The 72,089-nt window shown below is 36.4% G+C and overlaps 3 protein-coding genes across 4 annotated transcripts; 1 reads left to right on the top strand and 2 right to left on the bottom strand.

Annotated features, from left to right (window-relative positions):
* Positions 1-10,310: 10,310 nt before the first annotated feature.
* MS3_00005906 (uncharacterized protein) lies at positions 10,311-24,497 on the bottom strand. The gene is made up of 6 exons (XM_051213999.1): positions 17,543-24,497; positions 17,194-17,505; positions 17,064-17,155; positions 16,901-17,019; positions 16,653-16,866; positions 10,311-16,559 (listed from the first exon to the last, which is right to left on the bottom strand). Exons 2-6 carry the CDS (start codon positions 17,268-17,270, stop codon positions 16,444-16,446), a joined length of 618 nt encoding a protein of 205 aa, XP_051073518.1. The 5' UTR covers positions 17,271-17,505; positions 17,543-24,497; the 3' UTR covers positions 10,311-16,443.
* Positions 24,498-41,064: 16,567 nt separating this feature from the next.
* On the top strand, positions 41,065-48,548 carry RSRC2_1 (arginine serine-rich coiled-coil 2). Of its 2 annotated transcripts, XM_051213990.1 has the most exons (8): positions 41,065-41,394; positions 41,442-41,507; positions 42,190-42,315; positions 42,417-42,595; positions 45,880-46,159; positions 46,436-46,532; positions 47,814-48,040; positions 48,141-48,548. In XM_051213990.1, exons 4-8 carry the CDS (start codon positions 42,489-42,491, stop codon positions 48,468-48,470), a joined length of 1,041 nt encoding a protein of 346 aa, XP_051073516.1. In that variant the 5' UTR covers positions 41,065-41,394; positions 41,442-41,507; positions 42,190-42,315; positions 42,417-42,488; the 3' UTR covers positions 48,471-48,548. The 2 variants fall into 2 exon arrangements, with proteins under 2 accessions (XP_051073516.1, XP_051073517.1); XM_051213989.1 differs by lacking the exon at positions 48,141-48,548 and having other exon boundaries at positions 41,065-46,159; positions 46,436-46,712.
* TSPAN33 (Tetraspanin-33) lies at positions 48,403-71,835 on the bottom strand. The gene is made up of 10 exons (XM_051213968.1): positions 71,737-71,835; positions 71,110-71,272; positions 67,467-67,667; positions 67,245-67,424; positions 62,385-62,516; positions 60,290-60,454; positions 57,116-59,219; positions 54,368-54,510; positions 52,722-53,923; positions 48,403-48,432 (listed from the first exon to the last, which is right to left on the bottom strand). The coding sequence occupies exons 2-7, from the start codon at positions 71,203-71,205 to the stop codon at positions 59,133-59,135; spliced, it is 861 nt and encodes a 286-aa protein (XP_051073515.1). The 5' UTR covers positions 71,206-71,272; positions 71,737-71,835; the 3' UTR covers positions 48,403-48,432; positions 52,722-53,923; positions 54,368-54,510; positions 57,116-59,132.
* Between the last annotated feature and the right edge of the window lie 254 nt (positions 71,836-72,089).

Genomic DNA, 72,089 nt, shown 5'->3' with positions numbered 1-72,089 from the left:
CTGCTGGAATGTTGTCTGGTCCTGCTGCTTTGCCTGATGGCCATGCTGATTTCTTCAATTGTTGGTGGGACAACATCAATTGGGAGGTCCGTGGGTTCTGCTTTGATATTGGGTGGGTTCAGTTGGGCTGGTCGATTCAAGAGTTCTTTGAAGTGTTCTACCCACCTGTTTCGTTGTTCTTCAATGTTGGTTATTACCTTGCCTTCCTTGCTTTTCACTGGTCGTTCTGGTTTACGGTGATTTCCCGAGAGTTTCTTTGTTATGTTCAATTCTATCAAGAAGTTTTTAGTTTATCTTTTAAGTCGAACATTTTTCAAAGATATATATTTAAGTATTGAATAATTTGGTAGAGAAGATTTACTGAAATTACTTGAAAAATAGTCACAATATCTAACAATATATATATGGAGAGAGAGAGAGAGACCAATAAATTCAACGATTTTTAGATTGTGTAGATCTGTAGCTTAGGCGAATGATTTTGATGGAGTTTTGTTCTCTGAGCTACCGTTCTTCTTCCCCATTTCAAAATCATATGAGCGTAGTACGCTTCTTGTTGTTCAAAAATAGGATAATTTCGCCGAAAGGCAGGCTTCCACTCAAGAACAACTGTATTTTCTCCACGAGTGTCTTTGCCAGCATGTTCTGCTAACAAGTGTAAGATATAGAAGTCCAATCAACTACCCAATTGGATGGAGAATAACTGAGCAAAGTGGGAGAAAAATGATACATTTAATGATGACTAATACACACTACAGGATCCACAAATCCCAACATATCATAGATGACCAAAAGAGGAAGCTACAGAAGATACTCACATCAGAACATTTGGAAGTCTTGACAACAACCATCGAGGTATCATGCAAACGACACAGAGAACAAAGAAGAACCATTCTAAAAAAGATACTAATCAATATTTAAAAATAACCTACGGAAGAAAACACCAACAACTGCATGGTCAACTTGTCAAAGCAACCAAACTATCCAGCTCAGAGAACAAAAATCTATCAAAATTCAATAGTTTTAGTTATCGCCTTTATTTATATTTTTAGAATATTAAACTAATAAATTTAGGAAATTATATTTTGCCCTACTATTCTAAGTCCATGATGAAATCTATATTGTATGAATTTTATTTCCTAAAGATATTTGGGTTTTTTCTAACTAACTTCTGTATTTTAGTATATTTCGTATTTAATTAATAGTGTAATCCAGGTTTCAATCTCTTTTGGACTAGTCAGCTAAATGTACCCGTATCTCAGTGTTTATATTCATCCCGAGACTTAAAACCAGTGTCTTTCGTTTGAAATATCCAACATGTTGCAACAACGTTATATCGAGAAAGGATTTTCTGATGGCTACAGAGATTGGTCATTGACAATTCCGAATATCAACCATATGGAATTACAAACGTTAACTAATACTTTTCTTATGTTTAGTTTTTTAATAGGATTGACATTTTTTAACTGTTATGCTTTCCTCTTGTTGTGTTAAAATGAGTTATTCTAATTTTGGACAATGGATATCTGTTCCAGGTTCTATACTGTTTAAAATCGAATAATTAACTGTTTTCAAAAATTGAACAGACACAAGATTATTAGTAAGTAGAATGAGGTTGGAAGTTAGGATATGAATAAAAAGAATTATTTATTTCCAATTTTTAGATTTTAAGTAAAATAACTAAATGATTCATGGAAGAATCAAATTTCATCAGTGTTATGAACGATTACTTCTTTAATTATCCAATTAAAGAAAAATTATAATTTTCTCGATAATAATTAAATAAAAGTTCAGAAAAAACAACAACAACACGGAAACATACTCATTAAGGGAATTAGGGTCAAGGAAGGATGAGAGGTTGGACAAATCGTTTCTGCACGCAAAGTACAGGCTTGAGTTTGTGGATTACCATTTATTATTATTACCTTATACAAGTTTTCTTGATTATCATCCAGTTTATTATAATTTTCTCATTCATTTCCAACAAAACTGATTAGCTTCTTTTCAGTTTGATAGTACTGATAGATTAAATAAATCTTGATAAAATTACACAATCATCAATATTTATTTAAAGTGGTAAGTTAATGCTTAACTTGGTGAGTAAACTTATATTGACCAATAGTATCACTTAGTAAGAAATTCTCCATTGTTTTGTCTAGATCTTCCTTGTAAAACTAGGTAGATTTATCAACCATTGACAATTAGTAAGTATACTGGACAATTCTTTAGTTTCAGTTTTGAATTCAATGCGATTTATTGGATAAACCATATTGATGAGTTTTATCATTCACCATATTTGTGTGAAACAGCTGTTAGTGCTCCCTGGTTTAAGATAAACATATGATGTGAACCATAAAACTTAATAACCTCTATAAATTCTTTGAACCTGTTTAACAATAATAACAAAATAGATAGTAATTAATTGGTGGTGTGTCATATATTATTACAAATTTATTGGTTTCGATGAAAAAAGTGACGGATATCCAACAAGATAATTAAGAGATCAAATGGATAAAGTAATTGTCATTTAAATTCATTAATTAATAAAATCAATGAATTAAAACATGTAGTTAAGGATTTAACAGACTACGCAATATCCATCACAACAATTGAAAAAAGAGTTTCTACTGGGAAGTTTAATACTGATGATATTTATGTAAGAACGATCTCAGGAATATAACAGTTATGTAAAAGAAGAATACTTCAAGGAATTCTAGAAACTTTTGTTATGAAGAAGAAAGTGGAATGATAAATCATTTGTGACATTGGTATCAGGTTTGTTGATGGTCAATATAGAGAATGGTTTTACAAATCTCTTGTGAATGCATGTTTTTTGATTTATTAAGATGTACACCAATAGCATCGACTGTATAGAAAAGAAATATGGGAAAATCATGCATTATATTTAGTGGGATAAAATGAATAACCCGAAATGCATTGTTTATATACACTTACTTTCTTGTATCAATTAGACGACAAAGGATAGAGCTCTTAATCAACCTTGATTGTCTCTCTTAAGCCAAACAATGAAGGTGTTACGAAATTGGACGACGAGTGTACCTGAACGTAAGCACAATGTAACTAGATCCACGGGGTTAACTGAATTGGTAAGCATACATAAATGACGCATGCCTGAGGAGCAATGATCATTAAAATACCTGTCATTAAATAAAAATAATTCAGCGAAGAAAATTTTCTCTTCAATGAGATCATTTACTTAAGCTGTACATTCGTATTTATAGTTATGATAAATATGTCTACAAATGGATAGAAAAAAAGATTGCATCATAAAGGGATTCGAAACTTCGAATATTAAATGAGGTTGCGTAATAATCAGGGGGGTTAAAGAAGAATATAAGGATGAAAATAATTTACGCGTCAGAATTATGAAAGATAATTGTCCACTTCGCAGTGATCACTTACCGTTTAACAAGTACAAGAATGATTAGAATAAAACTAAGTGATCGAATTCCCAGTTCAGTGGCAAAATTATAGCAAAGTTTCAAAAATACTTTTCTAATAAGTACAGAATAGAATACTTGTTCTGATACAGAGCTTTCATTAAGCTACTATTGAATACGCATAACATTTAGTTACCTAGCTAGATGAAATACGAAAACAAACTGAATAGGAAGCTTTGTCGTTGAACTACGATACTAGAAACTCGTTTGTATCTACAAGGAATAAAAATGATATCAAGTCAGGTGTTGAGTGAATGATCCATTAGTTCATATTCATCTTTTTCACCTACATATGTGCCTTTATGCGTCACATATATTTAACGGACTCTATAACCTGGCCTTGACATAGTCTTTCCATAATGTATACTGATATCCGTTTCTTAAAAAAACGGATTCTAACAGACCGAAGTTATCTAGGAAATAATTCCATAACATTGTAGACAAAGATGCTTTTCAGTAGTATAGGTCTATTGAGAACTGTGTGATTCATGTGTTGTTCAAGGTAGCTGTCATCATAGATAAACCAATTTTTCGACGATCCTAGTTATCAACGACTAGCCAAGTTGGTCAAAATATCTACTGTAAACAATCTCCTTGATTTTTAAGGAAAAGACGTTCACCAAATCTAGACTTTATTTTAACACTATACCTATTTATTTGAGTGAACGTCATGCATTTGTATTTTATTGGGGAACTGACACATGGTTTGGTGGCAATATACTTCTGTTCAGGCTAGGGAACTTCCAAACGTCTTTTCTTTCAATGTTCTTCAGTGAAGCTCTCAACCAGTTTTGTCTAAAAACATTTCTACAACCGGGTATTGGATTACTGACTAGCATTCAAATATGAAACTTCTAAAGCTTTCAGTTTATTGTCATTTTTCTCCACTAATGACACGGTTCTGTACAGAATTTCTGGTTTGAAATTTGGCATCGTGGAGTTTAAGACATCAATCGGTCAGTTTTCATCATGAAGTAATATTACCTTCAGAACCATTGAAAACCAAGGACTGTTGAGTAGATTTTTTCCTGGTTCCAGATTCGCCTTAGCAGAAAAATAAATTAGTCGGAACTGCTGCACAAAATACAACACTATAGTGTACTGCTATCATTTACAAAACTGCCTTACAGAACGAGATAGTTGTCATGCGTAGATTTGAGACTTCTATTCATAACTGTTACACGCGACATAAATTCACATCCCAAGAGTGTAAGGTAACACTGTAACCATACAGTAGCAGTACTATTTCGGGGAATACAATATAGAATAGATACGTATATACTTCTAACTGATGTGTTTTGTTGAATTATTCTTCCTTCAAGTTCACTTCCGATCAATTTAAACGGACAGATTGAATGACTTCTTCCCAAATCTGAATATTGACCACTGTTGATTTAGTAGAATCGTGAGATGTTTGCACTATACTTTTTATTTATTTATCGATTTGTAGGAGGTGGATAAGAGCAGGTTGACATTTCAGACACTAAATATTAAACTTTAAAAACTCAGACATGTATGTTACATAATTATGGTCCACGTACGTTATGTTAGTATGATTCACAATGATTAAGTGAATAGGACCTCTCAGTAGTGATTAAACAGGTTTCCTTATTAGATCATGAAACCTATCTAAAGATACCTTCTAGGAATTCCATTCAAACTACAGTTAAGAAAGATGCCAACAAAATCTCAGACTGAGTCAAATTACAGAATAAAACGTCTAACTTTCATTATTCAATATCTGAATAAAACGCATCCTGGAGCAGTGACCTGATGACTAAGCGTCCGACCTTCACTCAATAAGTTCTTGGCCCGAAACCCGCCCATTTTATTTAGATTTGGGTAACCAAGTAGTAGTATTAGCCCTCAGCTCAGACCCAAGTAGCTTGTGAATGGGTTAGTTTAGTTTGAACCATATGTATCAAAAGTATTGAAGAAAATGTCCGTTTTGCATACTAGTGAGTAATTATGAGATCACAAAAAGTCAACGAACGATTTACCATTGATATTTTACAAGCAGTGTATTCCAATAATCGCTAATCTGTAATTCGTATGCTAACAAGATGAACAGTTAGAACATTAGTTTACCATTTGACGTTTTAAGAATCAAATTATCGAGCATAATTATATTTTAAAATTTGTAACTCGGTATGCATACTTTTTCGATAGAATTGAAACCAAGTCTAGGACAGTCTACCGGGCCTAACGAAAGGTCGAATGAAGTCAATTTTTCACAATCACGATGGTCAGAATTATTGTATGTATCAATTTCATGTGAATGTAGCTTTTGTGCACTGATATGTTACTTCAGATCATCTTGGATCATACAGCCCATTAATATTACCTTTATCCAGTTGTAAATTTTGGCAACTAAAAGCGCATGTAGTGTTTAATCAGAACATACGTATTTATTTCCTTGTCGTCAACAATGACCGCCTAATATAAAGTACAGTATGTCCCGACCGGTACACCAAAGCGTTGGCCAATAGAAGTGACGATTTAATGGAATGCATAGATGAAGCCTTATGATTTGATCCGACTTCAGACTACTTAAAAATATCCAAGGAAATAGCAGTTCAAGCCGCTGAGAAATCGTAACCCCCAAATACCCTAGTACTGCCGAGAGTCAGCTCTCCTTCTCGAAATGCTCTCACATGGCCACGTGCACACAACCACTGCCATGGAAGTCCTACTCACTACCTTCTCGTGATGGGGTTGTTGTTTACGAAGTTGAGAGGACAAAGAACGAATGTCTGACGCCTTAAAAGGGTTGGTGGGTATGGAGGATCCAGCCAAGGGAGTTGGAAAACTCTGACTTCAAACCAATGGTGCACATGAGCTCCAGGATTCTGAGGGGAAAATGGCGTATGGACCCATTGTTGGTCACTGATCGCCATGCCATTGCATCTCCTAAAGTTGTTCCACTGCCTTGTGGATTAGACTTCTAAGTCAAATTCTCGAGGATTGGTCCCTTAAAAATACCACCTGCTTTGGTTCGCGTACCCGGGCAGTATCCCAGCCCTCACACAAATAGAATGATTTATTTAGCGTCTCTTTGTACCAACGTTTATTCGTTTAAATAAATATTTTGGGTTTTTGCATGAATGAGTGTTTCGAGGTCAGGAAGACTAGACAATGACAACAGGAAGAAAACTTACTGTTGTGATATGCATATTCTGACAAACGAGATTGGTAATAAATAATACGGCACATCAAACCCTAGTGTATTTATTTTGTTCCTAAAGCCTACTAGATAAGATGATTATTTTTAGGTAGACTGCAGGTAACTACAGCAAACGTTATGTTTCAGTATGTAGTGACATCTGATGTTTTTGAAAATTTAAATACTTCAAGCATAGTGACTGAAGTTAGTTATGTAAACGTTTGGAAATCAGTTCCATGTTCGCCTCGGAAACCGAAAGTTCTGAGACCGATCCCCAGTTGAAGAGTATATATGCACGCTTAATGAGTCTTATACTATGGCGGGACACCTATCTAGTGCTTCCTGGTTTCCGGTGGTTATTTTATTAAGGCCAGTCTGTGATAAAAACCATACAATCCAACTATCTCCACAGCCTCTTATGGCAACAGTGACTTGTATTGAATTTTTGAGTGTGAAACGTTACATGAGTTAAAGGATTAGTGATGCAAGTAATTCACTTGTATTGACTTCATTTGTTATAAGTGGTGTTTGTGAAAACTACACAGAATTGGGTACCCATACTATCATTAACATCGTTTGTGTGATTATGTTAAAGGATATTCATGTAAGAATGAACCAAGTAGACATTTGATGTGTTTGACTTCCATATGTATAATCCAAACAGAATGGGGATAATTGAGCTTCATCGTTCGAAAGATTTCAGAAACAGACTCAAACAAACGTAAACATACACCGTTTTCGGGTTGCCGTAATTCACTTCAATATAAAAATAGTAGATTAACAAGTGGGAAAATGAATACCAGCAAGGTACATGAGGTAGATATGGAATAGCATAAAAACCTCTTTTCTTCAGGTTCACAATCTTAGGTTTTGTGATTACTTCCGTAGTTAAGAAGTTTGATATGAAATCATAGCTATGGAATCTTGGGGATAAGTGCAACAAAGTAGAAAAGAAATGAAAGTAACGACACACTGAAGATCGAATGGTTTGAGTATATCGGTCAATGTAAAAGTTAATGAACCCTAAAAAGCATAATTGTGATCATTTTACTATTCACAAATATATTTCCTAGTAAAATAGCACAGATTAGTGTCCCAATTACAGGCAGATATTTACTTAAGGCGTTTACCAACACACAAACTGATCGATACAAGTGTATACGTAGAAAGAATAACCTTGTTAGCTGTGAAGATTAACCTAGTTTGGAATAAGCTTCTGATTTTGAAAATATATGAGCAATGATATTTCAGATAAGAAATTGCTGGAATCATATAAATCATGGAAATAAATCAAATTAGAATAAAAAATGTACATGATATATTCGTAATATATCTAGAGTGAGTGCCGTGTAAAGCTTGCCAATAGGCATCGGGTTTCAAAATACCTTTGAGATATGGAGATAAAAACGGGAAGCATCAATTCAATTAATGAGAATAATTAACAAATCGTTCATGAAATCTGGTAATTTATTGAAAACCCATAGTGAAATCCATAAAATAAATATTCTATTGTAAAAAAACTATACAAAACCTTTAGCGTTTTATTTACAACCAGTAAAGTTAAGTGATGTAGTGATAGCGATTAATATTTTCCAATTAAAATGCATAAATCGAAATCCAAGTGATTTTTTTACAGAGCCAGGGACAAGAAACAGCAGTGGAAATAGTTGTATTTCTCACCGAGAGTGCATGAAGTTGCAGGAGTGACCATTACGACATCCTCCTTGTTGAAAGAACTTACAAGGCTGACCATTATTCCTAGCATGAGAGTTTCCACGAGGATAAGCAGGCATTCGAGATGCTGGCGGACCATTATAAGGAGGCATCGGATTAGGAATGAGATGAGGTAAGGTGGGATTCATTGACTGAAAGGATGGCCTGTTAGGCATTCGATTCGGAGGACCATACCCAGAAGGATTAGGGGGACATAACCTTGGTCCATGGGGTGGTATAAAATCAGATCTAGGGACGGGGACAGGCATATGCGAAGGACCACGGAAAGGAGGACGGAAGCCATGGCGTGGGACAGGAGGATCGACTGGGCAGTCAGGATACTGAAGAGGTGGTTTTGGTGGGCATGGGTTACGAAGCTGAAAAATACCTCGAGCAACGAGTTGATCACGTAACGGTTCGAGTAGATCTCGAATGCGCTCCGCACTTAAGTCATGAACATTAATGTCTGGATAATTCTGCTCCAAAACTTCCCACAATTCTCTTTGTAGCATTTGATCAATCGGAGAATGAGCGTTAGTTCCACGTACCGATTCAGAATTAGGACTATTTACGTTCATTTTTGTGTCGTTAGAAACAGGAACAAAAGCATTTGGTTGTAAATTGAAGTCAGAACAGGATGTTGTAGTTAAGACGGGGTTCATTTGAGGTGGCATCGTTTGAACAAGATCAGATGGAGAACTAGTGAGATTGGCTGCCAGAGACTTGACAAGGTTAGCAACCTCGGGATTTAATGACATCTAAAAGACAATTTAAAAAATAAAGAAATGTTAAAACAAACAAATGAAGCGATTACTTTAGAGTTTTTAGAAAACATGATCGTTTAGTGAGACAGTTGTATGAAGAAGTTATATTTAAATTTATACGTTTATTTGGGACCAAGATAGCTTAATTATTAGGTTAGAATTTTCCAAAAATCCAACACTTAAAGTTGAAAATTAGCATAAAGCAAATGCTAATAATAATAATAATAATAAATAATTAATAATAATAATAATAATAATAATAATAATAATAATAATAGAAGATATATATGCTGATATCATATAACTTTTTTTGTATTATCTCGGCAAAACCACTTTATGCCTTTTTGTATGCTCTAGCGAAGACTGGATTGCAGCAATTCAGGTAAACGTCTACATAAGTTACTTTTGAATTTAGTCACATCAACAAACTTGAAACGATAACTATTCGTGAATAAACTTAAGAAAATGTAAATAAACAATAATTATGAACACAGAGCTCTAATAAGGATTATTCATCCTATTTCATAGGTATCATCACGAAAGTTTGAATTGATAATTTCAAATAAACTGAGCATTGAGTAGATTGCTATAGATAAAAATAATATATTTGTAATATCGCAATGTGTAGAAAAGTAAGATTTTCCGATGTTTCGTGACTCAGTGCAAGCCACTTCTTCAGAGAATAAATAACCAAATAAAAATCAACCCAAGTTTAAATGATACAAAGTAACAAGGCAAGAATATTAGGTGTAATCAATCAAAAACAGGTCTGGAAAAGTTAATATCATGTCATTCCGGTCACAGTGATTTATATGAGACATGTATGTAATTGTGTGTGTGTGTGTATGTAAGTATGATCACGGATGAAAAATATGACATTTGTGGTGAGAAATGATAATTTAATTTTAGAATTCAAAACAGGATACGAACACTAAAATATGTTTGTCTTACAAGAGCCGCTTCAACAGTCTCAAAATATACAGTAATAAGCATAAATTTGAATGAATAGTGGGGAAAGTCGAGCTAATGACGGTCCCAAGTCAAGATGAAGGAAGGTTGTGTGTGGGGTTAGCAATCCCATCCCGTAGTAAGAACCTTCCTAAAAAACACGAGCCAGAATAAGTCGGCGGCCTACACTCCACGAGGGGTGACAGGCATAAGTTATATATATATATATATATATATATATATATATATATATATATATAATATCGACGGAGAAAATTACTGAGATTAAACTCGCCTGTGGATTTCCCATGGCATCTTTCATAACTAATAGCCTCTCAGAATTAACTTCAGAACTTTTATCAATTGATTCGTAGGCAGTAAGCTGAAGAAAATACAGATAATTTGATTTAGTTTATATACCAGGTACATGATAAGTTTAATAAAAGAAAAACCAATCTGCAAGCAAACACGTTTAGCTTCAAATTTGCCTGGAAGAGAAGTATTGATATTTTATGGGTAAAAACCGATATATAAAGCAAAAGAAAACAAAATGTCGATTTCCAAACGCATGTGAGGATAAAACAAAGTGAAATTAATCTGTGTGATACCAACAAAACTATGAAAAGGCATAACTAACATTCGTTTAATGTGAACTGTTATTGAACAAACACTCGACCAAATATATGGATGTGGCTAACAGTGGAATCCAGGACACGCGTTTCGTCCTATTTAGGATTGGTTAGCTGGATGTATCTCCATTTCAGTGTTGTCTACATTGGAGTGGGGATAGTACGCTCTTCCTCTCGAAATGCTCTCACACGGTCACGCGTATACAGCCTCTGCCAGGGAAGTCCTACTCGCTGCCTTCTCGTGGCGGGGGTGTTGTTTACAAAAATGAGAGGACGAAAAGCGAATGTCCGGCGCTTTAACCGGATTCCAAACCAATGGTGCACATAGGCTCCAGTATCCTAAACGAACAAATGGCGTATGAGCTAATCGTTAATCACCGGCTACCATCGGACTGCATCTCCTCACGATGCTCCACTGCCTTGTGGGTTAGACCTTTAGGTCAAAGGCTCGGGGTGTGGCCTCCTAAGAAAATCACCTACTTTGGTCTGGGCACCCGGGCAGTATCACAGCCCACACACAAATATGATGAACTGCAGTACTTCGTGCTTCAAATACAAGCCCGTTTACCACAATCTATCTCTTCTTCAAGAAATGACAAAATGTTTGAATCGAGGCAATCCTTATACGATCCCATCAAAAAGCGATCAAAATTCAGTTTAGAATGACAGCAAATACTTAATCCTGCATTAGAGTGACAACATGCATAATAGACGTTCAAAGTTGGTACGAAAATGTGTTTCAGCCAGGTATTAAGGAAATTCAGGTCTTTTTTCAAATTATTTGGTACAAAAATCTTTAGATTCTTGTCAGTGAAAATAGTCGTTTATCCTCTACGATTGTGGTTTACGAAAACATGATCACAGCTTAGTAATATCTGTAATATGGTTTCCGCAAACAAGGTGTTAAAGATAAGAACATTGTTTCTTTGTATTTTAAAGTAACAAACTGTGGTAACACACTATTCGATTAGTTAAGTGCAACAAAGCATTGCATGGCATACGTCATGAATAGATGTGAGGAATGGTAACGCAGATCGAAAGAACTGTCTATGGTTAGTTGAAAATTGTCCACTTAATTCATATTATATATGTCCATTTAATAGATTAGTAGATCTATATTTCGACATTTTGATTGCACTTATGAACTTGATGATGGGAAAGGTCATTAGATTTATCAATCGCACCTTTCAAAAAGCAATGACCGATTTCAATAACCATCACTATCCAGATTGAAACGAAAGCACTGGTAACACAATTTTGTTTCTGAAGTGCAATATTATCAACATTGTTTACGATGCAGATTTTAATAACATGAACCATCAGAAAGTGGACAAACAGATGGCAAACCAGATTAGTTATGCTGATGTTTCTTATTGACCAATGTATTTCTCAGACAGCTTTACACTTGACAAATACATTGTTCATCTGAGCAAGTGAAAGTCGGATTGATTGAACGATTGTGATATTTGAAGATTTTGCTAATTAAAAACTTCAATTAACTTAACCTAATCCACAAAATGAAGATATTTTGAAGTAAGATAGATGAAATTTAGTTCGTCACTGCTAATATTTGTTTCACAGAGCACAGTAATATATTTTGTCATTCTAGACGTTTGTTGCAAAGACATATGTTGACGAGTTAGGTTCCAATTTAATTTTTTGGATCACATACAACTTTACAAAAACACGAGTGAATGTCACAAGATAAAGTGACTAGTGGACAAAGAAACACATCCTTTTGTTACAAAAATCAAACATGCTTATAAATCACCATACATAACATTTTATCTTTAAAAAAAGGTTAACCAAATGATGGATCCCAACACTGAAAAAACCCATATAGTGATCTTATTTTACATGCAAAAAGCTGTCCAATAGTTCCCTTATACTCCTGAAGGGAATCTTACACTGTTGAATTTCATTTAATCCCTTAGAATCATGGGATCCATACAATACATCATAACTGTCTTAACACATAGCTGTTTAATTGCTACAGTTACATTACTTTCACGTAAAATATGCTCGGGAAAACTAATAATTAATACTACCGTCAGTCAGGTGGTCTGGGACTTGTACAGAATTCGTAAGCAGTAATTCTCCAAGTATTTGTGGTTGTACATTCAAAAGCACTGATACGTAAAATAAGTGTGTTATTTCGGGATAGTCGAATACCGTTAATTGGAGCTGATTTAGAATTGAATATGAAATCTTAAGAATTACTAAATGTCATCATGTTAACTAGTCATCCATTTGGATCTTAGTTTGAGAATCATAGGTTCGGCCGACTTAACGTCGAGAATAAAAGATTTTAGCTTTTAGTTAACAGTTAAAAAGCTTTGCTTACATTTAAAATCCTGACAGAATGTTGTGACAACCGAGAGAATTCCATTAAGAAAATTAACAAAAACACCTTCAATAGAGGAAACTTAGTGATTTCAATGGAATATTCTGGAAATGTATTTTAAACCAACCCGTTATTGAAAAATTATCCTGCAGCAGGAACAAGTTAAATGCATACATTTTCAAGGACTTTTATAATACGTTGGACAGCTGAAGTGTTTGTTCAGTAATATATTATAAAGATGTCATGTGTCAAAACCACTTATTTATTTTAACATAAACATTCATACAAGGAGACGCTATATATATATATAAATATATAAATATATATATATATATATATATATATATATATATATATATATATATATATGGGATCAATCCTCGAGCATTAGACTTAGAAGTCTAGTCCACAAGGCAGTGGAGCAACTTTAGGAGATGCAATGGCATGGCGATCAGTGACCTACAGTAGGTTTGTACACCGTTTTCCCCTCAGAATCCTGGAGCTCATGTGCACCATTGGTTTGAAGTCAGAGTTTTCCAACTCCCTTGGCTGGATCCTCTATACCCACCAACCCAGTTAAAATGCCAGATATTCACTTTTCGTCCCCCTCAATTTGTGGACAATACCCTCACCGCGAGAAGGTAGTGAGTAAGACTTTCTAAAACCACTCAATCTTCATACGAAACTGTGAATATGTGTTGTGTTTTCAGCTTATAGTAATTACTGCTTGTAACTATGTAAGGAGAATAAACTTACATCATCCAATGGTATATCAAGAGGAGCGATATGCTCCACAACTTCTGCATCAGGCTCTTCTGGACTATATGGGATACTTTCACGAGTAAAGTAGATTGCTTGCAGAACACAACGTTCTCGTTCTAATTGGATCTGACGTTCAATAGATTTACAACCTGGTTCGACCAAGAGAAGTCGTTCTAATGGACAAGGAGGGTGCCACTGTTATGGGGAATTGAAATAGGAAGGAAACTTATGAAATTGTATAAATCTCACTAAAGCAGAAAAAAACATCAAATACTGACACAGACCAACATAATGAACAAAATGATAGTAAAAGAATACGTTGAAAAACGTATAGATAATTGTGGAATGTTAAAAAGTTCACAATCATATTTGCCGATCATTGATGACTGAGTCATACATATCCTGATCCATGTTTATAACATAATCAAGAGTAATTGGAAAACGACAGGAAAAGCGGGTGAGGACTCCAGTCTGACGTATTGTTTAGGAACTCGATAGCCAATACCTTGAGACATTGACATATTGGAATGTTAGCGACTAGTCAGCTTATTGAGACTCCATGCTTGGTCGTTGACGAACAATTGTGCTTATCGTCGATATTTCACATGACCGACGAAGAGCTTCTGGGAAATAAGGAGCGTAGAATAAACACGTTGTGCAAGGAAGTAAGCCTAATGAGATTATTCCACCAAAGTATACTAACCGACTCTTTAGGATTCCTTTGACAAAAATTTATACTTGTGGGAATATTTAACTAGACATTTCCAATTCGCAATTTTACAGATTATAATCTTTTTACTAGTATTATAACAGAAATGTTTCGTCCGCTCATGAATTTTGTATGCCAGTCCTCCGGAAAATCACAACCGGATTTATAGACGTTTTATTAATGAACAGCTAAATTAGTGATCAAGGAATAGCAAGACGCAGCTTATCAGCAGTTACTCAGATCTATTAACATAATCTCTGAAGACACTTTAGTATTTTCCTGAGTATTTAATTATGTCAGCTGGTGTGACAAAGACTGTGGAGACGACTCCCTCAACTTTCATCCAGGCAAAAACATTTTATGGGCATATGCTGCCGCTGACGAAATTCATGTTTATTGCTTTCGGATTGCGTGAATAAGCTTCGCGAGGACATGTTTTGGTTGATTATCGAAGCATCACAAGTGGACGTACCTCAATATGCAAAAAGAAACCGCTGACAATTCGTGGATGTTACAGTGACCATCTAGGCAATACGGTGAAACGATAGAATGTCTTAGGAAATTTGTTGCGCGCAAATAGTTCACAAGAAGACCGTGCCAGTTGGTATTCAATTAATACTATGATAGGTAACTTGGGCCTATGATATCTGGAACTGATAATCTACTATACGTTAGGACACATGAATGCATTCAGAATGAGATATCACCTGAATATGTAACGAAACAACTAATGATGTGTTTCACACAATACAGCCACACACCTGCAGTTCTAAGGCAAGTCACTTCGGCTCCAGACACATCTAGAAGTGTTACATTCTCACAACTACAGTGACGCGTGCTCACAGAACAAAATACGAGATCTTGGTAGAAAATGTTTGGTCAGATCACTACAGAAGTTTTAACACTGAAGTCATCCACTCAACCGTATTTTTTAATTCAGCTTGGAAGTAATCGCAAGGTAACTTGAGAATTATCAGTCGATTAGAGGTTGTCATGTTGGTACTTAAGAATTCAGAAGAGCAAAACATCCACACAACATAAGACCGTCATGATTGATGTGAGAATCTTACTAAGGCATATTGTACAAACTATGGTTATTATCTACATTATGTATGCAAGTGATGTTAATATCTTGATTGTTTAATAATGCACACTTGATTTCTCTACTGTAATATAATTAGTACAAACCCACGGATTCCCGAGTGTGTGAAGTGACCCTAAGAATGTAAGAAACCACAGGGCGTTACGAGTTAGACCCGATTATAACGGAAGGTACAAGTCAATCTAAAACTGACATCCGAACTAGGGAGTCTTATTTGTGATAACATCAGAATTTACATGCAGCTTTCTACAATGACGGTCATATATAATTGTGCCCTAGATTTCAGTCAAAATATACGACTAAGTGGTAGTTGAATGCTTTATATTAACGAAAAAGATTAGCCGAACACTCAGATGACAAGAATTGAAAGAAATATCATCAGAAGTAAACATCAGTATATGACCGTCTGCAGAGTGTGGTGAATTTTGGAAAATATAAGTTGGTGCAATGACCAGATAACTAGTACTTGTACTTAAAAAAACTTTTAACACAGTAATGTGGAGACTGATATATTGCTAACGTGAAACCTTTCAAGTAGAACAAAATTATGGATATTTTGTGAATAAACCACCCACCGTAGTTGCAAGAAAAAATTAATCATTCGAATAAAAATATTTTATTTCAAAGAAAACCACATGTACAATAAGATCGAAATAAAATTCAAGATAAAACGAATATTCAATGAAAATTAAGTTATAAAATAAAAACCTAAAATAAAAAAGCTTTAAGAAGAAACATCTTCAATTACTTGATAATATATACATCACTAATATTAAATTTAATTATAAAAGCTCATAATTATTGATAGCTTCAGATACTTAAAGCCGTCGAACTTTGGAGCTATATCGAGTTTAACTTACCTTCTGAGAATAGACATCGGTGTCTTCGTGGGATCGTTTGAAAAGCTGACGTTCCATTGAATGTTCCTTGCGACGAATATCCTCAATGGACACTCGATTCACATTAACTATAAAACATGATGTATATAGCATTATTGTTTAGGAGTGAGGAAAACAGATCACAGACAAAAGTATGCACCCTAAATATAATCTCAATTTACCTCTCTCAGACTCATCTAGCTCAAAATAGTAGAAAGACTGTAGCTTGTCCTCATCAGCCCAGGAAACTCGTTTTTTAGGTTTATTATCAGCAGGGAAGGTTGAATAGATGTTAGACAATGAAGATTTTCTGGAGCCCATTCCCTTAGGGGAGTTCGAAAATGAATCATATGCACTGCTCTGATCAGATAACTCCGTATAATTTTCTTCTTTGCTCTACAACTATTAATATATTAATAAACAGACGTACAGTATGGAGATCAGTTTGTACAACTGGCTCAATTTTAGGAGATATTTTCCTCTTCTTTCGAACAACGGGACATGGAGAAGTGGTGAGTGCATTGATAAAATCCGAACTCTCATGAATCTCTGAAAGAAATTTGTACCAGTTGTATTTCTAAATGTCAAAAAACCTTTGCGAGATTCCGTCGGAGTAACAGTTATTTTTTGATGAAAGGATTCTATCGGGAGTTCAGATGTCAGACTTTTATCATGCTCGACTTTGCTATTTATAAAAAATTAAGAAACCCTACCGGGTCTTACTTTTTCTTCGCGAATATATCTGATCTAGATTTAGGCTGGGGTTGTGCAGGTGTATCTTCCATACCTGCTGTCCGCATATTATTAGGTGGTATTTTAACAGTACTCCGGCGTTTCTTTTCATCTTTTAACGGGTCATGCGACTGAGCATCTTTGTTAATTGTTTTTGTTTCAGATTCTACTTTTTTCCTTTTTACATGATTTGCTGAAAATATATTAAGTAATACAAACCTAACTTACAGACCAACTGACGGGAATCAGAACTTATAACTTCTTTCCATTTTTTTACAATCTCAGCAGCCACAGATTTTACCTCTATTATAGAAACCTAATTATGCCTAGGGCATATTACCTTCATGATCACAACGTTTCGTCAAAGAATTTATAAGTTTGGGACAAACATTTTGGGTAAGCTGCTCCAATCTCACAGGAAGTAGCAAGTACACTTTTAAGAGCTCTAACAAAAAAGCATAGTTATCCTCTTTGAGGGCCTCTTGAAGCCATTTAAGTAATATCTCCCATGCGCCATCTTTACATAACTGCAATTGTGTTTCTGGAGACGACGAAGCAATAATACACAAAGAAATGCATTTTGGAACAAGTTTACGGTTGGCCGACGACATCAACTCTACCAATGCAGAGACGGACTGCTGCATAATCCCACCAGAGTCCGTCAAATGTTCACTGTAAGCCTCAAGTAATCTTGTTGGTTCTGTGACAGCCTGAAAATGAAGAAAAATTATCTCGATGACAGATGCCTAGATGTCAACCACAAGTTATGTCGAAGAATAAACTACTAACTTACGGAATGCAGACGTTTAGGAGAATCATAGCTCAAAGATCAAGTGTCCCGTGCATCTTCAAAACAGGAATGTGAGCAGACTAGTTTTCGGGACGCCATAGCAAAACGCACACGCCAACAAAAGGACGCCTGATGTCCGGACGTGCTACGCCTCGCAGTAAAGCGGACGGGTATTTAGATCAATTTGCATAGAGTAGTCCGCTTGATATAGCGTCTAACCCGCAGCCAACGCATACATTGCTCGAACCACATCTAAGACAGTGTTACAAATACATTGCTGATACAATCTTTCAGTATTTCAAGACACTGGCCAAGTTTGTGATCTTATACAACGTAAAACCAACTCTTATTCGAGCCACTTATGAAAATACGATAGGTTGCCTGCCTAGCAATCTGACATCACTTACATGACAATGTGACTTCCCAGCTTCGTTGGTGGGCTTTATATCCACACTTACGAGCTGGCAGCCGATAACTACCGAGTTGGTTATGACCAAGCCCAGCACAGAACGGCTAACTAGTAGTTCTGCCATCAACTGACGTCAACGAGTACAACACCTTACCCTGGTAAGAGGTTAAATAGGTACTGCCAGTGTACATACAATTACAACATATACACCACCCAGTTATCAGCACACGGTCTACCATCGTTACTAGCTGCTTCATATCACGACAGCGCAGCGAAGGACTCACATCACGTATGGGCAGGAGGACGTATTTGAAGCCAACCGTGGAGGTAATGTAAGATCGGAAGATGGCGCTCAATCAGAGAACTAACGAGCGTCAATCGATAGCCAAACCATATTTTGCAACGTCACTTAGAATCTCCAACTAGTTTCGACCGTTACATCGAACACAGCCAAGAATTCTGACTTGTCTGACTTCTGTCAGACCAATAGTTTGTAGTCGTAGTATGCTTCCACTATCGCGTGAAATCAAAGCGCGGTGATAGCTTAGCAGTTTAGGTTACAGGAGTGAATGTACACTAGACTGGACGTAAAGTTCATCGGAGTACGAGTTTGGTGTCCCACTTCTGAGATGACCTTCTGCTACGAAATTTGTTCTATTTTTACCCAAGTTTATAAGTGAGAAAAATCTTTCAGAAGTTCCTCAACTATGGTGACGATCATTCGGATTGAGAAAGTGGCACAAGATCTGAAAAATATATCCCAACCAATCAGACTAACCACCAGTCTACGAATCCTAGGTCTCAAGAACAGAACATTAAGACAATCAGATTCGTATTTTCTTTTTGTTGAACGGGATAGATAACGAACTTGCATGTGTATGTATTAACCAGTAAATGTCAATGAGTTGATTTCCTAGTACCGAAGACAACGTTATTCAATAGGACCTTTGGAGATGTGCCTGACTTTGGGGCAATGTAGCACAAGTTACTCAGGTAAACCTCAAATGCATCTTAGTAGATAAACGTGTTGAGCTCAATCTTTACAGCACATTTTTGGAATTAGCTACGCTGGGAATACGCGCAATGTCAACCAGGCACTGTGTACCTCTTTTCAGATTCGTCAAATTGATTTACCAAGTTGTAAACTCCTATACACCGTAGTAAATGTAATGTGTAGCAATCTTCGTAGCCTAGTTCCGATATTCAACTGTCATTTAAATCAGTGGAAGAATACGATCCTGAACATTATTTTGGCATCGTTACTTTTTACATAAATTAGGAATGTTAGTAATTATCGTCCAGCATTCATGACAGATAGGTGTTGTTGGCGCCTATTCAGTTGAAATGAATTATCCTACCATTTAAATGAAAACTAAAGAAAAATCATTTTGAAATCGGTCAGTAGTTCTGAGTGAATTGTTAATAGACTGTTTGTGAGAAAAAAGGTTGATGTCAGTTAAATCCTTTTGGAAGCACACATTTGTTGATGAAAACCCCGAGAGCATAACTTCGCAGAAAACAAATAATCTGACATTTCATAAAAATGATGTAAGGCAAAACTATGTGTAATGCTTGTTAATTAAAATTAGAAAAGAATGAATACCCGAAAACAGGAATACAGTTTGCTTAAATATACAGTGAAAATGAAATGAAATCGGGATGGTTATTCACGTAATAAGTTCTCGAAGTTTATGTACGAAGTGAAACCCAGAGAAACCACTCGTCATGGACGGGATGAATCCAGCCATATGCGGTGGCGATTGTGAACACTGGGTGGGATTAAAAGCTGAAAAAGAGTTTTAGCGAGCTAAATTGATAATCAAGTTTGCATAAACTGGTGGAAAATTACCATATTAAATATAAAAAAATACCTGACAGACAAATACCCTCATAAAGGACTGAAAACCAGTCAGATGCATTGAACAAAATTTTTCCATTAAATGTCACAGAATATAATGAGCTATATTTTACTAGTCTTAATAAGAAATACTTCATCTGACCACCACTTAAAACTTTGTCTAATCAGGGTTTGGAAATTAGATAATGATTAACTTCATTAACATCAGTGGATGTGAAACAATTTTCCCTTTTTCTATACTGGCAAATACAAATTATTTCATGAAAAGTCAGTCCGTACTACTACTGATGCTGTCGTGATCTCAAAAACCAAAATTAAGGCATAAAAAAATGAAATGAGTGGGGAAATGTTTACATACAGTGACTTTAACGTGAAACGTCTCGGTAACTTCGGTATGTTTGCCGTACACCATTTGCAGTTGCTAGTGTTCAGTCGTAGTTTTCAAGTGGTCAGTTTGCAATGGAACAGAACTACACACCGTTTGTTTAGTATTTACTCACTTATCATGACTTTTACGACGGGGACTTCGAGCTTAATAAAGCATTATGTATAAAGAACAGAAATTAGTGATCGCGGAGAAATACTCAATACAAAAAGACGTATTTTATATCTAACCGAGTCGCTACGTTGTTTTTCCATTTTAGTTTACATACAAGTTTAAGTATTTGTTTCTAGTCACATGTTTTGCAGCTGTTCCAATAAAAGCGTGGGTTTTCAAACCTAAGATCTAATGGCGGAAAGTTGTCACTAGTCGACAACACCACGAGTTTTTCCCCTTCAATGCCTCATAACTCCCTTTTTCTGTCTCTACATTAGAAATATATACTCTCTTGAATCCTATCTTCCGTGCTTATTCTTTATATCACCACTTATACCGTTACTACCGCTAGTATTTTGAGCTCTGACGTGACAATTTCATCTTTGGTAATGGGGTATTGGAACTTGAACTGATGTACATATGTACCAGAATCTACTTCGTAGTTAACCGACTCGTTTTTATGTATTACTAAATGAGAAGGCTGAGTATACTAATCCAAAAATCCAGGTTGACGAGTAGTCTTGGTAATCCAAAACAAATAAACTCAAATCATGTACTTTATAACATATGAAAGCCCCCGATCCTGTGACGTAAAATGCTGGAATAAACTGAGGGAGTGATGTGACATCTACAATCCCTTGTGAACGTACTGCACACATATGGACAGGGAACTAGTTGTACTTCTGTCGAATTTCCTTTATTTTTTCCGCATATGGCACTGCAAAGCTTGTAGCGAGTAACACACGCAGGTGACATTTAGCCAGACTAGTAAACTAACTGGTGTGCACACATCATAAACACAAGATTGGAAAGCGAATTCGAATGAGAATATGGTTACAACCAAAAGCAAAACAATTCATAGAATGACATAAGTGGGACAGATACACCACGATCGATTTAAATGACAGCTTACAAAGCTTTCATTCCATACACGTCTAAGGCCTAGTAATATTTAGTGTAAAATGACATCCAGTGTACACTTGATCCCGTTTACGTTCATATATCGTAAGAGTTACAATTAAATGCTAATCATATTCACACCTGCTAATAAAATTTCAAATCATCAATATACTGTTTATTAGTCTGTGGGTATTTTAAAGGATGCATCAATGACACTAACGAACACGAATATTCCACACGAACTATTTTGGATTGTCACTTTAAATGAACCATAATGATGCACAAATGACATCGAACATACCTAATTCACGAAAACACTACGACTGTGATCATAATTTGGACTGAAAATCCCGAAATTTCTACCATTCGGGCCTAATAAAAATAATTTAGTCTCCGTCAACATAAATATTGGTACAAAGGGATATCCAAAACACGTGCGCCACAAAAATTTTATTTGATTTGTATGTGGGCTGTGGTACTGCCCGTATCCAGACTGAAGCAAGTGGGTCTTTTTAGGGGGCCACACTAGGAGCCTTCGACCTAAAGGTCGAATCAACAAGGCAGTGGAGCATCGTAAGGAGATGCAGTTCCATGGTAGCTAGTGACCAATAATTGGTTCATACGCCATTTGTTCCCTCAGGATATTGGAGCCTATGTGCACCATGAGTTTGGAATGTGTCCCAACTCCCCTAGGTGGATCCTCCACATCCACCAACCTGGTTAAAGCGCCGGACATTCGCATCTCAACCTCTCAATTCCGTAGACAATACCTCCATCATGTAAACTGCAATTGAGGTACTGGTTGTTTATTTCAGTCGATTTGAAAGAGGTATTAGCTCTCACTCATAAATGCCATCAATATACACTTCATAAGTTATTTTCCTCAGTGTAAACTGCTCGACAGAACTGTTTATAACATAAAAATGAGACACGTATCACTTAGATTAGTGAATGCTTGCAATTTCTGTAGTAATACCTTTCAGACGCCCTGATACTACATATACATACACCCACAACCCGTAGGCAATTTCGATATTTTAAACTTCGCAAAAAACTGCAGATAATGTATACATGCTGACATCCATTTGAACAGGAATTTCAGCCAATTTATAAGGACTGCAGGGATCCCAACCACGGAAACTTAGGTACTTTTAGGTCATACTCGACTTTTACAGTAATATTATACGTCAATACTAGTTTATTAGTCAAGAGAATAATGGAATCTACACAAAGATCAGAATATGATTATCAGGTAGTGTTCCTAGGTCCTAAGAAAGACCTATCGCAAATGGAGCCGGTTGTTAACAATGAATACAGTGAGTAATCATGAACTATCTTGTCTAGTGCGAACACATCCATATATCCCAGTACCTAAACTCAATAAGTGGAAATCGATGTAACTAATCATTCTATGAAGGATGTTTATGTGAAAACCTAGTTAGAAGACGGAGAGACTATAATTTATGGACGAATCAATCGGTTATAACATAACAGATCTCGGATTTATGCACGGAACTCACTAATTCATTTGGCTAAATAGAGTTCTGGCATTCAACCTTATGTCAGTCCGCGATGAAAACCGTAAATCTAATTTATAACCTTAACCGCAAACTGTGAATCATAATTCTAATTCCCCACACTGGTTTATAACCCTCGTTTGGTCGTAGTTATTAGGTGGACACTCAGGCGTCGTTTAAAGGTCGTTCACCTTAGAATACACTCAAACGATAGCTAAATCCTAGTGCTAATGTAGCAATACGAAAGTAACATAAAGTGTTTACCTAACAGGTGGTGTTAGAGTCGAACTAGGTCAAGGGATTATCAATAATGCTACTAATCCTAACAAGCGAGTTTTGAGGCGGTTCTGCCCGCAAGCAGTAGTGAACGTACATGGATATATATTCAGGGTCTGAAATCACACCTAAGAACGACAGTGATAAACAAACTTAAAGTCTAACACAAACGCGTTTACACTAAAGACGTAAAGTACGTCAGTTCCATCCAAGTTTAGTTAGATCATCTAGTTTATTTACATCAGTGTAACCATGAAAATATATAACCTTTAAGAATGGTCGTGGATAAAGTTTAGAATGAACAATCAAGAGGATATCGAACTGTTGACATCTGATTGGTGACTGTTGTTTATATTTAACACTTAGTTGTGAACCACTGGATATTACTAGTATGATTTATGTCAAAATACAATACGTTGCAGGAGGCAAGTGAACAGGAAGGGACAATTATACTTTATGATTAATCCCGCTTAGTACTTCTGAGGACTTCTCAAAAATTGTAAGCTGGAGCCATTTACGAAAGATTCGACACCAGCCTACAACTTCGTCAGGTATATTACTTACGAAGTCCAGAAGCGGTATGTGAACTGTTACTGTCAAACCATGTCAGCCACAGCTTTGACGTCAGTGCTTCTATTGTATAGTGTAAAATTGATGTTTGCAAGAGCTTCAGTTATAGCATCGTATTCACAGAAGATTAAAACGATCCCTAGGTATGGAATTATTCCATGTACATTTTAGAACCCATTCGATTTTGAAAATATATCGTTTAGTTAACAGACTGACATACGAAATAAGCTGAGCTACATCCCGGAAACGATTGAGTGTTATTTCACAAAATCGCTTTCAGAAGCTCGAAGTGTTCTCAACATATAAATATCCCGCTTACCCGATTCATCATTCCCTCAATCAAAGCCACAACGACAGATTGACCTATGGATCACAGAACCAGGAAGGATAAGAACGAAACTAACAGTCAACGTCAGAAGTATTGACTTAAACAGCAGAGGTAGTAGTTTGTTCAATAAACAATATCCTGAAAGCATCATAGAAAAAACTAATCAACTTCCGGAGAATTAAGTTTCAACATCTTGGAATTTCTCCAACATTTTGACTACACTTTGCTTTTTTTTAGCAATCGCTTACCATTACTTTCACAAGCCATCGATTACTTGATCATGTTCCTTCATGAACTGTTATCTTAGAAGAAATAAAAAAAGTCAATGACACATAGCTGATAATAAGCGGTAAAACTGCACCAGCATCTAGTCCTGTATACGCATACATTATCACAACTCATGCAGGACGCTTCATGGATGCATATGTTATCGGTACTCTTTTACTGAGATTTGAAAACATGTAATTTTGGTTGAAAAACCACTTCAGGTAGCAGAGAATCTCCTTGGGAAATGCTGAGATTGCATTTGAGTATTCGATATTTGATGGTAAGTTATGACAGAAACTTCAGAGATCACGATGTTAACCTCAATGCAAAGCTTCATTGTTTGGATAATCTGAGTTATTTAGTTTCATTTAAATCACCAATCGATCTAAGTGAGGCCACCATTGAAAACCTGAAAATGCTGAATGGCCAATTCATATTAGCGTGAAACTTCTCAGCAATGCGCATTCATGATCTTACACGCAGGGCTTGAACCCAGGAAACTTGGCCTCGTGCGCGAACGCTTAACCTATAGATAACTGAGTAAGTGTTCGACGGTGTTATTATCTATCCTCGCTCAGTCCACGGCATTACTCGATCAGCATTCATTGTCCTCAGTCAGTAACTGCTTTACACCCAACACGGATGGTGGTTTAACTAAGATGGGCTCATTTGTTCAATGAGATTCAACATTCTACACAACTCCATACTGAAAGTTATTTAGAATGCTGTAGGCACTGATGAAACTAGGCTACATTCTATTTGCGTCTGAGTGAAAATAACCTTTGCCTGTGTTGACAGCCCCTTAACAGCCAACCTTTGACCTCGAAACTAGTTTCATTGCACTGCGACTATATCACCAAGTTCCCTTTACAAAACACTTCTGAGATGTCCTATCTCAATCAATCCATCAGTAAACAGAACTGGAAAAAAATGATGCTATTTTCAGCAGATAAAACTGTAACAATTAATAAATAACCATTTTGTAAACTGCAAGAAGTGATGGACAGTATGCGCAACTCCTTGGTGCTCTTAAACGTTTTAATGACAAGACACAGTTTATTAAATGCCAGAAAACCCTTGCGGTTAACGACCATGAGGGAGAGTCTGGATTTTGTGTGAACACGATATTTTGCGCTACAATGAATAAACCACTTGTGCTGAAAAAGTCGACATATGCTATAAAATTGCACAAGAAATCATTATAGTGTTCCAGTGAATAATGATATAATCTTCGGGTATTAGAGTTGAACATAACAAGCTATAGTCTGCATGAGGGGATAAGAGGAAAAACTGGAACCAGGAGAGCATTTATAAGAATTATTAGATAGGTTGCGCAGGAATTCCTGTCTGGTACTCCTGACCGAAACCACTCGCTCAATACACAACAGTAGCAGGGGTTACTGCAATAAATAACGTCTTGTGAAGTCATGATGGCCAGTGAATATAATCTACCATGTTCTCCACATCTCAAGATAGCAAGTTCGCTGTAACGGAAAGAGAATGATGAAAATCCCTATGCAGTTTTTTGTTAGACAGTACTGTCATTTATTTGTTTCTTCTCCCTATCGTGTATTTTAACCGTTGTTCAGATCTCGTTTAACCACACCTTTTATTCTTCAGTCTTCCTAGTTTGAGCTTTTACTACGTGATTTTGATTAAAGACTTATCTTCTGTTACCTGATTTTCTGTTGCATGTTGCCGGACTATTGACAGTAATGTCCTATTTGACTAAGCTCAAGGTCACGGCGTGATTCGGTGTGCGATTGTTAACCTTTTGACTGTCTGCCTGGGAGGATTTCTGGAATCCCTGCAGATAGATATTTGATCCCATCTTGTCGGGAATATTTGTATTGATTCTCAGGTACCAAACCCTTTAGTATTAACTGTCTCTTTCATTGTTTAGCGCGCTACTTTGCGTTAGAGAAACTTCTGACTGTATAGCACAGGCTGTATCGTTTGAGGTATTTTGTATTTTTGATACAATTTGTTCTATTTTCTAAATCAGAACCGTTTAAATTGAACACGGAGTTTGTGTTTTGATATAATATAATATATATATATAAATATATATCTCAAAAACGCGTTGTACGCTATATAGAGGAACATAGTCTGGTCTAATCGAATAAATTTTGGATCGTCAGTCCTGCGTTCAAACCGAATACTGGCAATTCGGTCGTTACATTCGCCTTATCTAGTGGAATTACCAAAGAGCTTTCGCATTATTGAAATTACCACTTTTCTGTTATGTGAAGTTCTGCTAGGACCAAAATTTGTATACTACTTTTGAATAAAGAGACAAGGAAGTGATTTCAAGATTTTGATTGTAACGTTTATTACACTGTACCGGTGGCAGCTGGAATGAAAGTTCATCTCATTAGTGTACACAACCACTTCACCATTTCTACTGGGAAAATGAGAAATGCAATGCAGTAAATAATCGTAGCTAATGGCTATAATGTTATCACTCTAATAAAGGTCCTTCATATACTCTGAACTGCTTGTCCTCGGTTAACAAAACTCTTGTTTTTGACTTAAATTTCTTTGACTTGTCCATCCTGGTAACGCTGCTGGTGTCAAGCTCATTGTTTGATGTCCTTTTGAAACGCGATAGCGGTGAAAATTAGAGGGAATATTTGATCGAATTAATCATCTAGTTATTTTTGACAGTACAGAATACATGATGACCAACTTTTTGGGTTAGTTAGTTGTATTGTACCTGCTGTAGGAGTGTACGGCTTTATGTCAGATAAATATACCTTGTTTAGTTACATTCTTATTCTTGATTTGGCTTCCAGTAAATGCTGATTATATTGTCTTCTGGCACAAACGTGCATTCGTTTATGTCACTATATCCCACTATAACCATAAAATGAGATTGACAAGATGGACAGTGTGTAAAGCAAAATAGTGTGGCAGAAATGGAAACGAGAAAGATTCGGGACCGCAAATGTGGGTCTAAAAGAAAGGACGAAAGTACTCATATAAAGGTATGTTGGAGTTCAAAGTCTACAGGAAGGTGAATGTTAACATAGTTAAACAATTAAGACTAATGACTTGCGTTTGTTCTCATTGAAGTTAATTTTCCCGACACTTATTCGCTCATGTTGACTAACATGTTTGCGTTGTCAAATTAACTAGTTCATATTCACATCCAGACGGGAAAAGCATTACAATTGCAAAATGACTGCTTGTTCGCCATCTGTACATTATCTGCGTCACTGAAGGTATCTGGACCTTGATGATCGAATATCAATCCTGTCATTTAACGTTTCCAACTGCTGATCGTAGTTACTGCATGGACTCTAGTCAAGTAGCCTGGATGTATCATCATGGCCTGGATCATGATTCACTGATTACATGGACCGATTTCATTTTTCGATTTGACCAACACGGACACAGATTTCTACATACACAGCAGTCTTGGTTGCAGCGGTAACTCCAGTCACGGGGGATGATTTCATGCAGATGTGAGTAGAGGAGTTAATCTTCCAACCCTCTTCAAAGTGTCGATGACTCAGGTTCTTCAAAACGTTGCGAAAAGCCTTGCCATCCCCTATCCATGATTCCACATCCAAAACTCACAACACTGGAACTCTGTGATGAAACAATTAAATGCCTAAGTAGCGACACAGGGGCTAAAGGAAGGATAAAATCAGCCCCACAATCAGCCTGATGATCTTAAAACAAAACTTGTAATAATGTCATATTCTTAACATGATACCGTTGTTGACGAAGTTTTGAGATATTACTTAATAAGCGAAATTGGAGACTCATAGAATGTGAAGACGTCAAACGTTAAAACGTCAAATACCACAATCCTCTCTTAAAGCTTACTTATGGAATTACTGGTGCTACTGTGTGACGAATGGTGCCAAATGCGTGCCTGACAAAATACATCTCACCCTATGAGTGATTACATTCCAGGTGATACTAACATAATCATACCTGGAGGCTGATTACTAGGGTCCAGAACGCTCCACCCATAAATCTCCGATTTCAGAAATATGATCCAACAGCTAAGTTATCTGGCAAATAGTCATCTGCTGCCATGAAGAACAGAGAAATACTCGATCACATAGTTAATGGCACACAACAACTCGCAAACAGACTACACGGAATAGTTTTGAAAATGTTCATATAAAAGTGTCCTCGGGTGAAAGTGACCACAGTGTTAGAGTTTTCGAGGTGAAGACGATTGAAAATTATCATGAGATAGCAACCAATCTTGTCTATGATATAGCCGGTCAAACTGATCAACAAGCTTGGGCTAGAGAAAGAACAATATATTTAATATGAATAAAAGATATAAGGTCACATTCCTCAGGGACCACGCCCGCATGGCTGAGCCATGCCACCCGATCAATTCCAATCAATTCAACTCATTGTTCCCGCCTTTCCCATAGTTAGGTATTTCTCCGCGTTGAATATTGAATATCTATTTTCCGAGTAGTCTCGTGTTCAGCTTTGGGGATTTTGTGGTTATGGTCCAATGCCACTGCAAAACTACTACAACCATCATCAAAAATTACAAATATCTATAAACAATTGTCTACTCAAGATATTCCATGTCCGTTGACCGGATACCACCATCAACAGCCTACTTTGGGAGAGAACAAACCAGCTTCGAGCTGAAGAAAAAGTTAAAAAATGACAATGTCGATGGATGGGAAATACATTACGATAACCATCAAACTAAATCACGAGGCAAGCATTAACTTATAATCCTGAAGGGAAAATAAGAAGAGGAAGATCAAAGAGCACAGTAAGTCGGGAATTGGAAGCAGACATGAAAAGGATAAATAGCAACTGGAAACAACGGGAAATAGTTGTCCAGAACGGAGTTGGATGGAGAATGTTGGTGGGCGGCCTATGCTCCTCTACGAGAGGTAACAGGCATAAGTAAGAATTTGGATTCACCACACAACTCTTCTAAATATCTGACCTTGATCCTGTGACGACCGCCTTTCACATCCTGGTTTTACGCGTGGATATAAATAGTGTCCGCTGACCAAAAACGAAAATTGAGAATATTTCATCAAAATCACAGAATAAAAAAAATTATCGTCGTACATCTCAGTCTATGCAAGAATAATTGTATTTTTCAACCAATGTAGGTCTGTGTTTCCATACAGACAATACAGTGCCTGTTTTCCAATCTAATAGTCTGTATAAAACTCAGGAGGTTGACATGATGGCAATGACCTCTGATCATAGGAATTTCCCGGTTCTGTATTTGATATTGTACTACTAAGTATAAAGCAGTAGACGTTTTTATTAGCTTGGCCTGCAGGTTTTCTCGTGCTTCTGCTGTAAAAGTGCTGAAATTAGTGTCCTTGACGTGAATGGGCTTTTCGGGGTCAATAAAACTGTTAGTCTTATAGACTAACCATTTGGTTAGATTAATGTATCAAGTGTATATTTCCTATGGTAATTTAGATACCGATTTCTTGTTTATCTTACAGCTGTTTATGTCCAGTGAGTTATATGTATCGTTACTAGTCAATTGGAGTGACGAAATACGTCAGTTAGACCTTCTTTGGGTGGATATGATCTATTGATCAGGTATATGACTCAACACCCAGGAGGACGATGTTTCGCGTGAGTGCATTGACAGAGCTTTTTTTCACGAAACTCATCCTTATATACCATAATCTCTTATTTCAAGTTACTCAGGCATGAGAAGAGTTGTTTAAATAATCTTAGTTCTAACAAGTGATTTGTGTCTAACATAGGTAGCTTCTGTAGCCTGTGTAGATCATTGAAAATCTATTAATAGTATGTGACTACAGTGCTAACTGGGCATTAGATAGCACAAAGTAGGTTTTGTAGTTTAGATGTCCAATAGCGGAGGTTTGTGGCTCGGGTGGATATTTATGTAATGATTTTGGTTCTCTTATCTGTGTGGTTCCATCATGAGGCTTTTGTCACTTTTTTGAAAAATGTCATCAGGAACAACTTTAGTTGGGAGTGAAGTAATCGAATACCTCCATATATGACATACGGAATGATTCCCTCGACCTTGATCTCGACTGGTTGTTATTGACCTTTGCGCTCTTATTATTTGACGCTTTATTTTTATCGTATTGTAGCGGTAAACAAATCCCCAAAATAAATAGCTCTGTAAGTTTTCGACATTGGATGCTGACCACGTTAGTTTTAGTGGATTCACCTAGCTGAAGGCGCTCAGTCATGCATCCGCACCAGATCACGAGTGCGAACCCCGTGCTCAACAACCCCTGCAATCGCTAGTCAGATTACGTCGGGTGATCCTTGATATATTGATAGCCTATCAAATATATCTTCGAACCTCCTCGCTTCTGTCTTTCGATTTCACTTGGTGGGTACGATTCATATTAGGTGTTACTGGTTAAAGCGCTGTCAAACTCCGAATACCTGTGGCATCTTCATTGGTGAGCCCAACATGATCTGGTACACCGAATTGCAAACTATGAGTCTGTTCCTTTTTGGATTTTATGTATCATTGCCTTATTTTAATCTTTTATACATTTGTGATATTTTTTCCCGTGTTTTTGGATCCATATATATTTTTCACTTGTTCATTCTCGTACTTGGTATTTCACCATGACTGAACAGACACCCAAGGTATTTAAGTTAAAGACTATATCCCCATCTTCGTTCCAACGAATGCCCTTCTGGCCAGAAAACATCGGAGTCTGATTCTGCTACACAGAAGCCGACTTCTACGAGCACGGCGTGAAAGGCACACCTTCACAACTCAGCGCAGTAGTCAAGGCACTACCGCGCGAATTCAACAGGTACGTAACACTTATCATATTTACTAGTGATGTTTCTGAACCCTACGAGACACTTAAACGATCTACCCTTAAACGCAAAGACCTGACCTAAACAGGTGCAAGCTGTGCTGGTCTTGTTTCAAAACAACGCCATAGACGAGCTGGCTGCATCTGCCTACCGTATTTTAAAAATCACCAAATCTGATGCCGAGGTTTTTCAGTCAAAGAAAAGCCTCAAACGACCCAGACTGACATTACAGAGTCATGTTATACACTTACACGTTATCTTAAATTTTGTAACGACCGTAAACGGTCACACACCTCGCGAAAAAGCACTTCATGCAGGCGATCTGTCTCTAGACCACGAGAGATGGATAACCCCGACTGGTGCTGGTATCAGAACCAGTACGGAAGGTTCTTCAGAAGTTACAGAAAACCCCGCAATTTTCCCAACTGAAAGTCGAACGACACGAAAAATAATTCGGGTAACTTCCAAGCCGCACGCGTTAACGTCAACCGTAGCAGGCGAACATAGCCGTCTGTTATACGTCACAGATGTGATAACGAAAGTTCGCTACCTCGTCGATACTGACGCAGAAGTTAGAGTTCTCCCAGCGAATTCTAACGACCAGCTTCACGAATCGGTTTTAAATCTACATGCGGCAAACGGAAAGCCTATCGCTACGTATGGCTAAAGGTATGTTTAGCTTAACGTGGGTTTACGAAAACATATTCACTGGATCTTTGTTGTTGCAGATGTTTCTGTGCCAATCATTGGTATAAACCTCCTACAACACCACAATCTACTCATCGATACGCGCAAATGGAGGCCAGCAGATGGAAACATTAATTAATCTGTTTGCGTAACTTCTTTTTCTGGTTGCAGATTATCTCCAGTCACAATTAAGCACACGATAGACCAATTCTATCAACCACTACTCGTTAAGTATTATGGGATATACCAACCTCAACCGAAATTGCCGTGTGTAACCAGCAACGTTACACATCACATCACGACTACAGGACCACTTTTATTCTCTAAAGCACGCCGACTGGCTCCTGAAAAGCTAAGGTTGGCGAGAAACGAATTTGACCACATGATAGACTTAGGTATCGTAAGACCGTCAAACAGCCCATGGGCATCTCCGTTGCACATGGCTCCTAAATAGGACAGCAACGATTGGCGTCCAACTGGTGACTATCGGCGATTGAATGCGAAGACCATCCCTGACCGTTACTCGTTGCCTCACATTCACGATTTGACAGCTACCTTGAAATGTATAACTGTCTTTTCGAAAATCGACCTGGGTAAAGCGTATAACTGAATCCCTATGGCAACTGGTGACATTCCGAAAACAGCTATCATAACTCCATTCGGACTCTACGAATTTTCACGAATGCCTTTTAGTCTAAGAAATACTGCCCAAACTTTCCAAAGGTTCATAGACGACGTTTTTCGAGGTCTCAACTTCGTACATACGTATGTTGATGTCTGCCTAATAGCAAGTCCGGACAGTGAATCGCATCTCCAGCATCTTGATCTTGTTTTCGAACGACTACAAAGACATGGCATTACTGTAAACATTCAGAAATGCCAAATTGGAACTGATTAGACTTCCTAGGACACATTATAGATGCACAAGGCATCCGACTCCTTCGAATCAAAGTGGCGGCCCAATCGCCCAATCGTGCCAAAACATTACAGACGCAATATCTTCAATACGTTGCACAAACAAAGGCTCAGTTAAAACTCCGGAAGCTCGTTTCGACCATGTTCATCTAGATTCGGTAGGACCTTTACCAGATCCAAATGGATACTGTTATCTCTTAACCTGCGTAGACCGTTTCACTTGATGGCCAGAAGCAGTACCTATCAAGGACATCACTGCTGAAACAGTGGCACACACCTTCGTTGAATGATGGGTAGCAAACATCGGCTGCCCTTTAACCATCACAACAGATCGTGGACGCCAGTTCGAATCTGAACTTTTCAGTTGTCTGACCGCACTTTTAGGAATCACTCGCCTCCGAACGACTGCGTACCCCTCACAAGCAAACGGGTTGGTAGAACGCTTTCACCGACAAATGAAAGCTTCATTATCAGCTGCAAACATTTCACAGTGAACCGACTCTCATTGGATACACTGCGGCTCAACTCGTTTATGGAACAACACTTCGACTTCCAGGAGAATTCGTGAATCCTTCATTCTCTTCAGTGAACATGGATCTAACCTCCTACACGAGCAGGCTTACAAACGCAATGCGTTCAGTTAAACTTGTTTCCAATCGACTGCAATCAACTGATGTTTTCGTTCAACCTGACTTACGATATAGTACACACGTCTCCGTACGTCGAGACTCGAATCGACGATCTTTCGAATCAGCATACAAAGGACCTCTCAAAGTTGTTCAAGGCGAACCCTAGTACTATATAGTCGATGAGAACGGAACCAACAATAGCATCAGCATCGATCGCCTCCAAGCTGCGTATTTAGAAAAAATTCCTATTCACTTCGACTGTTGATTAACCTGCTTCCCAAATTTCAGAAGGTTCTCTGGTGTACCTATCATTCCCTCTATCCAAGATTTCAAAAAATTTGCAGTCCAATATGCATCTACAATTGATATAAGCGAAGATATGTCATGGGTTTTAATGTCCATGCAGGCGAACATAAAAGGGTCATTCGCTTTGTCCGATGTGTTTTTATTTTACAATTGCAACACTTTATTCTGTAGATGTTCGGTTTTCCTACATTTTCACTTAGTCCGTTAGTTCGCATATGATTGATTGAAGTGATATTTCTGGTGTACAACATTAACAAATCCGAGTTGCTTCATTATATTAAAATTCATAATGCAGAAATATTAGTTCACTTGGAGTAAAGTTTGAAACGTGACTGCAGAGTTTCTATTCTGAGCACTTGCATGACAAACAACTTCGTGGATGTTCAGTAATTACAGTAGCACAGTACGCGGAGGTCGAAATTCAATCATCCCGTCATTCTCACTGGTTTCAGCTGTGTTACTGTCTAACTTCAACCAATCCACAAAATTAAGCCTCCGTCCACCACTGACTTCAGTGAGTCTCACAGCTGACACGCTTGAACTTCACTTGTCATGAATTCTCATCAGAACTCCAGGAAATACCTCTTGAAGCTCTAATATTTTCCATGGTGGTCTCATGAATTCAACTAGAAAATTACTAAAATCGTGGATGCACACTGCTTAGGAACCCGATGCTTAAACAAAACGGCCTTCCAGACTTCCCACGTTTTCCATGGTGGTCTAGCTTTAATCGACTCATAAGTTAAATTATTAACAATTACTACAGTTCACGAAATACCCATTCTCATCCATTTTGAAAGTTTGTGAGCGAAAATCCCTCCATGTATACACTTGCAATTTCTATTGATTTCTTTAGTTGTGCATTCTGTTATTCTTTTCGAGATAGTTCCATTTTCAGTGGCAACATTCGTATTTTTTATAGTTTTTATTTTCCTTACTCCTTCACTGAGTTTTCGTGTTTCTCCCTGAACCGCATCTATGTTCTTTTAGTTTATACATACTCTTGGTGGCAGCCATATTGATTTTTTCCACTTTGATTGTGTTGCTTGCATTGACTAGAATTGTACATTCTTGATTGTGAATTAAGACACTCTTCCCGAATTGGAAACACTGTGTTAAAACGCAACCAAATATCATCTTTCGAACGAATCTGTAAGTGGTCCATCCAGAAAGGATAGAATAACATTTATTTGTTGCGCTTGGTAGTTTCCTTACACCCTTTATCAACCCGTTTATTTATTTTAATTTAGATTTTATTACTGATTAAACAATGATTGATTGAAAAACGGGTTGGCAACCAAGACAAGGTGGTTGGATAAGTGATGCTTCTAGATTTCATTCTAAATATAAATGTACATTATTACCGACGGTCGAAAAAATTTCGGCAACCCATTACGTCGATGATGATACGCTGTGCGACGTATTCTCTTAGCTCCTGAAAATTTTAATAGGTTTTTGGGCTGCAATTAAATTAAACCCGATTTCGTAATCGTGGCAGCCTACTTAGCGACCGATCAGAATGAAGTGGGAATTATTATATCCACCATCTTCGTAAGCAATGGCCGTCAGATTTCTTAGTTCTGTTCTTTGTCTGCCGTTTCTTTCGTGTAGCTGCATAAATTGATGTTTCAGTGTGCTGAAGTTGCGCGGTTAATTTAATACTTCAAGTGTCGTAAACTTTCATTGGATCAGCTTTCTTTTCTCGCTTTTTGTTATGATTACTGAAGTCGATGTATTTCTTCAGGCAAGCTCGCTTGTTTTGTGTTATAAAATGTTAGCCCACTTTGTTTTGAGTAATATATTGTAGATGTTGAAAGTCAGTTAATTTGTTAACTAAAATAAGTTTTGCTGCCGCCTGGGACTAAATTTCCGTATGTTCATCCCTAACTGTAATTTATGATATCATCGGGACCAGTAAAGGAAAACAATCTGCGGTTTTTATTCTCCTTAGGGTAACTGAAGTAACTAATAAATATTGGAAGTAGTTGTGAAGCTTAAGTGGACGTCCAGCATGCTTTTAGTATATGAAGAAAATCGTAATGGCTTTAGTCAAAAATGTGTAGTAGGTAAACAAACAAATTAAATGTTTTTAAGAAAATAATTTAAGCAGCTATGAGTTACTTTAAGTTCATGAATATTATTTTAGAATCAGGTCAGCTGCTACAACCTTTGCAAAGCATAGTATGTGCTTAGTACCGTATTAATGACAAATATCTTGAAATATGGTCAGAGCCAGACGTACAGTTTAAAAATACGCACCAAACATAATTATCACTTTTTTCGAAATAAACGCTATTTTTTAATACATGACAACAACAGCATCCAAGGCGCTTTCTATCCTGTTTGCAAACAGAATGGTTTGAACCAGCCTACTCATTAAAAGCAGGCTGATATAGGAGTCACTGCAGTTCATATGTCGTTCGTTATCAAAGCCTAAGCTATTACAATGGGTCAATATATGGATATATCACTACTATATTACGCATAACTTATTAACGAAGTGAATTAGTGTTATGTTGGGGCTAGTGGGAATATGATAAATGTGATAAATCAATATAACATCCTTGTGATTCCACCAGTTATGCACAAATTTTAAGATCACGACCTCATCTTCCTAGAGCTATGTACGCTCTAATGAATACATCGTTTTCTAGCTGTGACGATCAAGTATGCTATTGGAAATGTTTGAGCAGCTCTACTTACTAAACTGATATACTTCATTACATGCCTCAAGCAGTATACTTAAGTATAATATAATTCTAACGGATAAGCTTAATTATACGATAACTAAGAATGCTGAACTAAGCAGGTGTCATTTGCACAGACATGATACTCAAAGTAGTTAAATGCAGATAAGTAAGCTCATAAAATAAAAACGCCAACTATAGGCCAGTAAAACTTACCCAATAGAAGACAAACGATATTAATATTTGTAATATCCCTATGAGTAGAAAAATTAGGTTCTCTGATGTTTCGTGACTCAGTATAAGCCACTTCCTCAGAGAATGAGTAATCAAATTTATCAATGTTGAGGTAATACGACGGAACAACATGAATATTATGTGATCAATCAAAAAACATACAATCAAAACATACATACACACAAGTTTACATACATGTCACTTATGAATCACCTTGACCGAAATGATATGACGTTTTGATAGATCACTTAATGTTCGTGTTGTTCCGTTGTACTATTTAAACTTGGATTAATTTTAATTTGGTCATTTGTTCTCTGAAAACGTGGCTTACACTAAGTCACAAAACGTCAGAAAACCTAGTTTTTCCGCTCACTGGGATATTACAAACATACTATTTACTTATAACAATCTGCACAATGCTCAATTTATTCGGAATTATCAAATCAAACCTTGGTAATGATACCTACAAGCGATATTGTTTTGAGACTGAAGACAACAGTTGCTCACTCACAAAAATATAGTTCACAGTACAACAAAACTTTCTCAAATAACATTATTCATTGACTATCAACTTGAAAAAATCAACGATGTGATTAAAATTACTATGACTTAAGATACCATTCCAGCATGAAATGAACGTCTGGCGTGACTCAGTCGGACATGGCAAGTGAAAATTACGACCAGAGCAAAATTGACAGCGTAATCTAGTTCCTTAATAAAAAAATACATCATAATATAACAAATTCTATGACTACCTGAACGTATACATGACCGTTATTACACTAGGCGAAACACTAGGTCTACGTAGAATTGGTGGGTTTAAATCCATCCAGTTTCCGAAAAGCTCAGACTCAAAGTGGGCTCCTTTATTAGTCGTTATTGTGATAGGTGTACCAAAATTGGTCACTCAGTTCTGAATCGAAGCTTTGGCCAATATTTCCGTTATCAACTCAGCAAACTCGTGCATCTTTCTACTCATGTAAATGAATGATTAACATCGTCGGAACTCAGCAACAGACTTGTAAATTTATGGCACACTTTTTTATTAGTTCTGCTCTAATAATATATATAGATTTGTCATGATGTAAGTGCCTAATCTATAAGGTCTTACGTGGAAGTCACACCACTGTCTACACCAACTCTTTTTTTTGAAGATAGAACAATATATTTTATATGAATAAAATTTATAGGCTAACAAGAACGATCATGCTTGAAAGACCAAGAAATGCCATTCAATGAATTTGAATTCCCTATTCCCGACACTCCCAACGTTGGTTTTTTCTCCTCGTTGAGAATTGAATATATATTCTCCCAGTTGTTTCGTGTTTAGCTTCAAGGATTGTGTGATTAGGGCCCGACGCCACTGCAAACTTTTTGAATCTGCATGAACGCTGGCGAAAAGTGCATCTGGTGTGAGAAAATTCAGATGGGTCAAATTATATGACGGTTAACCATTGACTGTTGGGAATATCAACAGTCTCTAATCCACCTGTGTACATCTTTTCATGAAGTTAGCAATATATATCTAGTATTAATAAGATTAGTAGTAGGTTTTGTGCTAGTATGAGACAAAGTACGAAAATTATAAACTACCAATTTTCTCATGATTTTAGGCACGAAGAGTAATTATATTGTTTTAGTCGTATCACCATAGATCAAATTACCCGCATTGAGTGATGGTGGTCGTTTCGGCTCTACAATAGAGTGCTTTGTTGGGAGTAGAGTTTATAACCACTAATTTTCCTCCTGGTTGTGTCCTGAACCTCCAAAAGTTATAAACGATTGTTGTATTATATTCATATCAAATCTAGATGGTACATGCGTTACCCAATTAACCTTATTTTTGAAATGCCATATTTCACTAGTAAACTGAGATACACAGTAGACGTTTTGGATTTCTCGAGGCGAATATTAATCTGTTTAAGCTTTCGATCCATTTGTTTATGGTTTGTGGACAATGGGAACAATGAATTGTCTGCCGCTCAATATGTGTCTGAAATGTTTGATGGCTAAGTAAATAGTAGTAAGTCACCATCAGAAAGAGTGATATCCCATCTGTGCAGTGGCAAGTCTTTCCGAGAAAAGAGTAATACTGACGAAAGGAAGCCAACTGCAGCTGTTAGTCGAGTTCCACTCCTGGGACTTCAAGTTATTTGTTACTGGTCTCCGGGGTCTTGCAGGTACAGGCACCCTTCCAGTTCTGATAGTGAGTTACTTCTGGTCTACTGTGGAACGGTGAAGATTTAGTTTAATCAAATTTGGTAATTCTGCGAGTAAATCTTGCTACTTTGCAGTTGCTAACGTTGTGGTCTATTTCAAATCGAAAGGAATAATGTTACTTTATATATACCGAGTAACCGAAAATATTTTTAAGTGTCGAACCGCGTTTCTTTGTATCGAATAGGAATGCATATCTCTAAAAAGTCCATTCCAAATATTACCAATTTTAGATTCTTTGCAGTACCATGATCACTTTCTTGAATATTGCAATTTTAGTTCTGTTGGAAAATTGGCGACGTTTGCTGACTCATTTCAGTTTTTTACTAAGAGATGATACTAAGCAACGTACCAGTATCCACCAGATATTTAAATCAGAATTTTCGTCGCTTAGATAAGACATGAGATCGTTTTTGCTCCCCTCATTAATCTTCGCGACCTGTATAGTGGTTTTTGATGGAATTTCGTCCTCTGAGTTGGATGGTTTGGTCGTAGAGCTTTCATCGTTCTTCTGAACAACATCATCAGCATAAACTTCGTTTAGAAGTAAAGTGTTCGAATTTCTCCATATATGGTCCACAGCTTGTTCTGTAAATCTCGATGCTGATTGGTTCTTGTTTACCTTAAACCTGTTATTGTTTAACTCTTTGTATTGGTTGTATATCCTATTAGTTTGATTTTTGTTCCTATGTTTGTGCATAATTTTTCTGACTGGTTGATAAACTGAATCGATTTCAATGTGCTATTTTATTGTTGATTGACCTGAGTGTCTAGATATTAGAAATTCTCTGCTGTTTTGGGATTTCCTCTGTCCAAAAACCCCACACTTTTCTAGTCGAATGTGTGTCCGCAGTTATCCACGTGGATTGATATGAGTGAGAGCATGTCATGGCGCTTGACTACTAATCGATGTTCATGCAGGCGCATTAGCAGCAACATTTCTGTTGCTCAGCCACGTTTTAGTTTGACATCGTGGCAGGGCTGGTCTAATATTTGTCAGTCAATTGGATCTCCATGCATAAGAATAACCTTTTATAAAGTTTCGTAAGGTCCCGAAACATTACTAGTAAACATAATAAATGTGATATACCTGTTGAAATCGCGCACTAGTGTCTTCACTACTACGAGGAATAGTGTACGTGGGTCTGATCCGCCATGCTCGTGGAAGTCAGCTTCTGCGTAGCAGAACCTGTCTTCTATGTTATCGGGCCAAAATAGCACTAGATGAAATGAGGGAGGCGAAAGTCTTGATCTTAAGCATTCTAGGAGTCTGTCCCGTTATGGTGAAAAAATGTTTTAGACTACCAAAAAAACTATCACAATATATAAAAAATAACAACCAGAAAATCATATATAGTGTTTCAACCAGGAACAGACTCATAATCTAAGAAATGGTGTATCAGATCACGTTTGTCTCACCTCTAAAGATGCCACAAGTATTCGGAGTTCGGAAACGTCTTTACCAGCAAAACCTTTACATTCGAAGCACACCAACCCAGTCAAATCAGAAGTCGGAAATAAAGGCGTTTGAATATATATTTAGGTCATCAGTATATAGAGGAAAGCTTGCTCTAAGCTGGCTAACAGTTGAAAGGGATGTATATCACGGCGTACACGGCCATAATGTGGTGTGGATGCGTGACCAACCGCCTCCAGCTAGGTGAGTCCAGTGAAAGTAATGCAGTCAGCATCAAATGTCGAAGACTTACAGGAATATTTATTTCAGGGAATTATTAACCGCTACACGAGAAATCATTTCATGTAACATTGATTATAATGAATTAATGATGCATTAACTATAAAGTTCTGTCGGTTGAAACAATATTATTGGTTGTGAGTTCTTGTTATTTGGAAGCCAGTTGAGTTGGAGTCCTGACTTAATTTTATCGGAATAACTACTTCTAGGTCAATTCTCATGATTTAATCGAGTCGTACATATGATTTATGTCCCAATTCCAACAAATACAAACCACTACTGAAACACAATCATCTACCCTTAACTAAACCAATTATTTTGTCCCCTTGTTCCTCCGTATTTTGATCATACCTGAACGAGTAGACTCACCACGTGTCCGTACAATATCACATGATTACCCTCAAGAACGTATTTTGTTCTCTTATCATTCAAATGGTTGGATCTATCTTGAAACCAGAAAAAGTCTTGGGGTCGATAAACTAGTTCTTTATGTCTTGTGGTATAGGTGTTGGCGTATTGTTTTAATGTGTTGGTTATTAAATGGCGGAATCGAGTGCGATGCTTTGTGACTATGATTCTTCATTGGTTAGTACAATTTTTACCATTAAGCTTTATAATCGTTGTCCTAACAGCAGTCTTCGGATGATGGGAGTGTTGAAGAGACACGAAGGAGTTCAAAGAGCCCTTTGATATCCCAGGTAATACGCGTTCAAAATGCATAATAAAGTTGCTAAGTGAATAGTAACATTGAATATGAGTGGATATTTGATAACACTAGTTAATAGATAATACTTTCACGACGAAAGTGATTTAGAATAGCTCTTGTTTGGTTTTTACTAGAAGTCCGGGTTTCATTGCTCAAAGATAATAGAACCATTTGGTTATTTGGTTCTCTTAATCTTCCCTGTCTTATTCTTGCGGAGCAGTGTAATATATTCAGTAAAACAGGCTATTATCTAAGGTGTCCAAGGCATGACTCGTATTCGGCTTTGAAACGTATCGAGTGTAGCTGTCTCATAAAAGAGGCATGGTTTGTCCCGTGTTAAACACGTGACGTTTTCATTACTCTGAATTTCGAAACCAATTTACCAGACTAACAGTTATTGTTGCGGCATTTTCTGTCGTGCAAGTAGTGGCGTTTAATTTGATTTAGTTCATGACTCATGGTGACAGATCGATATCGTGAGAGTTCATTCACTAACCATAGGGAATGTAAACGTTTGTGGATCTGTCATTGTCGTTCGATTGGATTCTTTTTTCACCATTCAAATCGATTGCCAACAAGTTTCGAAATCGTGTTCGATACTTGTAGTATTTGCGCGTACATTTAGCAATACATTACAACTTCTTTGCTTTTATAACTTCACTCATTGCTCACAGTGAATAACAGTCCCTATGCCGTTCGGACCTTCGATGTTCAGTTCAGATGACTCTGGTGTCTGAATTCCGTTCTGCCAAGGCCTAATGGTGTCATAAGGACCACCGAAAGTTGTAGTTAATTAATTGGTGAGTCATTGCAATGGTGATTGTTTTTTAAACAAATTTCGAAGTGTGTTTTTAGTGTTTTGTGAATTTAGGTCTGTATAATAGCTTGTTTCTTTTCTCAGGAGGAAAATAAGAATGCTGCTACAGTAAAAGATGGGGTTCAACTCACTATCGAAACAAAAAAGAACTCTTCTATGGTTGTATCTCCATCACCTAGCTACATTATTGATGGTAAACGTCGATCGAGGAGTCGTGAACATAGTCCTTCAAGGCGACACCGCAAACGAAGTTGTGCGCTCAGGTACGTCGTTAAAATATATCGCGAATAAAGTTAGTGCGCTAAGATTCCTGACTAATTTCGAGTCTGCAGGTCACACAAGCTCTTTCTATAACCTAGCCAGAACAGCCCTAGGCACCCAAATACTCTTATACGGCCGAGCGTGAGGAAAGTCTGTTCTCCCTCGAAATGCTCTCATACGACCACGTGTATATACCGGCTACCAGGAATGCCCTATTTATTACTTTCTAGCGGTGGGGGTATTCACAGAATTACTTGCGCCTGTCACTCAGTGGAGCATAGGCGTAAAATGAAGCCTAACTCGATGTGATGGGTAAAAAGAATACACCTAGATTAGTTGGAAAATCCTAATTCCGAATCAATGGTGCACATGACCTCCAGGATTTTGAAGGGACAAATGGCGTATAAACGTATTATTGTCCACTGGCTCCATGGAGCCACATCTGACATCGCTTCACTGCCTTGTGGATAAGACCTCTAGGCCTGAGGCTCAGGGAGTGGTCTCTTAAGAAAGCCACCTGCTTCGGTTTCGGCACCCATGCAGTATGCTAGCCTACACAAATCATTGTATTTGTGTAGTGCATATATATATCTTTTTGGGCGCTTGTTTATACCAGTGTTGGTATTAAAATGAATATTATTACTGAGTAGTTCGGTATGTCATAGTATGCATTACAGTCAGTTCATTAACTTTCACTTTATAATTTCGTGTACTTTTCTGTACTGATTTACAACAAACTCCATAAGATTTTTTGCCTTTATCACTGATTTCAATCCGGTTGGTTTGGATCTTACATACAACATGATTTACAGAAATGAAAAACGAAGGAAAGTAGTTTATTTCAGTCAGATTTCCTTACATAGTTTTCCCTAATAGTGTATTCAACCAGCCAAAAGAATTGCTTTCATTAGTTTGGTAGCAGAAAAGCACTCATGGCAAGATGGGAACATTTAAGACATGCGGACCACCTTTCTTTTGAGTGTGGGACAGTCACGATCACTGATTTGGAAGACATACATTTACTGTTAAAATCATCCTATTAGATCTCATTAGTTGTCCGGTAGTCATTCTTAACACTTACATTCTTGATCCGACTTCTAAATAAGTGAAATGAAATCCAAAAACAACCAAAAAGCTAACTGTCCAACGGGACCCTACGAAATATGATTGTGGAAGTGAATTAACTGATGTAGTTTATTCTAGTAGGTCTTTTGGGATAGGAGGTCGTTGTTTTTTTTTCATCAGTACTTCTCGCTGATTAACTGTTATAACTCTCTTTCTTCTTATGGTTATGACCCAGCTATTCCTATTGCTTAGTATTCTCGGACACCGATTCACTCGGCAAGTCCCCAAATCAGAACACGGTTGAACAGGAAAGAGATTATATTACAAATAGCAAGTCAGAAGCCAGTAGGAAGCACAATAGAGAAAACGTCAGTATATTTATAGTTTTTTACATGAGAAGATTCTAGAATATTCTCCAACTATCGACTAGTGCTGATTGGATAAGAATTAGCCAATCAGCGTGCACCAAAGCAATCATGCATTGAGCATGCTTTAATCTAGTCTATGTCCCGCTAACATTAACCATAAACGTAATTTCTAACCATAGTTCCGTGCAATTGAATAAATATTGATGTAATGTTCGCAAAGCTTAGTCTACCAACTTGCTGTATTTACCGACAGTCCACAGGTGAACGACAGCCATATTGTCGCAATTCCCACTTATTTTTAATTGTAATAAACATCACGAGTACTAGTGCTTTGCATCAGTTAATTTTTTATCTGTACACAAAGTTCACACTTCAATCGTTATTCGGTCTGTCACTGCACCCCGCGATTGTCGGTATTTTTCAAATTTATTAACTTAGTCGACATAACGAGGTGCTATTAATGTCGAGGATTAGTGAGGTCTACTGACAAAACTAAAGTCGCACGTTACATAAGGTCCTAAAACATAAACACATTCAGACGCCCCACAATAGTAGTATTCCTCGACCTTAAGGCGGCATTTGACCCTGTTGATCGTGAGGTTCTATAGCAGTGTTCACCACTGAAAGGAGTACCAAAGAAGTACATTAACCTCATACAGGGTCTCTACTCGAACACAACTGGCCGGGTGAGAGCTTATGGCGAACTGTCATCAGAATGGATTACCTCAAGTGGTGTTCGTCAGGACTGTCCACTCTCTCTATTCTTGTTTGAATTTGTCGTTGACGTGCTTTTAGAGATAACACTTTCCTTATCTGAATTTCCAGCAGTTGAATCTCAGCACGGATACAGAAGGCTTAACTAGCTTTTGCCAACTTGCGTCATTTAAGGCATAGGCGAGATATCCGTCTATCAACCAAAGGATGGGTTTACTGCGCAGCAGTTCGTTCCGTCCTACTTTATGGCAATGAAACGGGGCCGGTAAGAGTACAGGATATTAGGTTACTAGTATTCGATCATAGGTGTTTTCGAAGCATTACTCGTATATCCTGGGACCACCGGGTAAGTAATGCAGTTGTTAGAAAACAGATACTGGGTAAGGATGGAAAATCAATTGATGAAGTAGTGAAACTTGAGATGGTTGGGACACGTGTTACGTATGCCCAACCACCGATTGCCCCGGCGTGCGATGTTTTATGGTGTAGGAGTAGGTTGGAAGAAAGCTAGGAGCGGCTAGAACAAAACAACACAAATCCATGAAGTCACTGGCAAGTGAACTGAGACATGTTGGTAGGTCTAGGCTACCTGGTTGGGATCCGCGAGACGATAGCAACCGATGGTTAGAGACTTTGAATGACATGGCGCAGGTGCATCCGCTCTTTGTGCTCTCATTTCTAATCTTCTGAATTCTTAATGTCCTTTTTTTCTCTTTCCGAATTTATTTCACTGGATTATACTCCTTGAATAACATCTTCAAACCCTAATCTTTCCGATTACTGCTTATACATTTACTACCTCTACCACTATGGGATTTGAATCGACAATTGTATCTGGGTTTTAATGTGGTATGGCAACTTGAACTGATGTACGTACGTACGTAGTACTACATTGTTGCTGACTGACTGAAAGTTGCACAAATATGGTAGAATTGGTGCACGGCAAACTAAAATCTATATCCATTACTTATTTCCTCATGTCTTTTGTTCAAGCGCAAAAGTTGGAATGCTACTTAATCACTTGAATGGGACGACTTATGAGACAACAGATCTTCTAATAGTTGACATATGTTACTGTCTTTTTATTTTCGTGAACCTCATACTTTCGTAAATTCTATTCTGATGTTTAATTGGTTCAGATCTGATCGCGGAAGTCCAAGTGAACGTGTGAGCTCCTCAAAACACAAACGTTCATCCCACCATTCGAGGCACAAACATTCATCCAGAAAGCATCATCACCGTGATTCCCACTGTAGTGACTATAAACATCGTTATCGCCGAAAGCATCGACGTCACAGTTCAACTTCATCTACCAGTTCATCTAGTGATACTAGCCCTGAAAGCAAACCTAGTCGGCGTGGAAGTCATAATGGTAGAAATTCAACACAACTCCTCACAACAAGTTCCAAGGATTATTTCGTGAGTCTGTCATGTATTATCTTCAAGAAATCTTCTTTGGGTACTTTAATTTAATATCCAGTAAACTTTATTTTTACCAATTGTCATCCCTAGCATAGTTATTGTTTTTGTGCTGTTAAGTGAAGCTCGAGTTTCAAGACTTGAATTGAAACTAATTGTTTGTAGTTACTAGTTGTTTCATTTTATGGACAACGCACAAAACATCAGCTTCTTTATATTCGTTCTTTTTTTTTATCTTATGTCAATTTATCATCTGCTTTCCATAATCTCTTTCAGACTTCGCAACCGAAGCCAGAAAACCAGAACACTAACCTCATTATCTCAACGACGGGAGTCACCGTGACGACAAATTCTCCGGCAGTTTCTAGTCAAAGTACGAATCTTACTGTCTTAACCTATCAGTATTTCAGATCATAAAATTAGATTTTAGAATACAATTCATTAGCCACTGAGGAAAATGTTAGTAGATATAAAAAAAAAAACACTAAAACAAGAAAATACTTCTGGGGTAACTAACTGTTCGAGGATTAAGAGATTTCAGCTCAACATAAAAGTAAGGAATCATGGTATGTTCATTAGACGTCTAAAGCAAACACAATGTACTCACTAAATAATCTTATTTCCCGATATGATTAGAACATCACAGCGGAATATCATTTTATGATGTACTTTACTTTTTAAAACTCGTCTAGTGACAGATTTACCACATTATTTTTCAACTCTGAAGCTATCGTAAAAATATGATATTCACCGTAGATATTACTCCGCCGTAGTGTTTATTTATTTATTTTAACACATAGACATTGGTACAAGAAGGCACCAAATACATATGCGCCACACAAATCTCATTCGATATGTGTGAGGGCTGTGATACTGCCCCGGGTGCCCGGACCAAAGCAGGTGGTTTTCTTAGGGGGCCACACCTCGAGCCTTTGACCTAAAGGCCTAACCCACGAGGCGGTGGAGCATCGTGAGGAGATGCAGTCCCATGGTAGCCGGTGACCAGCGATTGGTTCATACGCCATTTGTTCCCTTAGGATACTGGAGCACATGTGCACCATTGGTTTGGAATCCGGTTAAAGCGCCGGACATTCGCTTTTCGTCCTCTCATTTTCGTGAACAACACCCCCGCCACGAGAAGGCCGTGAGTAGGACTTCCCTGGCAGAGGCTATATACGCGTGGCCATGTGAGAGCATTTCGAGAGGGAGAGCAGACTCTCCCCACTCTCGGCCATACCAGGGCATTTGGGGGCCGTAGTGTGATATTACAAATAAAATTTTTATCACTGGACGGATCAAATTGGTAAATGCGGACAATTGAGTAGCATAATTCTTTCAAAACCAAGAATGGTAAAACGTAAAGTCTCTAATTGCAGATTTATGAATATAGTCAAACTGAAATCAATATATATGTAGTAGGTCAATATGAAATGACAGTTCTTTGTATATCGTGCTAAATGTTTGTCCATTTTGTTCAATATATCCATTTGACAAACACCGTAGAGTTTCAATATCACGTCACACATGTCAAAAAACAAAGGTAACTGAAGTCAAAGATTTTACGAAGTCATTAAGATTTTATAAACTTGATCACTAGTATTTCATAAGATGCTATTCTTCCAAAATTTAATTACCTGGGTGCTTTTCCGTCCAGGTACTACGATGAATGTTCCTGTGCAGCGGTTAACAGCACAAGATATATTAGACAAAATACAAAAGCATCAACAAGAGCAAGCCAAAGCTCAAGCATTAGCCGCTGCCGCCGCCGCGAAGCTCCCGAAATACTATAACCCAACCACTGTCAATGCCGTTAAACTCGCAGAGCAACAACAAAAGCGCAAATTATTGTGGTCCAAAAAAGATGGTGAAAACACTAGTTCTGTAAGTAATAGTCTATTTTGGAAAATAAGGTTCATTTTTGGTGTGTTGACTAAATCCTAAATGTTCATTGCGAACTACAAAATCTTTATTTCTAACCTAGGAAAGTAAAACTCTTTGGACAGCCACATCTCTAATTGCTGGAAAAGGTGATTCTGCAGCTGCAGCTAAATTTCGAAAATTGATGGGAATTCATGATTCTTCTGAAGAAGTCGTGGACGGAAGTGCTGCTCATGTCAATGAAACTGAAGCTTTGCGTCGAGCTGAAGCGCAAGCTGAACTTTTCCGGCGACTTGAACACGAATATGAGATGTCTCGTACCATAACACATACTCAGCGGGGCGCCGGTCTTGGTTTCAGTTCATCCAGCCATATCGATTACAATGCATATTCTGCTATGCAAAGTGAAAAAGACAAAAACCCTAATTTATAATTGTATTTATCTCACTAGAAATCACTTGTACAGCTCACCGATATTTTAAAGAATAATTTACCTAATTATTTTCAAACAGTTCAGTCATTTTTACTTATCGTAAATAACCAACGATCAAAACTAAATGTATGAGGCTGATGAGGAAAACTAAACCTTAAGTAGGTACTTTGTTAAATGATGTCATATACGCAAACTTAGTGTAGCACTGCATATATTCCAGACAACTTAAAAGTAATATGGTTAAGAAGACTAAATTGACTGAGGTAAAGTGAAGTACAGTTGATAGTTTTTTTTAATGTTAAAGAATCATTGCGGAATATAGCGCGGATATCTTATCAATTCAGACGTGAGACAGTAGCTGGACTGCTAAAGTATCCATACTTTCACCTGTTAGCTTGAGGGTTCCGACAACAGTGCATTTAAAACTAAACAGCACGGTGGTACCATTAATTCTCACAGATATGTCAATTATGCTGAACATTTATCCATAGAAGTATTTAATTCATTTCCATCCTTTTTTAGGTTTCAAATAATTTCGTAAAGGAGTGGGTCCATAAAAACACCTTACTATTAAGGCATTAGAATTTCTTAATTAAAAGGTTCTCATGAGACTATAATCATCAACCGATAAGTTTGTCTTAGCTACGGATATTCCTGTAATTGGTCTAAATGCAGTTATCACGTAAAAGTGTTATGCGGACAGTCGTATTTGCGGAGGGCTTTTAGTGGGAAAAGGTATTCACTGAATAGGAAGGACAGTTATTGCTATCACATAAGCACTGATATGGTACGAATTACCACATTCGAGCTGGTCCTCAAGTGCTGAATTTTATCTTTCAATCGAACAAGTCACTTAAAATAATTAAATTCAAAATTTGGAATTAAGATCTTTCCAGTGTTGCCTACATAGTAAAAGGTAAACCTACCATCCATGCAACTAAGCCTAAACATTATGGTGTTTTTTTATCACAGAGCACCCGACCGTAGCTGCTACTTTGACGTGTTGATCGAGCTTGTCTATCGTGATGAGTCAGCCGAGCTATACTGGCTGGAACATATGTTCCTGTAGGTTCTACCATGCCAGGCAGGTCGGTTGGAAAACAGTATGACAAAAAGCAGCAACTCAAGGTCTGAGGGCGAAGTCGTACTGCTGACTGTAGAGGGGTGTGACAGCAGTAAGGTGTTTTCTTCGGACAACCAGCATCTGCAGCGATACTGCCTTCTCACAAGGAAGGAAGGGTTAGAAAACGTCGACCCGAAGAATGTCATACCTTACCTCACGGATTTCCGCCTCCGGTGACAAGGCCTTTTGAAGAACGGAGCTAAAACGTTAAAAACTTCCCACAAAAAGACCGTGCGTGACCGGCTTCAAGCAGTTGTCCCTTGGGCTCTGTGGTCACGCTCCCAGGTCGTTAAGACCAACATTAGCCCACCTTCCTTTTCAGGTTCCTCAAGAAATACCCTTCCACGGTGTGGGTAGCCGGAAAGTGACATCGGCCCTCATACCCGTATAAACGCACGAGACCAAGTTGGTCATGATCAAATCCTTCCCACACCTGATAACTTTCTTATTCTCACGTCTCCTTTAGGTACGCAAAGTATTCCCATTAAAACCCTTCTAAAGATATTTACTGACTAGTTGCTTGGATGCGGAACATGTAAGTTCACATTTAAAAGCAATCATACTTCTTTAGATTTAACAAACGAGATTCGATGCGAGTTCATTAGGGGATGAGAAGATTTTGTCACAACTTCCCCCGCCAACGTTCCACTTTAAACTGCTTACTTGAAGTTGAACTTTTTTGGGTCACCAATACTATTTTCCTTTTCCACCTCTCACTTTTGTAATAACTGAATAGACTATCAGTTGCTCTTTGCTTTTTATCGTGATAAGTTTCCGAGATCTGCTGGCTTCACCTAACCTTTTCGTTTAGGTTGCTTATAGAAGTCGCTACCGTCTTTCCAGCAAAAACCAAATCATACTAGATCAGCACATAATGAACATCCATTTCTTGGTCAGCTAGTTGCTTAAGCTAGTTCTTCCTTTACTGAGATAAACACTTACGAGCCAAATTATGAGGGGTTATCTTATTAGTTTTTCTGTATTTAGTAAGTTGCGAATGAGTGCGCGCTCAAACTGAAGCTCGAGATCCAGATATGTACAACAGAAATAGTCGTAATTTCCCATCAACCTCCCCAAACGATGACCAAGAAGGGTAAGAGTCTTATTTCCATCGTCCAATTAATATCGAGATTTCCGAGGACGGTCATCATCCCATTTTTAAAAACATTGCCTGTTGAGAATAAATGGTTGCATTTGACAGTCAATATCAACGGAGTAAAACACAAATCGGAACATGAGCGTTGAGGCCACCCATCATAATTACACCTGAGCGTATAGCTTTCTGAAGGATGCCAGAAATCGTTCAGTAGAACTCACTGAAATTTTATCCAGACCTTACGAAATTACAGCCTAACGACATAGAAATACTAGGATCAAAACACTCATTTCATGCAGACAACTAGAATAATAAGTTGCAGACGGGAGTAATGATTATTCGTCATTTGTTTTTTACAGAATCATTTATTAAGGATGAAAGCTCTTCGGAAGTTCTAATTTCAGAACGATTATCTGATGATTTTATCTTCCATCTATAAGGGAATGCATTTCGTATACGTTCATTAAAGTCGTTTCTATCCACTGGGTTTATAATGTACCACGTACATAAAGACAGTGCTCCCAGTGATGAGGTAGTTATAATTGTTGCTACTCCAAGAGCACGAGCAGCAAAATGTATACCAGATTCGTGCGTAGTTTTGTCCTGATTAATTGCCTGTGAACAGTATAATTGAGAAAAATGACATAACATTAAACTTAGGTTGAAGAATTGGTGAACTTTTGAAAGTAGGCTTGATAGCTTGGACATTTGCAGCGATATATTGTTATTCACATAAGCAATAGTGAATTTTATAGTTTGTACGCCAAGTGATTTCAAATCAGTTTAGTGGTTCAGGATCAGTTCACCCGTTAGATTTATGTATGTACCACGTGGTTTCGGTATGAAATGGGTTGAATAAATTCGGCACTGAAGCTATCAAGATTAACCCAACTATATATCAATGCAGAAGAATCGCTTTATAGAACGGTTCCGCTGACCCAAATATACTAAAACGATATTCCAAATCAACTTGATGCTCTTGTGTTTGCTATCCAAGCCCACACAGCTTATTGTAGCTTCCGGACAAGCAACTTATTCATTCGTCTTGAGTCACATTTTGACCTTGTCAATTATTCAGTTATCAATCTTTTCCATTTCTATGTAAGTGTATGTGTGTACATTTCTTATTTTACTCATCGCATCTATGGTACTTATTTTTGTCTGAGTATAAGTATGCATTCACGATTGGTTAAATCGAGTTGGCTCAATTGCCTTCTCCGATCTGTTTCGCTTCGTTTCACCGATCGTTTTATTTGATCAACGATTGTATGAATACACGTATTCGAAATTCATTCTTGTATTTGACTTGTTTTAATCCCGTTATTTACTGGCGTGAGTTAAGTTTATAATTATATACGAGGATTGGTGACATGTATATTTCAATAACAATCATTCATATGATCCAAATGGAGTGAGATCTTGGACCACTAAAATCTACCAAGCATAACAGCTAGGATAATGCACATCTTTTGTTCTTTTCAACATGTGATACGATGACTAATACTTCAAACTTAAATATGAGTTATGTAGGCAGAAAAAAGATAGGTTTATCACGAGACTGCAGCACTCCATGAATATTTATCAAGTGAATGCAGTATATAAAATGATGATCCGTTAAAAGATAAAGCTACGTGAATGTAACGAGACTTATCATAAAAATAACTTGACAAAATAGCAAATGGTAGTCATGGTATGGTCCATTAGTTAAGAGACATGATATTGTTTATTCTTAACTTTTATCAAATAGATTAAAGTCAATTGTAATTAGAAAGATACACTAACTCGACTTTTTTAAAAATCTCGATCTTAATATCATTTCATAATTCTATTCTTTAACATCACTCATCTTTATTGAGCCAGTTCAAAAGTTCACAAAACACAGGCCAGTAGGAATGATCAGAGATTGATAGTATTCATATCTGAATAAACTATAGGAATGGACAATCGTAGTGTGTGATAAAAAAGATAAGACAGCGAAATAACTTCAAGGTAAACTATCGAAAATTTTGAGAAAAATAAGAAAAAATCTTACTTGCATGAATGGTAATGGATTGACCTTCTTGAAAGATGATATTCTATATGTGAATCCTGCCATTAAAGACAGACCTGATATACCTATAAACGCACCAAAAACTATTTTTCTACTAATATAGCAAGATTTTCCTTACCAAGATAATTTGGTGGAATTTCTCGGCTTTTCTTATCCTCGTGTTCTGTCATAGTATCTGGTGTAATGAAATGCACGAGGTCGCTAAAACAGTAATAAATAACATTTAAGAAAAAACATTTGAGAATGATAGAAAATGATCACTTTGTTAGACATTAACTATAACTAGAATATCAGTGCAAATCTATACAGGGCTTACATCAGTCAGTTATGTGCAATGTAGAACCTAGCATATTTGTGGAAGGACTCAAGTTGTCACAACATATCAGCACATAGAAGAGAAATTATCAAGAAAAATTCTAGAGTACTAAAAGTAGTAACATTGTATGTATTAGTAGAAAACATTTGGAACAGACGATATGATTCCAGAAGAATGAATGAATTCGCAGAGCAAAATGTATGGGATGATTAAGAATTCAAGATCTTAGAAAATGCAAAAGGTGAATGCATCTCAGCCATTATGAACAATCCGGAGACATGTCACATAGGTTCCGACTATTGGTTACAGTAATAGAAAGGAACCCTAACCAGTTAGCCTGCATCTACTAACATGGCTCGCTTCAACAGTCACTAACTTAAACGAATGGTTACATATTTTACTCTTGCCGTCTTTAGCTATATATATAGTCTACAAGGTAACAAGAAAATTAAGGAATCAATGTGGAACAAATTCAATTTAAAATCAATAGAATATGTTTTAATACAAATGAAATTTATTTCTGACGTTTACACAAATCACACAGATAAATTACCAATTAGAGAACAGGGGAGAAAAACAAAAGAAATGCAAACTAAGAATGATATGTTTTTAGTTTTTGTGATAAAGCGTTCCATTTTTAAAAGTGTTTAGTTCATGTCAAAATTATATTTAATAATGGAATATTATCATAAAGAACGATTTCATACGAATTTAATTATTCTAATGTGAAGATTTTTAATAAGAATAAAAACATCAAAGTTTATAATTAAGCAACTTGAATTGTTGTATTTGGTTTTTTGTGCAATGTATTACGTAGATTTTCAATTTCATTCTCTTGTAAGTGTACTTCAGCTGTAGTTTCAGCGAGCTTCAAAATAAAAAGAGAAAATTTTACATAGTGATATATATGTATTTTGGACATAGTATAATTAGTATAAGGAATTTCTAGAGATTTCTGAAATAATATGAAATGACATTCATTAAACAACTAGTGAAAACCATAATGCACTGAAGCGCTGTTTTATCCTATTATGGGACTCTTTATCAATACAAATTCAGTAGATTTTGATTCGATGGCTTAGAGATTATGAGTTTGCCACGAGAAATGAAGGTTCTGAGTTGCCTTATTGGTGGGGTTGTTGATGTACTCTGTTGATGGTTCCTGTACTGTAACGAAGCAGCTGTTCAGTGCTTTCTGGGTTTCAGTGGTAGTCTGAGAAAGGTCAGTTCCCAATATAAACTATAAAATAAGTTGAATTATATATACTTGCACATAAGGATAATAGCAATCTAAACCTAAATAATACCATACCATATCTAAGAGTATGTCAATTTTCAACTTTAACAAATTATTTTCTTCAATTAATTGATGATTTTCTTTTTTAATACGAAATGTTTCACGACCTAATTGAGTTGCATTTCCAGATTCATCATTTAACACTCCATTTTCTCCTTCTAAAATGAAAAATATTTATAGATAATGAAATAACTTGGATAAAATAACGGCATCACTCACAAAAGACTATTCCAAAAGATTAAGTGATACTAAACAAATTAAGCTATATTACTGATTTTCTTGTTAGATAATTTAATAACCGCTTTATTGGGGATGTTAAATTCCTACATAGGATTTAGTAGATAGAAATTGAGTAACAGACTATATATTGTTTTATAAATTCACTTTTTATTCAGTTAAATTTCATATCAATTTCGTGTGATTTCTGTCCATTCAAATTTGAGTTGTTTCAGTGTAATCTTTCATTCACTTGACTTTGGTTCAGTATGACGACTAATTGCAGAAATGCTTTGTGATTGTGCGCTTACATAGCAGCTATTTAATAATTTATGTAACTAATAATTATTAAATTACTCAGAATATAGCTGCATGACCCAGAGAAATACGATTTATCTTCTGAGGTCTTGTCCAATACATCTTCCTCACTCGAATCCTTTCTCTTCCATTGAGTAGGAGTTAATTGTTGAAGTGTTATGTACTAGTCGTCTGGTCTATCTCGTACGCACTCGTAGTCAGAAACTTAAGCATTCCGAAACATAACGTGTATAGATTAAATCAAGTCGATAATACAAACCTTATAACTCATAAGTCGTCTGTATTCATCATTAGTAGATGGTAGTTGAAATGACTAGTGTATGATATATATGCTAAACAATACAACAAGAATTTATTTCAACTTCACTTTATCATTCACAAAAAAGATTGTAATTATGTGAGAAATACAAGTTACTTTTGAAAAGTAATGATTTTTACGTTGGTCTGAACAGAACAACTAAAATTCTTTTTACTTTACATTTCAATAATAGTTAAGTATTAAAATGATTTCACATTAGATAACAGTGACTTTTAGTTAAAAAATAATTTTTTTCAGAAAATCATAAACATATAAATATTTTTAGAAGGGGTTTGTGGAGATTTTAGAAATTTCACAGATTAAAATCATGAGTCAATTGAAGCTAGACCAGGTCTGTTGTGAGATATCAGCTCACTGAAGACAATGGTATACGGTGGCGCAACTTCGTGGATTGGTTGAAGTTTGACATTAACACCATTGGATGCCGACTCAGTGGTCTAGTTTGTTAAGCGCTTGGCGCGAGACTGATAGGTCCTGGGTTCGAACCTCGCGGGGTGCAGGATCGTGGATGCACACTGCTGAGGAGTCCCACACTAGGACGAAACGGCCATCCAGGGCTTCCAGGTTTTCCATGGTGGTCTAGCTTCATTTCACTCATGATTTCAATCTGTGATATAAATATTTCAAAAAAATATCCAGATAAATGAAATACGATAAATGTATATAGGGTAGAATAAAAATACCGAAGGAAAACGGATAACAGTAACCTATACAATAATATGGAGATTTAAAATTGTTATATAATAATCCAGTGGAAACTAGGTTATGTGATATGATAAATTTTAGAGACAAATTTAATATTATTCAAATTAAATCCAATATTTTTAAGGATGAAAGAAAAAAAGTGAACATTAAACCTACTGAGTAAAATAGACTATTCTTGTTCATATCATTACCAGAAGTTTGATTTGATAATTTCGAATAAATTGAGCATTGGATAGATTGTTATAAATAAATCCATTAATATATTTATAATATCCCAAATGAGTGGAAAAATTAAATTTTCCGACGTTTCGTAACTCAGTGTAAGTCAAATTCTTAATAGAATAATTTTATTATAATTATAACTTATTCTCTGAAAAACTGGCTTACACTGAGTTACAAAACGTCAGATAACCTAATTTTGCTATTCACTGGGATATTACAAATATATTTTTATTTGTTTTTTCAATTATTTTATTACAATAGATTTAATTGGAAATGGTCATTTGACAAAATTATCCATCAATAACATTGAGTTCTCAATCTATGTATGAAAATTAGACGTTCTCATAAAAAAATATATATGTTACCGATTGTAATCCGATGACATACATTCAAGGGATAAGTCAACATATATCAATAATAGAGTTCTGGGAGTGTTGTCTACAGGAAATACATGTAAGAAAATTGCTTCTTTTTTATCACGTAGCATTAATATTACACGAAACATAAGCAACCAGAAATATGAAGGCGTGTATGTATTAGAGTTCTAGTGTGAAATCTACTACAGAGAGAATGAGAGTGCTTCATTGCAGAAACATTTCATAATATTCGAAATTAATGCTGTGGCTGTTTACAAATATAATCAAGTAGATTTGTGAGTAGAACAAAACATAGTTTTGGTTTCAGTATATCTTCGTTATACAATTGCACCTTACACATACGGTGTTTATTCAATGTACTAAAAAAATATATAAACAAAATTGTTAGGCAATACGCCCTCAAACTATCAAGAATGTCTTCTTTTATTAAAACAAAACTAATTATTTTAAAGAGAGCTCTCTTTAAGATAATAAAGGCACTATGTGTATGAAAACTAATTATTATTGATATATAAAGAAGTATTGCTTCATAAGTCCAGAAATATTTGCAAATATAACTTTAACATCTATCTTTTATTGTATTCATAGTAAATATGAAAAACGTACCAATGATCCACTGTCCATTACGGAATACAAGATCCCGTCCACTTAAACGTGTTCTAATTGGTCCAAAATCCATGCTGAACTCTTGACTTCGCGTAGTTGAATCTAGATGTGATAAATTTGTCATACTAGACGCTTTTCGAGCAGGAAACTTTGGTACATTGAATTTTCGTTGGAAAAGAGGCATTTTTTGATTACAAATAACTAGCCAAATAGTGGTTGATAACAGTATTCAATTACCTTGAAAAATCAAGTTTTTTTATATTACAATATAGATTGCGTAAGTAATAGGAACAAGACACTTTCAAAACAGTAGCGCAGTACCCTGTGAACACAATTCATGCTAAATTATGAACTTTTCTTTTGAAGGCTGAAAATATTGCGCAATATTACACAGTAAGAAGAGGAAGTGTGGATTGACAATCTAGTGACTACATCAAGGAGACATATTCAGGCAATACTTTGGAAAACTTGATAACTAATTCTAAGACTAAATATTTATGTTTGGCTTCGTATAAGACAGGAAAAAGACTCAGTAATAAAAAAATGACAAATTAACGAAGGTACAGACAGAAATTAATTGAGTAATTGTTTTATTGACAACCACTTTACCGAAAGAACGCGAAATGTTCAAGAGTATCTTTGAGCATGTCACAATGATAAGTGTTAAATTTTATCCACAAACTCAGATTTTATTGCTTGTATGACTGCCTAGGTGTTGGACAGTGTGAATACAATTCTTTAAATACGGTTCTTGTTTTCATTATGTGAATATTTTACAAAATACTGTTGAGATTTACATGCGAAAACTAGTTATTTCAAACACTATAAAATGTTACAGTTTACAAACTTTAATTATTTTTTAGATCATTTATACTGCATCAAAAAACAAAATTGTTTGTTGCATTCCTGAATGACAGTTACCAAGGTCATGGACAGATTGTTCATCAGGTTGTATTACCTACTATTGGGGTCAATGCTTCCGACAATTGAATTAATTAAGGTGTTTACTCATACTTTGCATAACAAAGTAGAATATTGACAACTACCTAAAATAATTTTATATGGATAGCTCATGAGAAAATTCTTTAACAGAAAAGGACTAATTTACATGGTTATTCTAACTGACATATCAAATTAAAATTTTAGTTTTCAGAAGAAATGTCCTAAAGTAGTTAAAACAACAATATTCATGTGTAATCGTCAAGATATTGGCTGGATTTGTCTGTATCTATATTGTTCTCATTGAAACATGAAGCTAGTAACCATCCTCATGAACATTAGATTTTCATCTACCAAGCTGATAGATTATGAGGAATACCATTTGTTAAACAAGTATTCATCTTATTGCAAGTATTTATATATTTAAGACTGAATTGAATAATCACGTTAACATTCTGATTAATTGATTAGTGACTAAAACAAATGAACTCTTTTGTAAGCTGAATACAATGAAAAGATATGCTGCTGATAAAGAGTAGTCTTAAATTAGAGATTTTGTATATTTTAAGTATCTTGTATGATATGTTGATGTCGTTGATCTAATTCCTTTAAAATTATGAATGGAAATTACATCGAATAATACTAATATAATGAAATAAAATAAACTCGTTATAAAAATGAAAGATAATATAATACAAACAATCATCATTGACAATGTTTTAGATTAAGAAAACATAAAATTTCAAAAGAATACGATTTATATTTTACATCATTTTTCAGTTAACAAATTGTAATTCATTAGGATGTAACAGCAAAAATAAAACAAGCGAAGAACTGAGCAAGTTCAAATCACAGTGGGATCAGTCAGGAATGAATATATATATCGATTTGATGAGGAAAGGATTTTTCGTATTATTGTCTTTATTCATTCCACATAAGATGAGTAAATTGTTGTTACAGTGATTGATGAAGAATTAGCAGTAGTCACCAAAAATAATCCAAAAATAAATTCTTTTACTTACAAATAGTGATAATAATAATAATGCGCATTATCTTTAGACGGACGGAAGAAAAATTCTCAAAAGTAATTATTTTCTTGATGCAGTAAACGCAGTTGATCATTGATTTGTGTATGCAGTGTCTTTGCAAGTAGGATAGCTATGAGCTAAGAAAGAAACAGAAAAATTTAAGGAAGTGAAATAGAAAACGTATACAACTGTTAATGATAATTATATATATATAATTAGATGGATGGTAAAAATGTCCTGAAAACAAATAGAGCTGTAAACTTTGAAATACAAAACTGTGGCCAATTATTTGTTTAAAGTATCTGCTACCGAATGTGTTATTATTATCAACATATAAAAGAGTCCCTAGCATAGTATCAGTCAGGCAGTCATCTACAACGTAGGACCAGGCATATATATGCATCGGTCCAAGTTGCCACACCTCATTAACACAGCAAGATGAATACCAAATTCATAGAAGTAGTTACTTCAATCGTAGTATACAATGAAAGTATAAAAATGTGAGTCATATGAAACATGAAAACTTCTAAACTAACGCAATAGAAGAAACCGAACAGCGATATATACATGAAAAAATATATATAACAACAGACACAAATCAGACGTATATATATACAGCATAAAACTGTTCTTGAGAAGCGTTACAAAATAGTTTACTAAAATATACAACGGACCAATAGCGTTAAAGATTCTCCCAAGTGGGAAATACATGAATATGAAAAGAGCGCTTTTGGCGCGAAAACAAAGAAATTCAAATGTTCAAAATACAATTAGAAAATTAAGATATTTACCAAGGGAGTTCTGGAGATCTAACATCCCCAACAAACGAGCAGGGTATCCCTGGACGATACTACGAGTAAGGGACGGTAAGTTAACATTTCAGAGGCATCAAGATATTATAACTAATACACAGTTAAATACGATTGGGCGTAAATTTATTACACCAAAAACTACATCACAGATGGTTGGTTGATGTTTACGAACATTTTACACAATAAGACAACTCTATTCCTTAAGAATCTGTGCTAAAAATAAAATAAACTAACAATCAATCATCTGCAAAGACATTTAGAACTATTAAAAGAAATCACGGAATCATTTAAATATTTTAAATCCAGGTATTATACCTTTTATATATATATATATATATATATATATATATATATATATATATATATATATATATATATATATATAGTGGACTAACCTGAAACACAGCTACGCTAACAAACCCATAAGCGAAATAGACTATGTTGTTTTCTATTGCACTGATAAGAGCATCAACACATCCAGTTGTCCATACCATACGATTGGCTTCAGCAGTTGTTAATTTTTGTACACCAAATCCACACGATGTATTAATAATATTAACCTATGGTTGAGTGTAAGCATATCATTACAATTATTTCATAAATAGTTGATTTTAAGGCTGATATTTTATATTATTATTATTTTTTCGATACTTAAATCTAGTAATAATTAATTCATTAACTTGAGTCTAGAATTTATCATGGACTGGTAAGAGCTGAATGATCAATAGTACAGTAAGCGAACTCTCACACAGGGGCATTTCTCTCGTGCTAGTTAGGGATCACTAATATTCAGTGATGCATAGCCACGACCACTCGTTAGAGAAATCAAACAAATGTTATGATGATAAGTTGTAGAGATTAATCCCTCTATATCTGACTTCAATAAATAATATCCTGTTAATTGAGTATTTACTCAGGCCAAATCTCCTAGTAGTATTATAAATTTACTCGAGATTATTCAGAAAATCAGTTGTAGGGACGGTGTATTTGAATGAAAATAAAGAGAATTTAGCGAAGAAAATTTTCATTTTGACAAAATCATTTACTTAATCTGTATATTCATATTTATAGCTTAAGTAAATGATTTTGTCAAAATGAAAATTTTCTTCGCTAAATTCTCTTTATTCTTATTCAATGACACAATGGACAGTGTATTGTCAATAATTGATAGAATCTGTAAGCACACAGGGAAGCAAGTGTAAATATCAAAAGAATACATAAATACTTAAGAGTGTTAATCGATTGTTGATAAATTATTATTGATTGTTTGTGTTTACAACTAATGAGAGAATAGATAAAGATTGATGTACAGACATTCGTCTAATCCAACTCACACAATTTTATATAGTAAGTCAAATGTCTAAATTACGGAAATTAGACAAATAATAAAAAAATACTCTATGACCTTAATATACTATACTTATTGTCAATATCATTTTATATTGATATAAGCACGTATAATAAACTGATAGTATCTCACTGATTGTAAGAATCGAATCAAGATAATAAATACAAGGACATAAAATTGGGGGGAGGGGAATAATAGTTTAAGGAGAATCCTGAAGTATGTGATGTATAAAGATCTACTTATGTGTAACAAGTTAGCACATTGTATTCTATAAAGAATTGTAGGTATTGTGGTTACTAGTGTACAGTGTATTTGTTTATCAGAAGACTCAAGTTCTATTCAATCTGATGTTGTGATACTTGTGTTTACATACTTTTTGAATAATACATTGAATTTACTAAGTAATGTGGATCTTATTAATACACACACGAATGGTATTTTACTTACTGAAGTGTATGTATGAAATGAAAGGTTTGATATTTCATTTTAAACATATTTTCAAAATGAAAATCATGATGGAGGTTAGCTATACGAACGATATCTTAAAAATAATGAAAAGTATGCTTTTGATTTACGATCTTTATCATCATAATGATGTACTGCAAGTGAGTTGTTTTGTTGTTTGTTTCGATGTGAATAGATTAAACCAATAGGAAAGATTAAAATGAATTTTTGACGATTTTCACTGCTACTATTGTATACACTTAAATAACGAGATTTGGATCTTGTTTGTAATGTGTATACTAACACATCTCATTTAAAATGGTGGATGCAATTTGTAGCTTAGATGGATGATTTTGATAGAAATTCATTTTTTTGTTGAAACAACATATTAACAAAGAGATTTGTGGAAAAAGTAAAGTTGTTTTCTAGTGGAAGCCTGCACGCTGAACACTACTGAACTTTTCATTCCGCTGATAACCAAAGCAAAACTTAGAAAACGCACTTCATTCTTAAAGTTGATGAAGTGAAACACGACACATTCAAGTATTACATTTACATACTACCTTCTAATGATAATAACTAATAACAACAATATTAGTATGACTATGGGATGTTAAAATTGAAAACTGATAAGTAATCTATTTGAAGTACAAATAATATAATTTTGTCCAGTTATAGAAAGCTAAAAAAATGCTTACACTGATATCATTCATTTGACGGCAACAAGAATATGGAACTCCACAAGCTTCAGGGCTTATATTAGACTTATCACATGAAAAGTATCGATTAGCTGTCCAATCAAGGTATGACTTAGGTCCGCAACAATTAAGCTGTATGTAAATACACACGTATATATATTGAAATATAATATTAAAAAACCTTTGACTAGACGATTACGTTTTCAAAAAATATTTAAAAAATAGTAAGAATGAATTACTAAAAACAAACGTATGATATTGCTGCCATGAAGATGGGAATCTGAATCGTGAAGTATAAACATCCGATTAAGATTCCAATTTTATGAATTTCCGGGCTCATAATGTCACTGGAATATATTACAATATAAACCTGTATCAACTGTGCTCGCTCATATTGCTTCACCCTCATTCTCTTCAATTCAACAACTTCAAAAATATGGGTGATATGAGATGACAAAAGAGACCTTTGTTTTTTTTATTAGTCATTCTATGGGCCTATTATCCTTCATGATGTGATGTTTTTTATTGGATGATGTGTTTTTTTATAAATTTTACTAACCTTTATTACAATTGGTTTGAAATCCTACATAATTTAACGATACACCTTTTATCAATAAATCTCATTTGCCGGATTTGCAATATTTCGGAGCGAGAAATTATGGTAGCAATGACAGTAAATGCTTGAAGAATTTTACTTTAAAATAGAATGATGATTCCATCGGTAGGAATAGTAAGCTAATTCCTTAGTAGCTTTTGAGGTGCCTGAATGTTTCTGTAGAAAATTATTTGTAAAGTGACAAGACTATAGACAGTCAAAACACTGAGTTATCTGCATTGTCAGTAACGTATGATTATGACATCTTAAATGAAAAGTATTTAAATAAATGAATGTGATTTAGCTTGGCGAGTATTTCTTAAAGTCCTTTAAATGTAGAAGATATTAAGTAACAGAGTACTTCGTAATTCCAAAACTATCTCAGAATAATAGAAACATTCTATTGTTGTCTAATTTCTGGGACTTTGCGCTAAATAAATGGCCTCCCTAGAAATTTAGAAATACCATACTGTTTTTTAGTTCTAAAGTAATTCAGTACATTGGAAGGAGCTATGAAAAGTGATCCGACAATAAATCCCCCTAACATTTCATTTTCATTACCGATAGCTTATCAAAACAATTAATTTATTAACTTTAAACACAATTACTCCAAAACCAAAACTTTAAACTCGAAATCATATAAATTAATTTACTGAACTTGATATAAGTCAACCAGATAGTGTAACAGAGGTCGAAGTGATTGTGGAATAATATGAAGTTAAAAATCATAGTAAGAATTGTAGACATTTTTGGTAAGAATGTAAGTAGACATTAAGTCAGTCAGTCAGCTACATCATAGGACCAGGCACATATATGCATCGATCCAAGTTGCCACACTTCATTAGCACAGCGAGATGAACACCGGATTCATAGAAGCAATTAATTCAATGGTGGTAATATATAAAAGAAAGATTTTGTATAAGGATATAGTACAGGAAGAGATAATTAGTTCGTAGGAATAAAGATATGAAGCGACTTTAACCTCATAGTTTAAGGGAAGAGAGTGTATACAAAGACGCCATTGTGATCGATTCTGAGTCATGTCACACAGTCTGCAACCATTGGTTACGATAGTCGCGCGGACCCCAACCAAGTAGTCTGCATCTACCAACATGGCTAAGACTAGAAGTTAGTGACTTCAAGCGCCGATGCCACGTTTTGGTTTGACCGCCTCTAACTTCCTTCCAACCATCACCAACACTAGACAGCATTGCGCGTTGTGGTAATCGGTGTTAATGTATACATAACACGTAGCCCAACCATCTCAGTCGTTGAAGATTCACAACCTCACCAACTGATTTACCATCATTCCCTAATACCCTGCGTCTAACCTCACTATTACTTACCCAGTGATCCCAGCAGACGCCAGCAGTATTTCTAAGGCATCTGTGGTCAAATACTAGTAGCTTACGAGTATCCTTCACTCTTAATGGCTACGTTTCGCTGCCGTAAAGTAGAACAGAACGAACTGCCGCGCAGTATACTCGTCCCTTAGTTGACAGACGGATATGTCGCCTTCGCCCTAGGTGACGTAAGTTGCCAAAATCTAAACGAGCTTTTCGAATCCGTGCTGAGATTTCATCAGATACCAACCAATTAGGGCTGATTAGACTTCCAAGATAAGTGAAGTTGTCGACACGTTCGACTACTTTGCTCCCTATCCTCAGTTCAGGTGTTGACGCAGACCAGTCCTGAAGCAACAACTTGCATTTAGAGGAGGAGAGGCGCATCCCAAACATTCTGGCATTGTTTCTCAGTGCTACCAAAAGACTGCATTTTGTCAGCATTTTCACCAAACAGAACTATATCATCCGCGTATTCTAAGTCGATAAGTGGACCTCCTGGTAGGAGATCAAGAGCGTCATCTCCATCAATAGGTCTATGATGAAGTTAAACAAAAATGGAGCAAGTGAACGGCCTTGACGGACACTACTTCAGGTTACAAAAGCAGATGACAGTTCATCATAAGCTCTCACTCGACTGGTAGTTTTCGAGTAAAGAACCTTCACAAGGTTTATATACTTCTGAGGTACTCCTTTCAATGACAGACAGTGCTGCAGAAGCTCTCGGTCTGCGGAGTTAAATGCTGCTTTCAAGTCAAGAAATACCATGATTGTCGGACGCCGATAAGCATGCCTGTGTTCTAGAACCTGACGGATGGTGAATATGTGATCGGTGCAGCCACGACCAGGTCTGAAGCCAGCCTGATTTTCTCGTGTTTGAAGTTCACAAGTCTTTGTTAGGCGCCCGATAATTATTGATGCTAGTATTTTAGATTATATGTTAGTCAAACTAATCTCTCTATGGTTGCCACAGGATGATTTTGACCCCTTCTTATATATCGGGACAATAAGTGATTGCCACCAGTCAGATGGGATTACGTCCAATTCCTGGATTTTAGCTAATATATTAGTCAACCTAATCGCTAAATCTGGATCACCAGCCTTAAAGTCCTATGTAGCCAATCCATCTGGGCCAGATGCTCATCCTCGTTTCAGATTAGCTATAGCCTTTTAAACTTCAGCTGGAGTCGGGGGACCTACTTCAATGTTCTATTCACGCTGTCTGGGAACCACGGATAGTTGTAGAGTAGGTAAAAGCCAGATAAACTGTTCTCTAAATTGTTCCGCCTATCGTTCTAAACGTCTATTATTATTATTGTTATTATTATCATTATTATTATTATTTGAACACAAATACTGGTATAAGGGGTTACCAGATACATATGCGCCACACAAATCTCATTTGATTTGTGTGAGGGCTGTGATACTACCCAGGTGTCCAAACCGAAGTAGGTGGTTTTCTCAGGGGACCACACCCGGAGCCTTCGACCTAAAGGTCCGATTCACAAGACAGTGGAGCATCGTAAGGAGATGCAGTCCCATGGTAGCCGGTGACCAACGATTGGTTCATATACCATTTGTTCCCTCAGGGTACTGGAGCCGTTGTGCACCATTGGTTTGGAACCAGGGTTTTCCAACTCCCCTAGGTGGACTCCCTATATCCACCAACCCGGTTAAAGCGCTGGACATCCGCTTTTCGTCCTCTCAATTCCGTAAACAACACCCCCTCCACGAGAAGGCAGTGAGTAAGACTTCCCTAGCAGAGGCTACATACGCGTGGCCATGTGAGAGCATTTCGAGAGGGAGAGCAGACTCTCCCCACTACCGGCCGTACCAGGGCAACTGGGGGCTCCGGGATATTCTCACTTACACCTGGCCTCTTAATTCGTTTCTTTTATTAGTCTGAAGAGCTGTCTTGTGTTACCTACAGTCGCCGCCTTTCCCATCTCTTGCTTTCGTTGCCCATTTAAGTCAAGGTTTTTCTGAAGGGTGATGTATGTCTTTTTAGGCCAGATTGCCCCACAAAGACCTCTGGATTGACAGAGTGGGGATAAAAAACATAGTCACGGTTGGATATTGGCAAATATACTTGATGAAGAATAAATGCATGGTCTATAAATCCACAGTTAAAACATAAAATCAACATGATTTTCTTCGGTTTGGTGTTTTTGAGCTGGTTAGGTATTGTGTAGTCACGGAACTTATGAGCTTATAATGTATTTTAATCCCATTGATTTTAACCGTGATTACCACACGAGTTTGTGTCCTTTTCTGGTCTCAAAGGATCAGAAATCAAAACCAGTTAGATGGAATTGAACCCAACCTCCAAATTCGAAAGACATTTCATTGGATCTAACTACATATTTTGAACCAGGATTCTACAAAATATTTGGGTCTAATCCAATAGAACTTGGGAGAAAGGTGGCTACATTCTCTCCAAATTCCCTATGAGTAAGCTGTCTGAATTTATTCTTCTGTTCAGTTTGTTTGTGAATAGTGGACTACAGAAGCGTAAACGGAGGTCAATTAAAATGTTCCACTCAGTATGAGAATGGATAAGTAGTCTTACTTTCTGAGTTTCACTAACTGCTAACATTTAAGTGCAGCTCTTAGTGATAAATCTTAATCATTGTCTAGTGTTGATGATTTCTGAAGCTTTATTCTATCGTTTCTAATATTTCACTAACCACTGAGATATTTAACGTAGGCCAGAAAATGGAAATCCTAATTTTATATTTGAAAACGAGAATCAATGAGAAACTCATGAAATAAAAAAGAAGCGCGTTAAGGATTACATGACTTAAGATCAGGCAGATAATAACACATGCCTAATTTATGGAAATGTAATAAGTTAATCATATTATTTTGAAAGAAAAAATGCAACTCAACTCAATAAATACATTAATGAATGGTTTAAAATACCTCTTTTTGAATAAAGTCCATAAAGTTTGTTGTATCCTCAAATCCAATTTCTCTATATTGAATAACAAAAGTAGTTTTGATTAACTCTTCAAGCCTGTGGACAGTTGATTCACGGTACACAAAGAACAATACGCAGCAAACAACCTCTGTCAGAAAAAGCAACGTTAAAATGAAGTAATACTATAACGAGACAAAGTAGTATTATTGAATAGAATTTCTTACAAATCTCAGCAGACAAGTGTTTTCACGTAAAGATCCGACAAAACCAGCCAGTGAAACAAATAAGGTTATGACCCCAACGACCATACAAATTACGGTTAGGTTGAAAAGCCAGTGCAATGCAATAGCTTTAGATTTCCATGGTATACCTCCCGACTCACTAAATGCGATCACACCGAACACAAGAAACAATGTTCCAACAGCCTGAAAGTAAAACATAGATTTAGTTCCTAAAAGTACTAAGAACTTATAAAAACATCGATTTTAATAAGTAGTTATGACATAAAATCATATAGTCCGAAGTGTTAAAACTTATTACTAATCCGAAAATCCATAAAAGAGTGGGGCTAGAAGGTAACATTGCCATATGGCCTAGTAGTCTTGAAATCAGACGTTTTGTAGAGATGTCCCAAATACGGAGATACCATCTATTAGCGTTAGTTTCCAATCTGAAACTCAAAACAAAGAGATTTCCCATTCTCGCGGAAATATAAAAAATCGCAAAGTACGTTATAGAGGTGAGCACAAGTTTGGTAAATGTTCATCCTGTGGTATATTTCATTGACATAATTTATATGTCTTTCATGCCAGATGCCTTAAATGTGATAAAATGGGACATATCTATTCGGTTTATAAAACTGCTACTCATTTAACCACTAAGAATTATGAACATTGTAGTTCGGCTTTCATTAAGTTGGGTGCTTCTAGTTATTATTAATCTTTATCCACGATCTTGAAAGGTAATTGACATATTCGGAAGCGATTATATTACCTACACTGGTTCATTTCATGACTTTATTTGTTGACACAGGCAACCCAGTTGACGGCAAACGTCCCAAACCAGATATGAAGCGACTAGTTTTACTGACAAATGCACCATCGAAAAATACTACAAAACTACGTCCAGTAGTGGGTACTCGTCAATACTATTCCCGTTTTATTCCTTATTTTTCTTGTCGGGTTGATTGTTTATTTCACATCTCGGTATCCAACTCATTTAAACGAGGTGAGGAACAACAGTCATGCCTACGAAGTCTACTCAAGTTTTTTCGAAGTGATGCTGTTCTTCGAACTTACTCCCCTAGCGTACAATATGTGTTTATTACTGATGGGTAATGGTGAAGTTTTGGAGCACGAAGTTACACATGTTATCTGTGTTTCACGCAAACTTACTGTTGCTGAGCTAGGTCATTCACAAACTCAGCAAGAGGTATTAGCTGTATTTTGGGCTTTTAAAAGGCTTCATATATATTTATTTGGAAAGAAATTCACTAGTGTTACAAACCATGAAGCTTTAAAGTTCATTTATCATCCTGAAAAATCCTTAGCACATTCGTCTGTTTGTTAGTGCAACCTTCACCGGTGAGAAGTCCAGATCTCATTATAGAAACACCTTGATACCCTAAATGTATACTAAGTGCCATACGGAAAGGTTGGAATGCTAATCTGCAATGTAGACGTCCTGTCTATTTTTCAAAGCGCGATGAGTAATCCACTACTCCTGACGGTATTTTGTGTTTACATGATTATGTTGTTGTTCCCTCATTACGTAAATCCGTCCTTAAATGTTTTCATAGTGGAATAGTTGGATGTTGAGAAAATTAAATCCTTGGCAAGGTTCATATGTTGGTGCCGGATATAAATGTATATATATGTAGTAGAGCAGGCAATTGTGGTGGATGTCATAAGTCGAAAAATCATCCTTCGAAGTGGACTCCATGGTCAGTATCGTTTGAGGCCTGGTAGGGAATTCATGCAGACTGTTGTGGTCCATTTCTCGGCAAATACTATGTGCTTGTTGTCACTGATTGTTTTTCTGAGTGGCCTGAATATTTTTCAAGTCATCGAATTCTGGCTCCATAATCCAAGTGTTGAGAAAAGTGTCCGGTCCAGATGCAGTACCTATGATATTAGTGACTGATGATTAATCTTACTGAGGACGCAGTTACTGTCCCGTTGAAAGGTATATCCTGAAAATATCGGTTAACTGCTCGCAGACACTCTTGTTCTGATGTTCAGGCAGACTGTTTTATCAGAATGTTGAAAACTGCTATTAATTTCATTAATGATACAACATTTGATGAACTGGCGAGGAGAGTAGATGTTTCTACTGCAACATAGAAATGATAAACATTCTGCAACGAGAGACTCCATCAAAGTTATTAAAAGCAGGTATTTCCCTTTGACTATGAGGTGTTTAGAGTCTGAAGAATTCACATATTATCGTGGCAATTAACTCAGACCAGCTACGGGGATTGTGACGAAGAATGTTGGAAAATCTATAGTTCAAATTCTAGATATAAATTATTTAAGTACACAACCAAAATGTTGACCAAATACGATCACAGAAGCCACGTGAGACTGTTCCGATTTCGGTTATTAATTCTAATACTATGAATACATTCTAGATCATATGGAGTCTGCATCTGCTACAGTCTGACAGGCACATGATGAACCTAAGAATAAGAAATACAATCGATTCTAAAAATCTGGATTCCCATTTAAGCAGTGGCGGATGTGGTATTTGTACGTACGAATGATTCTTTTGTGCTTGATTGCTCACTGATTACGAATTCTAAATATATGTTTATTTGTGTGTATCTAGTTCTACCTGTCTTAAATTGCACTATTTCGGAATTATTAGTACATTAATTAGAATATTTCTAATTACCATAGATGCATACCTTTAAATAATGTATTATTATTATTTGGGCACAAATACTGGTATAAGGGGTTACCAGATACATATGCGCCACACAAATCTCATTTGATTTGTGTGAGGGCTGTGATACTACCCAGGTGTCCAAACCGAAGTAGGTGGTTTTCTCAGGGGACCACACCCGGAGCCTTCGACCTAAAGGTCCGATTCACAAGACAGTGGAGCATCGTAAGGAGATGCAGTCCCATGGTAGCCGGTGACCAACGATTGGTTCATATACCATTTGTTCCCTCAGGGTACTGGAGCCGTTGTGCACCATTGGTTTGGAACCAGGGTTTTCCAACTCCCCTAGGTGGACTCCCTATATCCACCAACCCGGTTAAAGCGCTGGACATCCGCTTTTCGTCCTCTCAATTCCGTAAACAACACCCCCTCCACGAGAAGGCAGTGAGTAAGACTTCCCTAGCAGAGGCTACATACGCGTGGCCATGTGAGAGCATTTCGAGAGGGAGAGCAGACTCTCCCCACTATCGGCCGTACCAGGGCATTTGGGGGCTAGGATAAACAAATAGTCATATTTAAACCCGAACACTTTATTTCTATCAAATTCGTTGTATTGGAACATTTTATAGTACGGTACTAGCCTGAGTTTGGGATTATCATTTTCTACAAATTTACAACAATTTATCAACTTTATTACGCAGCACAGTAAAAGGGGGACGCTCTGGTAAAAAATGTTCCACTTACCAGACAACTATAATTTCTAAGACGGTAATTATTTTACTTTCGTATGAACTTAACCAGTAGTCTGAGTTGAAAGTGGTTTTCACAAACTGAACTAGAGACAACTACATATATGTAATTTGTACAATTTTTAGCAGTGTCCCATGATCCATTCACAATTAAGTGATGTGATCATCGCGATTTCTGTCCCATGCCTTTTTAACATATTTAAGTTAAATTTACCGGCGCATAAAATGCACTTACTAAGAAGATGAAGTTCGCCAAGCATAAAGAATACTTAACCCATTGGTTGATGTAAGATATTCTACCACCAAAACGTCGATGATACCTATGGCCCATTTAATGCCAAGAAAATGTATCAAAAACGCTAATATTTAGGAACCAGAATCTTTCAACAAGACAAGATCTGAAAATACAAAGAAAAAGTTCTCAACAGAGAATTTAGGTTTATAAACAGGAGGAAAATATGAGCGACCGGCATCAAATTCTGCAATATCTACATGTACAAGGACTTTTATTGTTTACAAAACTCATCCTAAACAACCACGAGCATGATATGGGTATAGAGATGTTTGACGATTCAAATATCTTGTGTGTGCAAGAGGAATAAAGGGTCCGATAGGTTATTTCTTATGGCATTCCTTGCCTACCAGTATTGTACACACAACTGGCACGTTTTACCTCTGTGTTCAGCTGACGATGATATGTCATACTAAAACACCACTTTCCACAGACATACTATTCATTTTACTTTTCCACTAAAGTGGATTATGTAAATCATCAGACGTAATAAACCAAGCGTTCAAGGCCGTTAACTACAGTACAACTCGCAACATATTTCGTGTATATTAAATAAGCCAACTTCATTACTTTTTAAGACGGCTGTAAATTATGCGTTGAAACAATGCTACCAAGAGTCAGGTAAACAACACACAGCCTTGAGACATTAAAGATTCCTCTCTAGTTTCCGATGTTATCAATGAACAATATCTTTGTTATGAACTAGTATCAATTTCAATTAGCAAAGGATGGAAGCTTGGGTTGTCTGTGTTATTCCTTGTAACAGTGGTCTCTTAGTCTATCCAACTTTTTTAACTTAGTCAATAGATGGAGCTTTGGTCAGGTGTTGAGATAAGGATTTTCACTAATTGATTATTCGATCAGAAGGTCGATAGTCCGCCGAGAAGTGGTTTGTTCCGCTCTCGTGGATTTGTTGGTGTCCT

This window comes from Schistosoma haematobium, chromosome 1, assembly GCF_000699445.3.
Source record: "Schistosoma haematobium chromosome 1, whole genome shotgun sequence".
Taxonomy (NCBI): Eukaryota; Metazoa; Platyhelminthes; class Trematoda; order Strigeidida; family Schistosomatidae; genus Schistosoma; species Schistosoma haematobium.
This window is presented reverse-complemented; position numbering and strand designations above follow the sequence as displayed.

Bases quoted from the DNA above. Each gene is read 5' to 3' on its own strand.
- MS3_00005906 (XM_051213999.1), bottom strand. From the start codon at position 17,270: ATGCGGACAGCAGGTATGGAAGATACACCTGCACAACCCCAGCCTAAA. The intron at 17,156-17,193 runs GTAAGACCCGGT...TTTTATAAATAG, and splicing joins GATATATTCGCGAAGAAAAA to CAAAGTCGAGCATGATAAAA. The intron at 16,560-16,652 runs GTAAATTGAGAT...CATGTTTTATAG, and splicing joins GCTAGATGAGTCTGAGAGAG to TTAATGTGAATCGAGTGTCC.
- RSRC2_1 (XM_051213990.1), top strand. From the start codon at position 42,489: ATGGTTGTATCTCCATCACCTAGCTACATTATTGATGGTAAACGTCGA. The intron at 46,160-46,435 runs GTGAGTCTGTCA...AATCTCTTTCAG, and splicing joins CAAGTTCCAAGGATTATTTC to ACTTCGCAACCGAAGCCAGA. The intron at 46,533-47,813 runs GTACGAATCTTA...TTTTCCGTCCAG, and splicing joins TCCGGCAGTTTCTAGTCAAA to GTACTACGATGAATGTTCCT.
- TSPAN33 (XM_051213968.1), bottom strand. From the start codon at position 71,205: ATGGGCCATAGGTATCATCGACGTTTTGGTGGTAGAATATCTTACATC. The intron at 67,668-71,109 runs GTAAGTGCATTT...TTTTACTTTCAG, and splicing joins TGGCGAACTTCATCTTCTTA to GCTGTTGGAACATTGTTTCT. The intron at 62,517-67,244 runs GTATTTTAAACC...ATTTACATACAG, and splicing joins TGGACTTTATTCAAAAAGAG to CTTAATTGTTGCGGACCTAA.